This window comes from Spea bombifrons, chromosome 4 (assembly GCF_027358695.1).
Source record: "Spea bombifrons isolate aSpeBom1 chromosome 4, aSpeBom1.2.pri, whole genome shotgun sequence".
Lineage (NCBI taxonomy): Eukaryota > Metazoa > Chordata > Amphibia > Anura > Pelobatidae > Spea > Spea bombifrons.
The window spans coordinates 33,251,565-33,323,653 of record NC_071090.1 but is presented as its reverse complement, the minus strand read 5'-3'; the positions used below and the strand labels follow the sequence as shown (position 1 = coordinate 33,323,653).

Below are 72,089 nucleotides of genomic sequence, written 5' to 3'. Positions count from 1 at the left end.
GCTTGGCAGTGTGCATAGTCATCTTCATCTTGTGTGCAGCTGGTCAGCAATGGAAATCTATTTCATGAAGCTCCCGACGTGCAGTGCTTGTGATGAAATTGCTTCCTGAGGCAGTTTGGAATTCTGTAATGAGTGATGCTTCAGAGGAAATACTTTTTTTACGTGTTTCAGCACTTGGCGGCCCAGTTCTGTGAGTGTTTGTGGTCTACCTCTTCGTGGATGAGCTGTTGTTACTTTTAGACACTTCACAATAATAGAACTTGAAATGGACAGGGGCAGATATGGCAGGACAGAAATTTCACAAACTGACTTGTGGCAAAGGTGGGATCCTATGACCATAGGATGCCTCAGCAGAGACTGTTTCGACTAATGTGACCAAGTAGGTTGGCCAATACACACAAGGACATTAAATGCATGGCCATCCAGAGAGGCCTCCCACTAAGAACATTCATGCATGCTAGGGGGCTGCGTACATACAGATACTACCCGCAGTGCGTTGTGGCAGAGGACTTCACTACATTCTTCTGGCAGTTTCCATTTGCACAGGAAACAAACTCAAATAGTCTGTGGAGTGGAATTTCTTCTCCTACCATTCTGTTGTGTATGTTTTTTTCCAGGAACTTACACGGAGGGTGCCATTGAAGAAACTGGGTCCCTATTGCCTAATGTGTTGTAGTAAAGATACAGTTTGCAACTGTCCAAGCAAGACACGCTTATCCTCAACCTGCTTAAATACTACTTCATCATTGACAGTCTAGGGGAGGAGGACTAACCCCCCCTATTTCGCGATTACCTTAACCCTTGAACTTTTGCGATATCGCTTTTCTCCTACACCTCCGTTTCGGTAACTCTTCACCACATCCCTATGTGTTATTCCTGCAACAATTCCATTTTTGTGCAATTATAACTGTTTTCTGTTTTTGCTGTAGTCATGATTACCATTGCTTGTTTGTTTCACATCCACCTATGAATGATTGTTGGTGGTGTGTTGCGATGCAGTATAGTACTTGCAAATGTATTTTGTGTACTGTATGGAGCACCTGAGCAGGGACTCCCTACAGGGCAGACTATTAAGTTGTTGTGTGTTCTGGGTTGAGTTGGTCTTATACTTCTTTCAATGCAATACCATTTTTTATCTACATTGACCACCTTCTTTTCGATATCAATTTCCTATTGCATGAAATAATTACTAGTACTGTAACACGTACAAAGAACTTTGTTGGAAACGCTTCCCCTTGATCACATTGTTGCAATTTGACAAAATTAGTATCTGTATCTCATACCTTCACACTACCCATGAGCACTGGTAAACCAAGTGTTTTCAATGCCTATGCAGGTAGGGAATGTAAGTGTTATTTTTTCTCTTCTCTGGATGTTCCCTTGTGAGGAGTTTCTACAGTTTCTGGTAATACAACGTGGGGAAGAATTTTTCTGTGTAATTTGCCATATATTCACCTTCGTAAGCTATGCACGGGGTGGAATAACCGGTACTGTGTTGCTAATGGTATGGAAAGAGATAGAGGTCAGAAAGCAGGTGTGACTGAGAGGAGTCACTGACAGAAGAGAAAAGGGCAGCAGACATTAAATTTAACATGAGAACGAACTGCTGTATTGATGAGAATGTAGGACGGACACAGAGAAGGAAATATATAAATGAGGCCAGGCTTGCAGCCCAGTGTTTTAGATGCACATAATTCCTAAGTTCCCACATTAACAAGGTGTGCTGTATGATAATTTACTATATGGTAGGAGTGTTTAAATGTTTATTAGAGATACTTAACACATTTTAGTGTTGGTTGTCACCCATAATAATGCTCCTAATGGCATCACTCTATATATTTCACCTTGGAATGCTGGATTAGTTACAGAAAATGTTTTAAATAATCTTTAATGTTGAATCTATAAAAGAAAAGCATATTAAAAAAAAACCTCATCTCTCAATAGGATTAATCATTCTAAATTCAAATTGAACAGAGATGCAAAACTGCTCAGACGAAAACGGCAAAAAAAATTAAATTGGATGTTTAAAAAATATTTTCTTGAAGAAAGATTTCACATCATTTTATTTTGCAAAACCATAGGTCAAATCCTGCTGTAACAACATAGTGGAAATTATACACAGAGCAATGAGACCAAGCAATGTGACCGGAGAAGGGTTAGTCGTATAGCTACTGATTCACCAGAGAAAGGATATATCATTCCCAAGTTGGGAAAAACAGAGAGGTTTCCGGATGAGTCATTGCCTACAGAGGTTAATCTCTCTTCCTCCCCACCTTCTACACACAGAGCACACCTTCCTCTGGGCTAAGAAGGAGAAATTGGACGCCCCCTGGTGGAGAAGTATAGTAATGTTTTTCCTCTATGAGAGAACAATAACAAGAACAGCAGTATATGTTCAAATTGTTTGAAGTAAAGTACTGGGTAATGTTTGCTAGGTTTTACCCTAAAAAAGGAAAAAGCACATCCCATGTTTATAAAGTGTCTAAAAATACAAAAAATAAATATGTACATTTTAAAATGGTTTTACATTGGTAAATAGTATGCACAATTAAGGGTGCTGTTCCACCTAGAATAGAATATCACTAGAGACATGCTGTGTCATTCTGAGCAAAGAAAGTAAAAAGAAACATAATTTTTGTTTCTTGATGATTCCTGTACCAAACAGCATTAGAAGGCAAGTATTGCCCAGCTATCGAGTCCTGCCCTGTATGTTGTAGTGCCTGAACAAGCTTCGCTGAAATCTAAGCACGCTTTTGTGATGTCAGAACTGGATAGGCTAATCAGACGGGTTATTGCTGGTTGGTTTCATTGTTGATTTAACAGCAAATTACAGGAAAACAGCAGTATTTTTTTTTCGAAATAGAGATAAGCTAATACAAAAGTGGACTGTAATCATTTAAGTAGTTAGTAAGGTTTGGGGGAAACAAACGAGTAGACGGAGCACCAATGATGTCAGCACAACACGTTGTTCCTCTCCCGCCTCCCGACGCCCGCAAGAATATCCCTGGTGCAAGCTCTATCTCAATGTCTCCATAAATGCTCCGCCAAAAGCGTCCGTGTCTCATCTCCTTTTACACATCTCCACTTGCCTCTTCTTATTCTTTTGTCTTCTTTCTTTGTCGGCTTCTCCCAGTATCAGCTCTGTCAACCAGCTACCCTGGGGCTCTACGTCTGTCTCTGTGGAGCACATTCTGGCGCCACACTTTTGCGGAAATACTCCAGAGACCAGTGTATCTGCATCTTCTCCTCAAATCCATCTGCATTATTCTGGCTTCTTCATTCCTCCAATCAGAAGAGAGGGTGTGTGAGTGAAATCCCCGCCATTTTGAGGAAGTGCTTCAGGAGGCCATAAAGACACGGTTTGATGAGTTTCCTGAGGACAAACTGGAGTGGCCTGCACAGTGTCCTGACCTTAACCCCATTCAGCACATTTGTGATGAATTGGCATTCCAATTGTGAGCCAGGCATTCTGTCTAACATCAGTACCGAACTTAAGGAATGCTCTTGTAGCTGAATGGGTGCAAATTCTCAAAGACACACTCCCAAAATCTCGTGGAATACCTTTCCAGAAGGATCAGTCTGAACTTAGAACTGAGTATTCCACATGTTTTGGCTGGCAGAGATTACTTAAGTTTATTTTTATAGTATTTGTTTGTTGTATTATATTCTGTTTTGTACAATGCATAAAGGAGGTTGCACAACCGGACCTACCCATTACAAAAACTGTAAAAATTAATATGCTGTCTATTTCATGTACTCTTAAGGGCTCAGAGTATTTTAACTAATTTAAGAGAAACACGTAGTCTGGATTAATGGATGAATTTACCATCCTCTCTTTATGGCAAATAATGGAAACCAATACTTTTATAGCATTATGCCATTTTATGTTAGATTTCTAGTTATCTTTGCAGTCAAAACAGAGAATACTTACAAAAGCCATAAAGATTTCCCCTCCATTTTATCTTCCCTATTGTAAAGGGCCTACTATTAGTGTAAAAAAAAAATAATTAAACTATACATAGACAAAACCAATCAAAAGCATTTTAATGCTACTATTTCTCTATATCCTATGGGTGTATGAGCAAGTGGAAGAGACTTGCAATGGGGAGAGTAGAGGATATATGGAGCTAGAGGATGGAAGGGTAGGAAATGAGTAAGGGGCATCTCACTCTTAATATGGAAACTGCAGTCATTCGACCTGTGGCCTGTAATTAACTGCTCTAAAAATGTAATGTAATAATAATTGTGAAAGAGTCAGGAAGAAACACATTGGCAAAACATTGGTAGACATAGTCTGCTAGTATGTATCTGTCGGTGTGGAGGAAACAGCCTAAGGAGACCAGCAAATGTAATCTCATAGCTGGTTGCCTATATCTCCCTTCCATGCCATCCTTTTATAACAAGTCCCCCGAATATAATGTATTCCTATGAATACCAATATCTGCTGAAATAAATAATTTATTGGAATAAAGTTACTGGGTCATAATTAATCATTTTAAAAAAATGTTATTTGATCCAGTTGTGTTGTCGGTTTATTGTTGATGTTCTGATGGTTGGAAAGAATGAGCCATGTGGTTTGCGTGTTTCATTTTTGTCTTGGCCTCGATCGCCCTCTGCCCTTAACAGGATAAGAAAATCTATTTTGAGCCACAGAAGACATTGGTGACCTTGTCATCAAGGGCAAGGATTGTGAAAATTGCGTACATAGTTGAATACCCCGAGTCCTCCAAAGGACAATTCAATACTATATCAATGAACAGTATAATAATTTATTCTCCCTTGGCATAATTCTAATAATGCCCTAACATATTTGCAGTTTATTGCTTTTCCCCATCGTTTTACTACGTGGCCACATATGAAATCATTCAGCCCAGTGGGCATCCCTAAATATCAGTCTATTATTTTGGTTAATAGAGTCAAGGACACTGTATGTATAATAACTTCACTGATAATGTTGTGCAAATGAAAGGTTAATGCTTATTTTTAATGGGTACTTAATTAAATAAGAATGCATTTTCAGTAATGTTTAGACACCAGCAGTGGCAAGTGAAATTCGTTGTCAGACCACTGCCTTGTTTTGTTTAAGTAGTGAAATTGGATGACTCTAACAGGCTGCATCCATCATTTTAATGGCCTACTTCAGAAGCCTGCATGCTCTTCAATTTTATAATCCAGTAATGTGCTTTGACAAACACACCAATACTGTTTATGACACTAAATGTCGAAGGCACTAGCATGGCTGCCAAGCACACCATCAGTTGAAAGGGGTCATTCTGGGTCACATTCTGTGGAATACCATCTCAGATTCCTGGCAGGGTTGTGCACAATGTTGCTCCAAGGATAGTTTTAGGTGGCGATTCAAAGATCAGCCTGCACATGATACATGGCGTCCATGAAATGAAGAGCAGACTCTGGGTGTAAAAATTATGCTCCAAGAATGAATCTGTGAACTTGGCAGATCTTATTTGACACAGACAAGCTGGCAGTTCAGCTGCAATATATTTCCTGGAAGTCTATTGGCTTTCCGTTGACTGGGCTGTTATTATTATGATGGATCATTTATGTTCTTTCCTTGTATTCACAAATTACCTGAATGGAAGCGTGCTTATATTATATTAAAATAGTTGGAAATAATAGTTGGCTGTGGAACTCTGGCCCAGCTACCTCGGGAAGTGTTCCCAGGGAGGTTTCTGACGCTCAGGGTCCCAACATCGCGGCTAGGTCTCAGTCAGGTACCAAGCAAGGGAAAGTGAAATCCTTAATGCTTGAGAAAGTCTGTGAACATACTCCTTTGAGTGAGGGGTGAAACAGGGATGGAGGTGCAATACATGAAAACAGGATTGGGGCCAAAATAACATATGGGACTAGCAGATCGGCTGTTTATATATATATATACAGTGTAGCTGTTTTCATTTCTATATGTTTTGACATATTTGCAAAAGGACGTTCTAATGATCAATTAGTCATTTAAACATGCCATTGGAACCCAGGAGTGAAGGTTGCTGATAAATGGCCTCTGTACGCCTATAAAGAAATTCTATAAAAAATACGCTGTTACAATAGTAATTTACGGCATTAACAATGTCTATACTGTATTTCTGATACTTTTGACATTATATAAGTGACCCCAAACTTTTGAATTGTTGTGTGTGTATGTGTGTTATGTAAACACCGTGTGCATATATATATATATATATATATATATATATGTCAGTGTGTAAGCATATGTTGTTGGATAGTGCATGTGCAAGTGTATGGTGTTTAATTTGTGCATGTAAATTAGATTGTAGTGTTAGAATGTCTGATTGTATGGTGTTGTGTACACTACTGTATGTCGCTATTGTGGGTGTGTATGCAGTGGCGACTCAATATATAGAAACAATATATAGAGGGGCACACAAGATACCACAGTCAAACTGGGGGGCATTAATAATTTCGACCATTAAATCATACCACTGAAAAAACATATATATATATATATATATATATATAATGGTATATAGGCAAAAGTAATGTGCTATGGAATGATACTTTTGTTATTGGACTAACATAATACTTGATCATTCAACATGGGAAGCCTGAAGCCACAATTTAGTATGACTAATCTTTGAAATAAATATTATAGAGTATATAGCACAATACCTTAACTTTTTCACTAAATGATTTCAGGACCTTGAACGTTTTGTCCCCTGAAGTCATTACAACTTCAGGAGGGCATTTTATCTCTGGATAAGTATAAATCAAATAATTCCTGTTGTAAGTTAAGTTCCAGGAAATCAGATGACCAAACACACACACCAACACAGGCTCTGTCACACCGACACCCAGACACACACACCAGGACAGGCTCTGCCACACCCACATCCAAACACACACACCAGGACAGGCTCTGCCACACCAACACCCAAACTCACCTCAGGAAAGGCTCTGCTACACTGATAACCAAAAACACACAAACAGTAGGACACAATCTACATCACAGACACCTACATCAGGATGGATTTTTCACACTGCATTGTCGTTTGTACCCTCTTAGTGTTTTTGCCCATTGTATATTGATGCCCCAGCCAGCACCCTTTTAGTATAGATTAATGTGGTGCCCCCACACCCTTGTATGATCGCCTCCAGCCACCACTATTTGTATTAATGCCCCAGCAAGCCCCTCCCTTTATTATTGATTTATCTGATGGACCCATCGCATATATTTGTTAGACATGCATTTTCAACTACATAATGAGTAATCTCTTTGAAGTAAAGGCTATGATTGAAACATGATTTCAAACTTACAGCTGAACTGGCAGTTTCGTTAATATTAGACCCTGCTGCCGATATATATAAATATTAGATCCTGCTGCTGATATATATTCATCCACATATTAACTCATGCTCTCCCTCATTCAGACAATTCATTCACACATTAATTCATACTCTCAGTCATTCACACAATGCATCTACACATTAATTCATACTCACTCATTCACACTTTACTTATTTCACTCCTTCTTACCCCCCTCTCCCTCCCTTATCACTTTCTATCCCCTCTCCCTCCCTTATCACTTTTTAACCCCTCTCCCTCCTCTTTCCCTACTCACTATCTACCCTCTCCCCCTTTGTAGTTCACTCACCTTTAAATCCTGTGGCCGGAAAACAAGGCTTCCGTCTTCCTGCTCTGCCGCGGCGCGCGCTGCTTCACTGCTGAGCGCCAGATATGACGTCATATTCCGGCGCTCAGCATGAAACGCCGGCACCGTGACAGAGGTAGAGGCCTCGTGGAGGAGACTGAGGGGGGCCGAGCGGTTGCTAGTCGCCCCTCTCTCTCCTCCGCATCAAAAAAAAAAGTGTTTGAGGCTGCCCGGGACTTAAAGTCCCATTGCGGGACTGTCCTGGGCAATCTGTTGGGTGGTTCCAAATATGCCACTGTGTGTATGTCAGCATCTGGTGGTTTGTTAGCCTTGATGAATGTATGGTGTTAGTCTCTGTGTTACTGTAAGTAGTTAGTGTTTGGGAGCATATGGTGTTGGCATATGTGTATCTGTTACTGTATGGTGGTAGAGTGTATGTTAGTGTATGGTGTCAGTATGAGTGTGTTATCTTTTAGTATCTGGTGTTAGTGTGTGTGTGTGTCAGAAGTGTTAGTGTGTGTGTGTCAGAGTGAGTAAATGCATCTTAGAGATGGTTTTGCATGTTAGTATTTATGCATGTTATTTTTGGGGGACGGTAAAGAGTCAGTGTGTGTGTATCAATACCCATCCAGGCAGCAGTAGGCTCATCCTGAGTATTCTAACATGTGACTTCTACACATGTTTTCCACTCACCACAAGTTGATCCGATTTTTTTCCAGTGGTGTAGTGATGGCACATGCACATAAAACACTTCCAAATTAAAGAAGAGGGCTGACACTCCCTCCAAGTGGCTTAAGAGTCATTGGTATCATTTAGCCAGTATTACATTTCAGAGGCAAGCTTCGGATAGTTGCCATAGTTAAGTGAATGTGATGGAGCACAGCCCACGATACATTAATTAGGTGTCACCATGCAGACTTGCTTAAAAGTGTCTATTGGAACGATTAACATGACTGTATTAAATCAGAATACCACAAAATCCACCACTGTTGCTGTGATGATTGAGTAAATTGTCATAATACAGAAGGTTAGCAAGGTATTGGGACACCTGATCATTATGCCAACAGGGAATTTTATGACATGGCATTCTAATTACATCAACATTAATATGTAGTTGCCCCCCCCCTTTGCAGGTTTAACAAATGTAAAAGCTAAGGTCAGTAGCCTGTAGTTGTGGGAAGGGGCTGTGGTTATTTAACCAATGCCTGGTCCTCTCTTGTCTTCGTCCCTTTATTTTTCTTTAAACTTGGGGGCCCTCTTCTAGGACTACCTGCTACCTGATTTTGGCACACCTTAGACTGAATGACCCATCTTTTCCTCTGTATTCTCTGTTCCTATAAATCCTACCCAGTTGCCACTACCACAGCTTCCACTATTCTGGGAAGTCTTTCCACAAGATTTTGGAGTGTTTCTTTTGGAATTTTTAGCCCGTTCATCCAGTAGAGGATTTGTGAGGTCAGGAACTGATGTTGGGTGAGAAGGCCTGGCTCGCAATCTCCATTCCAGTTCATCCCAAAGGTGTTTGATGGGGTTGAGGTCAGGGCTCTGTACACGCCAGTCAAGTTCTTCCACACTCAACTCATCCAACCATGTCTGTGTGGAGTTTGCTTTGTGCACTGTGGCACAGTCATCCTGGAATAGAAAAGGGCTCCTTCAGCATACCAAGACATTTTGGACAAGTCACCTTTACAAATTAGTAGCAATACACAATTGGTAATAGGCAATTTGCTCTGAAGGGTTAGAGACATACTAGGTTCATACATTTCATTTTGTAAAATGTCATCAGCTGTATTGGTTGTAGGTTAATGGAGAGATATATGTATTTACATTTTTATCATTTCTGCTCCTCTTCTGATGGCCAGCAGGTGGAGACAAGCATACACCCATCATGTGGTGCAGAGAAAAGCTAAATTGTCCAATTTCGAAATTTTCCATAACTTTGTAAAAGAAAATCAGTACCATTTCACAAAAAGCAACATGCTTATAGTTACTTTATGTTATTAAGCTAAAATGTAAAAGTATTGCAACAATTTAACAATTTTAGAGCTCATGATACTTAAACATACCTCAATATTCATAGTACATGTTTATAGAGGAACCTTCCGAATGCCAGAGGTCTGGCCAAATATTTCCCACCTGGGAGGTCAACAACATTTGCATCATTTAATCACGATTCCTGATAAAAGTTTTTGGTTTACCCATGGAAAACCATATATATGGTATGTTGGGGGATTTTTCAGCAGAAGTCAAACTTTTAATTCTTAGCTAACATTAGGTGAGTTTTGAATCATGAGATATGAAGCCTTAAATAGAACATTCCAAAAAAACCTTTTTTTTTTTTTTGGAAGAATAACATCCATTGAGCATATTTTAATTGAATACATGCAGATTTAAGTATATCTTTGTAACATGGTAACACAAGATCGTCATTTATTAATTTCTATAAAAAGTACAAGTGATACATTCCATGGTCAAACTGGTATAAAGTGTCAAAATAAATAAACAGAAAAGCTCATATCAGGGGTAATTACACAAGACACAAATCCATCCGTGCTTGTGAAACCGAGAATGGACAGTATTTTTTCATTTTATTTATCACTTTTCTCTTACACAGCAAATACATAATTGGGGTATATGACTATGTATATCTCTAAAGTTGAAAGAAAACTATGTATAGTGTCAGTATTATGCCGTCCTTTCCCTGAACATTATTGCATCACCACCACATGTTGCTATACACATTCTCACAAGTACACATCCTTTGTCAGTAATTTTAAATACAGAAAACAAGTGTACGTACTTTTCCCTAGTGCAGTAAGTAATACGACTGACATTGTATACTTGTAACATTGTAATGAAGTCCAATGCTCATTTTTTGCATTTTAGGTAAGGGAAGAGAAAGTGGGAATTAAAATCTATTACTATTTTAGACTGTTTGACTCAAGAAGGTGGATTCGTGACCAGGGCCGTACTGGGGATGACTAAGCAACCATGGCCCTTGAAGGCTAAAGGGGAGAGTGTCGCAGATGAATGTATGGCTTGTATTAGTGGCAGGTAAGTTCTTGCTGCAACGATTGTACAATTCTCTGAAGAAGTGGCTTTTCATTTTTTTCTTGAATATTGGAATGGTAAAAGCTGGAGGTTAGGTCGTTAGGTGGAAGTGAGTTCCAGAGTTATGTGGCAGCACAATTTAAGTCTTGTAAGGATTGAGTAGGGGAGTATTTTGTCATGGGGGCAGACATTTATGGGCAAGAGTAATATGGAATGCTACTATGCTAGCTGAAGAAATGTAACTGTAATAATTAGGTAAATAGTAAATAGGTAACCAGGGGAGAGCTTTGCAGAGTTGGAAGGGAGAATAAGGAAGATAAGCCTTTTGGATAGATTACAGAGGAGATAGTTAAGACAGAGGATTGCCAACCAGAAGAGTGTGGCAAGAGGTGAGGCGGGAGATAATAACAAAATGAACCACGGTTTTTATAGATTCTTGGGTGACGAATGGGTGAATGCGAGATATTTTTTTCATAGGGTACGATCCACAGGATCTGGCGAGCAATAAAATGTGAGGAATGAATCAATGAGGGTTGAGTTAAAGATGACCCCAAGACATTGAGCCTGGTTAGTATGACAGTTGTGTGAATGAAGATTAAGAATCCAGGTATTGGGGTGCAGATGGAAGGAGGCATAATGTATTCGGTATAGATTAAGTTTCAGGTAGTGTGACATTGAGGAGGAAATAGCAGCTAAGCAGTTGATAATATGGGACACAAATAAAGGGGAGAAATCAAGAGACGATTGTACTATAGATGGGGCTTTCAGAGAAGAGAAGTATTGTCTGATGTGGTCTTAGAAATTGGTGTCAAGATCTTAGGCAGTGAGAGAGTTTTGTGGTGTGGGTGTCAAGGGAGTTGAAGGTGGAAAAAAGGCATTGTGGGTTAGAAGAAAGTGAGGACATGAAAGTGGAGAATTTGCTAGATTTGTATTCTCTGAAGTAGCTTTCAGCAGTGTGGCAGGACTTCTGAAGGAATAGTATGTCTTAGTATACCATGTTTGGCATCTAAATTGTCAGGGGTAGCATAGGGTAACAGGGACATTGCTGTTGAGTGGTGAGGGAAGTGCAATGTTATAAAAAGAGGACCATTAGGCATTTGCCCAGTGTGCCAAATGGTCAGTCTAGGCCTGTTTGTGAAATACTATGAGCTACACCACTGCTGGTCATAAATCTTATTACTTTCCAGTTGACATCTTAGACTACCTTAATCCTATCTGTAATTTGGGCATAACAATATATGTTTATTTTCCCAACTGCTGGCACCGATTGTCATTCTTTTCTTGCTTCACGTATTGAGATTTTGAAAGCTTACACAACTCTACACCAGTCTACTGCAGTGTCATCTCCTTAGTATATGTTTTTCAACAATTGTGTTGCTTTTCCAACCAAATGTCAACTTTTATTACTAGTTTGAATTGCATTGAATGTAAAACACATATTATGAGGACTGAGGATTCCTGACACTGTCCAAAGACAAACGCATCTCGGTAAATGGTGATTAATTCATTTATCAAGGTTATTATTTTATCTGAAAATGTTCACACCCATATGCATTTTATACAATCACCCACTTTTACCCATCACAATGATATGTGCATGTCAACCCTAGAATCTGCTTGTTTGAGAACTAGTGGTTCAGTATATGTATGTGTTGCAAGTTAATGTTCCTAATGTTTTATGGCATTATGTCTAATGGAAACTATATATAAGTAATGTTTGGATGAAGTATATAGCTAGAAATGGGTGTAGATTTAGCTCAAAGTCATGTACTATGACTTGCTTTGACCATGGTGAAGGGGAAACCTATAATGGTTACTCCTTTGGTTACTCCTTTAGTATTTGACCAGTTATCCAGCATCTTCCTTGTTCTTGTTGTACTCTTTTAAGTCAACTGACTGCTCCAGGGTAAGCAAGGACAGGTATATAGAAACTGACCTTATCATGTGTTTTAAAATAAATAACCAAAATATCTGCCAAAAGAAAGGTAAGCATTTTGCAGCCCTACCTCTAAACCACTAACTAGACTAACTAGTCCTTTTTTTCGGTGCAACTGATCCACACACTCAACTTGGTACTGGTGGAGCTACAATGGCTCATTACATTAACCCATTAAAATGTGACGTTAGGAGCTTAGGGATTCACACTGTCACAGTTTCTATTATATCCACTCTGGGATTCTAGGTAGGCGGATGCAAATAAGGCCAAAGAGGTGCAATAGTAGTTAAACATTATAAGCAATTCATGCCAAAAGTAAGGTTGCCTATAAAACCAACTCTCCTGTGCAATGAACTAAGTTACTTGGAACCACCTCATAACCTAGAAATTGAGAGACTGTAATACAATGTAGACATTCCCACTGAAGTGTAATCCATGTGTTTGCCATATGCTATATATGACCCAAACAATATAAATATACTTGACATGCAGAGTTGACTTGGGCAACAGTCCTCGAAATGCCTTATGGAAATAGGTTACCAAACTTATAAAGGGAATAGAGATACTTATTTTGAAGAAGTATGCCAAAAAACATTGTACTCAGGTGGGATATAATCATTTCTATACATGTCAATACACATGGAAAGTAGATGCCTTGGCAGAATAAAATATGTAGAGTAAGTTATGGAATTCACAAATCACAGAGGTAGAAATGTACTTGGTAGAGAGTGTTTTGCTACTGAATTTGGATTACCCCTATCTTTTTGTCAACCTGAGTTTTACTGTTTCTGATTAAAACAATGATATATAACATGTAGTCAGATCTCGAGTATCAGGAATTAATCATGACACGGAAGACATATTACACCATTGTTGTCTTTATTATACATCCTCAACGCACATGTGCTCTTAGTTCTGATCATTCTACGGAGGTCATGTTGTAACAACTCTATACACTTTCCTGTAAAATGTGACAATGGAATTGTAAACAAAGATCTGATATGGATTTGAAGGTACACTGTATGTCACCCCCCCCTTATCCCTCTCCATTTTTTTCTTTCTGTATCCTCAATGTGGAAAACCAACTGAAAAAACTGAAATAAAAAGAAGTGTTAAAAAAAATGCACTTTGTTAAAGCTTTAGATTTCAGATAATGTGAAGAGAGATGGTGTTGGTCAGTCTCAAATTGTGGCAATCTGTACTAAATGTTTTGCCATATGGAAACTTGAGCAAGAAGTACACAACTACATAATATATTTGTAATCAATGTATTTATTAAGATAAAATGATTTTAGTATCGTTCAACAAATATATGCTTAGTTTAGAACTTAAAAAAACACTTAGCACTTGCAGGATAATCTTCAGTGGACCCTTACTTACACAGGGTTGAATAGAAGCATGGCGTATTTAATTATATACAGTATTAAATTTAACACGCTGCCGTGGGCACTGTGAACGCCTCACACAGTGCACATCATGAGACCAAGCATACAGTAGATAACGTCAGCTGCAAAACCTAGACCCCAAGAACAGTATTTCCAGGAATCCCCACCACAGCACCCAAGGGATTCCTGGGAAAACTGGACCTTGAGGACTAGGTCAGATGAGTCTGCTTCACCACGTCAAACGGGTTAGCCACGCTGGCCTATCACAAGAGGTTATAATTCGCTGTTTTCTTGCAAACACTGATTATCTGTGCCAACTAGACCATGTCACTGTTCTATCTTTAGTCTGTGTTCTTGGAGAGTTCCTAGGTAGATAAGAACAGAACCATTAATCCACTTGCCTTTGATGACTAAGAAATACTAACAGAATGGAAAATGTGCTGCTGGGCTGTTGCCTTTCTGGTATGTCTAGTAATCCACAGCAATATTCCTTACAGCCTGGCCTGGACATATGTACTGGAAAGGGTTTCCCATGTTTACATAGGGTTTCTACTACATATGAAAGAAAGTTAGCTGTGATGAAATATTGTGTGACTGTTCCAAATCCATAAAGCATTGTTGTTGTTATTATTGATGGGCAATAATCCTTGGAGCAATTCAACTTTAGATTTATGTTCACTAATGTAAAGTGTTAAATCTGTAGAATTTGTGCATATATGTTGTAACTCACACTACAATCTAATCACTTCTCATACTCAAAATTTAGGATTAAGTTGTAAAAATGATTCAAGTTTAGTGTTATGTATATTGTGTGTGCTATATCTATAAGTAAATATGTGTTAAGAGATGTATGAACAGTCATGGCCTTTGTCTTTTTTGCAGATTTATACCTACATTACAATAAACCACGGTCTTACATTATTATATTTCCCAATCTTTTCCTCCAGATCAGTGGGTCTGTTGAGTGGTTTCCTTACGCTCTTCTGCGATGTAGCACAATTCTGCCTTCCCGAGCTACAGTGCTTCATCTCAGACTCACAGCTGACCAGAGATGCAGCACTGCACCTTGGGCTGGGAGATAATGGGTACCAAAAGTACATTCCACCTAGATGGTCATCAAAAAGGTTGTGAAAGAAAATCCACAATGGCAAGCCTGGCATAAATACTAATACAAAGACACAGCATATATAGATTTAAAAAGGGTACTTAAAATATTTCTTGCATTGTTAGATCTATTAATAAAGTGTAAAATGAAAATGTAAAACGTTCATTATTGTTAGTATTAACAAACTGTGTTAAAACATGCCAGTTCCTTTGGAAGTTATAGTATTAATGTGTAAAACCTCAGTAGCTGAAAGCAAAGTATAATTCTTGCATGGCTGCTATCCTGGCGAGAGTATTAGTGGTGATTTAAAGCGGCTGCTTTTTCAGACAGGCACTTTCGTATACAACTGTGCAAGCAATTTCCTTTATCCCGCCAGCTGTTAATATGAGGTTTGGACAAGACGCTAGGGAAACATTTAAAACCAAAAAAATATGAATTCCGAGCAGTGTCCTCCCCTCCCACCTGCCCATCTAAGAGTTACATGAATGTTACAACTGTTAGGGGCAAGTCCTCTTCTCCATTGCTTCTCCTTAGAAAATTAACACCACTTGCTATTTTCTGCAGCTGTAGGCACTGACATCCTTCTTGGAAATAATATCTGCAAGAAATGACATGAAGGAGATAATATTATTCTCAATACAGTCATGATTTTTATTTTTCATAATATATAACAAATGAAAAGTTGGAAAGAGTAATTCATTACTTGTAGTGAGTAAAAGGGAATTTGCAGTACAAAAATAAATGAAATGTATATATAATCACTTCCCATAATTATCATATTTTAGATTGATGTTTTGCATCTATAGGACACACAATAAATGCCCCTTCACCATCGTGACACCATACAGGATCGTGCAAGTGTTCTTGCATTACAGCAGGAATCAAACAATGCTGAATGTATTGTGTTTGCAAAGCTAACCTCATTTGCACTACTACAAATATATTTACATATGTGTATTCAAGAGGCACTTGCAGATTCTAAACATATGGTACAGATATTTGATGTTACTGTGTTAATAATACTGAGACTTTTATTGTAAAGAAAACGGCGATTTGGTATCTTAAACTACAATGTGTTTACTTTGCTTAGAAACATAGACAGTAGATAACAACTTGTCATTCTTCCCATTTAGTCTGGCTGTTTTTCCTAATATAAGGACTCTGACCTTCATAAGTCCTTATGTCCTACTTGAAATATAGCATCAGGTATCACATCTACCTTTCAAGCCCACATACATAGCAAGAATATGCTGAATACATATTATAATCCTATCAGGGACCATTGTAACCTATTAGAGTTTTCAATAAATCTTATGTTGGATCATTTCCAAGGAAGAAATAATTCACAAGTTTTGTTCAAGTTCCCACTTGTTCATTTTCCTTCTGAGACACTCTGTGATATGTTGTAGTTTCTCCTGAGTTGTCAGCTATTATTTCATCCACGTGTCAAAAATAATTTCCTTAGAGATAAATATGAGGTAAGGTCATCAGGTGAGGCTAAAGCAGCATTATAGAATTAATTATATTGGTCACTCTATTGGTTACCTTCATGGAGTACTATACTCAAAGTGAAATATTTAAACATTACCCCCAATTTAGTTTTGGAATCTTCAACATGTCTTCCCTATAAACATCCAAGAATTATACTAGACTGTATTGATACCAGAGCTGATTTTCTAAAACTATAGTTACCAGGACACCCAACTTTAGTCTTAAGGTCATTAGGCCTGTTGTATGCTAAGCAGTACAAATGACTCAGGGTTGCAGGAAAACGCAATCATGTACTTCAAGACCATTGTCAGGTTGCAGCTGAAAAAAGCCAAGTTTTGTAAGCTAGAAAATCCTCACCGATTGATATCACAAGTGTTATATACATGTATGCTGCTATTGACATAGATAGGTAAATAAAAGTTTACCTTACAAAAAAGACCAATTTTTCAGAAATAATTTCTAATATACATTTCTTAAGCAAAGAATGGTCAACACATGAAACCTTGTACTTGCATAGAGAGTGCGACTTTATGAGCAGATCTGAAAGGTACAGTCTAATGTCCCTGACTGCTTAAGCAACCAATCAGTGCCAGGAAAGTTCTTAAAATCAAGAAAAAACACTCAACACATGCACACTGCAGTCTAAATGGACACCTGCATGTAGTGTTGACCAGAACTAGTGCTGGAGGTGAATACATCATGTGCCAGAAGATGTTTTCCAAATGCATCTCCTGAAGGGCATTTAGCTGGGGAGTAAGGATCACATGAAAAGGGACCGTGACCCTATTCTATGCATTAAAGCACATACAATGGCTGGAGTGTCTCTTTAAAACTTCAAGTTCTGAACAAAATGGCTTTACAATATTTTAATACAAATGTTAACTGATAAGGGGGGGGTAGTTCATACACTTCAATCTGTGCTTCATATTAAAAACTAGTACATGTATGCTAATGGGGTAGTCGTAACAAAACATTGATTGCACTGTAGAATTTGGTTTTGTGTTAGGTATTATGGAACACTGGCATTTTGTAGAACTTGTCAGGTTTTTATTCATCATAAATATTTAACAAGCAGCCGTGTTACTAGAATGATCAACACCCCTTAAATTCTAAGATCAGAACCTCTGTGGTAATAAAAATAATTGTATTAGGCCAATTAGCTCTTTTTTTAGCGTAATTAGAATAGCTCTGTACGCATTACCAGGGGCAATTACAGTTTCATAGTATGACTGGAATTTATAGGCACAATCTCATCAGACATTTGTTGCTGTGGACTTGACTTCAAGTTTTGGACCTCTTCCAACTCTTGTCTCATGGGATGATGAGTGTTTTCCTGGAGGTTTGACCCTATGACCAGTGCTTTTATTTTGGATAAAAGGGGGAGTTCTAGAAAGGGATTGTTCTCATGTGCACTTTTTTTTAACCAATTTTAAAGTTTTAGAAGAAAAATAAGGGACTAGCAGATGGACAACAGCTGCTTCAAGACAACTACAGTTCTAGGGTCAAACATTCTCACCAGTTAGAACTCTCAGCATTTGTATATTGTATTTACTGTAAGCTTCTGTTTCTCATTATGTCACATGAACACCAATATGTTGCAAATGTTCCCAAGTTCCAAAATACTGTATCTTTATATAATACAATGTGTATCATTTCATGACAGGTTGGAGTGGTTGAAGTTACTATATGTTAAACAGTATCGGTGGCATCGCTGGACTTTCCTTTCCCACCCCAAAACTTACATATCCATTGTGGGGTGATAGAACAACATCATATTAAATCTTGGTTGCTAATGACAGCAATGGATCAAAGTCATAAAGGTGAGTGTCACGGTAGGTATGTAGACCAGTGACACAGTTATTATAAATTTCAGCACTCCAGCTGTCAAAAAAACCCTTCCCTTACGAAAAAATTACTGCAGTTTTTCTGAAGTAATACTGCGTTTTTTTGGACATGAAAAAACTGCAATACTGCACTTTTACTGCAGTATTACTGCACATTGACTGCAGTTTTACTGCATTTGTACTTCACTGTACTGCAGTTGTACTGCAGTTATTTTTGTACGGAAGTACAAATGCAATAAAGCTGCAGTACATTGAAGTACAACTGTAGGTTTGCAATATAAAAAAAGGGCACTAAATGTGCAGTAATACTGCAGTACAGTAAAGTACAAATGCAGTAAAACTGCAGTAAATGTGCAGTAATACTGCAGTAAAAGTACAGTATTGCAGTTTTTTCATGTCCAAAAAACTGCAGTATTACTTCAGAAAAACTGCAGTAATTTTTTGTAAGGGTGGTTTTAATATATTAACAAGTATTTTGATGCAGATCTTATCCTCACGTATATGTATTCCATATACCGACATGCTGTCATTGAGCTTTGTGCCTTTGCCTCACTGACACATAGTTACAGCTTACTGACAAATTATTGTATTTAACTTCAAGAAGAATTATACAAACTGTGGATGCGGACATCCCCTAAATAAAGATTGAAGCAAATCAGTGAGTACACAGATACAAAGCTATGAACAACACGTATGTGAGCAGAAATATCATCATGAATGGTCTGTGTACAGGGCTGTGGAATATGATGGTGCTATATAAAACAAGTAATAATCTGTACAATGTTTAATGTAAACGTGAAAACAAGTACAAGATCTCTAATATACTTTTATTGAGAATTCATAGATTATTTTCTATGGAGGATTAATAATTTATCTTATCTGATAACATAATATGGTTTTTATATTGTCTGTTATCCTATAAATCGAGGGACAAGAATAGTACCTCAATTAATCTGATAATGTGTATGTGTTAATGTGCAAGAACACAGTGTATAGATCAATATCACAATGTGCAGCTTTCCTTACAGGCAGCCAGACCTGCCACTAAAAATAGCTTTTTCTTTTTTCCATGATCTGGACTGACGAAAAATGTCTCTTCCTTTTATGGTCCGAGGCAGATTCCTGGTACTTCAAACAGCTCAGATCCCCCCCTCCGGCAGTTAGCCAACCTGCTGGGGGCATGTGCTGTTTTTTTTGTGGTTTATCCTGGGATACATTATTATTTAAACCCTAAGGCAGCTTTGGGCGTGCCAAGAAGACGTGGGTTGCATTGTTAGGGGAAGACCCCACATTTTGAATGTACTTTCCAAAAAGGTATTGCAATATTTAATTGTTGAAGTTTCCATTAGAAGGACTCTAAGCAACTCCATGTTTCTCCATGGATCAGCCTTTTTGTGTGTTTGGTGGTCCTAATAGAACCACCTAGGCTTACAGTTACTGTCAGGTTGTAGCATATACCTGTGTAAGTATGACATCAGAATGCAACACCAATGCTTTGCTAACCAATAAAAGATTCATGAAACAAATTGAGTTACATATAAAAAGTGGTTGCTGTCACACCAGAATCACTTTTTATACTTAACCCCCAATTGTAGTTAGAGGAAATGTTAACTCTAGCCTCAACTCACAAGCAACTCAGTATGTATACTAATTACTTAATATATCATCGCAATAAGGAGAATAAACCTACAACGTCACAGCAATATAAAAGTCCTCTGTTAAACTCTTTCCTATGCAACACAAGGCCACCGTTAAATATTGATTTGTTCAACTATTTTGCTACAAGGGAGACTACCCAATTGTTCATATGCTTGGGCTACCAGTAAAGGGTTAATCCCCGAAGGAAATGAAGAGCGTGTGACACAGACTGATCTGTTTACATGTAGCATTCTTGTTGGTTAAAATCAACAGAATAGAAATCAGTTGGGTCAGTGAACATTTAAGAATGGGACATATTATAGGCTATGGAATGGAGGGGTCATTAGTGAGTAATGGCGATGGCAGGAAATGATTGATATACAAAACCTCACATCCCAAAAAATTCATTTTGTGTTAACTCAGTATGCTACAATGCTCAAACTAAGGGAATGCAAGAAATTTTCCCCTCTGCTGCTAGAGTTTTATACTAAAAATGTTTTGTACTTAAAATGTTTGTTTGTTTGCAATTTAACTCAACTGCTGCATGTGATCACGCAAATTACCTCATCACTCCTCATATAAAAAATCAGTATTCTGCTTAATGTATTGTAGAGTAATCAGACTTCTTTAACTTGGGCGACTTACAAAAATGCATCCAGAATGATTTTTATACAGTCCAGCTGCATGGATTTGACATAAACTTCCATTTCAAACCAAGGTCTCATTACTGAAATATATTTACTATCTGCACTCCCAGCTATAAATGTCCACAAGAATAGCTTTTTATGAAAAAAAACAAAAAAAAACCGAATACTGAGTTGCAGGTGAGTTTAGCGGAGATGTAACGTTTCATCTTATTCAATGCTACATACAGGGAACAAAGTATATGTATAATGTATATTCAAAGTCTAATTTAACAATGCATTGTTAGAGCCATAATTTACAGTTGAGTTGGGGAGATGAACTGCTATAAAACACCTCAACTCTCTGTTTAACTGAATAAGCTCCAGACGCATTCTATGTATAATGTCGGCAATTGACTAGTTGCAGATCCCAGAAATGTTTCCCTATTATACCCTTGTAGATGAATAACAAGGCATCGCGCACACAGCACTTACACTTTAGCTATGTATGGTAATGTCATAAACAAGTATTCCAACTATCCATGGCCAACCATGACAATGTATACAGTGAATTCCATGGAAGAGTCACTGTTTTACACTTATCTGCCTTGTTGATATTACATTAATGAAACATTGACATCTGTAGAAATAACTGAGCGGCATTAACGTTTTCCTTACATTTCTAGTGGCGTACACACTTCAAGTGTGATGTCAGGGCGCTCTTAACACCGCAAAATAAATCAGTCCAATATGAATGTTATTATATGGGGCTTTATATCAAGGGGACATTTGGACACTGTACTTTAGGCAACATAAGTGTTTACTTTAATATGAATCGCTATAAGGGAAGGGATGAGGTGACAGCAGATGTGTAGTTAGTCTATATGAGAAAAGCAGGCAATTTTAGGTTGTACACAGCTTCCCATTTTACTATATCGTAAAGACAGCCCTGAAGGTACTGATAAATACCATTGCTTCATATTCATATAGCATTCATATTGCATACATCATTTTTCCTATGTCCAGATGAAGACCAGAGGTTTGATTTCCCCCATGGCCAGGAACATATATGGAGACAATATACATATTGCCTTGCAAGATGCATTTTTATACTCTTACTCCATTAATCCGGTGACATCTGGGAACCTAATTTTATTGGATTATGCCAAAACTGAACCATTCCTGACAAAATAAACTTCATAACTCCTGCCTCCTTTGAACTACTGTATTTTTTCTGACTTACAAAGGTAATTGAACAATTTTATAATTTTTTTCTCGTATCCTGCACAACATATGATTTTCCTCCCATATTTTAAACCTTACGAAATACAAAACATCAAACTGAAATTCATATGATGCCATATGGACATAAACAAAATCATATGTTGAAGTCACCTAAGGTAAAGCTTATTCACAGGAGGGTTGTGTCAAGTAAACTTGCCGTTAGTAAGCAGAGATGATAGCGGTTACAAACTCTGATAAATAATACAAATTTGTTTCCATATTTTGTTTATATATTTAGCATGGACCCATAGTCTACAGATAACAGTTCTTCTTTGCATAGATCAATTTGATTCATACATCATGGGATAGAAGCGGTATGAAATATATATGTATAGATTACAAAGGTAACTTTTACCTCTCACAGTAAATTGGGACTACAGATGATTTGACAAAGAAGGAGGTATGGATAAAAAGTGATTCTGGTGCAAATCTTGAAAAGTGTGTTTGTCATCCTAGCAACCAATGAAATGCTACAGTTACCTAGGACCAGCTCATTGGTTGCTATGGTGATAAGGACACATCTAAAATCTCCAATTCAAGGCTGAAATTAATTGTGTGTTAAAAGAAGACCCACAAACTATTGCCAGACTTGAGAAAAAAAAACCCTCCAACAGGGATTGAACTACAGTTCATTTGATGCCCGGGAGCAGTAGTTTGGAGTATATAACACAAGTTATTTGCTTTATTGTTTGTGTTACTCTACATGTGGCCGATGTGGGTTATCATTTAGATCTTGACTTTTTAGTGGCCTTGAGTGACCATTTTAAATCTCTTACTTAATTTGAAACCTCAGATTGTTATATTATTTAGATGGTTACAGTAATCCATGCAAAGCAGCATAATTAGGTTGTGTTATTGCTGATTTAGGCATAACCACAGCTTAAAGCTTTAATATTCATTATATAAGCTATATTCACTATGGCTCAGTAATGCAGTAAACCGCTACAGACTTGGATACTGGTGCTTTATGAATAAGACATAATAAGCCTTGCTACAAGGAGCTTTGGGACTAATGTGTGGTACAAGAGGAAGTTTCAGCTAGTCGTAGCATGACAGTGAGAGCCTCGGGGTTTTTCCAGCGGTTTAAGTGGTCACATCTGGAGCAGCTGCCTCAGTCCTTGGCTGCCAAGAGCCGTGTCCCATTCCTGACAGGAAGTAGTTGTGAGGTTTGGCAGGCTTAACAGGCCACACTCATTGGAAAGGAGAGCAATATTATTATAATTAATATTAATATTGCCAGGGCTTTCCTTGGTTTACTTTTTTAAATTCTAGATGACAATACCCTGTAGAACCGGTCACCCCAGCAGTAACCTTTCACCTCTAAAATGTTTAGCAATCCAAAGGAAAGTCAAAAGGGTTAATATATGTTTTACCTGTGGTGATTTAATAATCTGGCAAATCATGGACCTTCAGGCATTTACTTTGAAAGTCACTTGTATTCATTAAGACAATATTCTCCACTTTAGCCTCCTTATTTAAAAAAATAATAGGTTTTAATAAATTTGCTGATTATGAAGTAATACGGCTTGAGTGGTTTGCGATCTACTTAAATAATTCAACTCTTTGCATTATGGAGGGAAGCTCTCTGACTTTCTTCTGTAAAAATGGCTAAGCTGATCTGGTATAATGCATATTTACCTTGGTGAAGTAACTTGCAAGACCATACATTCTGCAGAACCAGCTCGGCTTTAGTTTAAAGTTTACTCTTCAAAATGCAAAGTTAAATACATAATTAAATATACTGCACCATTCCACAACTCATGTACAAACACATCGTTTAGTTAATAAAGTCATTGTCTCACCTACCTATGCTAAGACTGATTAGTTTGACTTACCGATACTAAACTAGGGTTTCCTTATTTCCTTTCAGCAAACAGACATACTACTGGTTTATTCTGGATTAAACACACAACTCTCCACACATTCACATCTATCCCCAAATAAACCTAGGTAGACCAGCGTAAACACCTTAGATCCCCTGTTTTTTATCATATCAAAGCATCAATAAACACTGATAAAAGCGAGTGCTATTGTCCGATACACCTCATTCTAATAGAGAGTACCCAAGCGCGGCTAGGACATACTGGAACACTTAACATAGTTGGGAAACATACAGAATAAACAAATCTTTTTGATGGCTTCCAGACAGTTAAAGGGGAAGGACTTCAGCGATGCTGGGGTTTGGAACAGAGAATGTCTAGACAATACATGGCAAGGATGAGAGAGGATGGTTCTTTATGTGGTCACAGAGAGGGAGCGGAGAACACACAGGACTTGCGAGCGGAATTGTTAGAGGTGCTGTAAGGTTTTCTAAGGTGTGTGAAGAGCAATGCCTTCAGAAGAGGATTATCATGCTGCTGTATAAGAAAATAAGAAAGTACGTGCTATGGAAAAACAATCAATAAAAAAGTAAACGTGATACTTTCATTAGCTGATTAATTACAAGCTCATGCAGGGTCACGTAATTCTCTGGGCTGTCTATTCTGTTAAATGGTAACATACAAAATTACTGTAAAATCTCAAACAAAAAAACCTCACATTTTTTAATTTTAGAATTCTTCAACAATGAAAATGCCTTTGTGCGTATTTGGACCTAAATTTCACATGTGTACCATACTTAGGTGCATATTTCACCCAGTATTTTTCTTTCATATCAGTTGTACATCAGTTTTATATTTTATTCTCTCTCTCTCTCTTGTGCACATACAGGCTCACGCATATATATTTTTTATCATTTGTAAACCTCTACGTCCTTTGAAATATCATGTCAAAATAACATTAAACCATTGCCACCACCATGTCAAACTATTGTCAGTTCACACATTCTAAAAGTTTAAAACAAAACAACGATCTGACGTACGACATCATCAAATGTTCAGTGAGATATTGTCACTGTGGTTGTCATTGTGTAATTGTGTCTATTAATGAGGTTGTGATAACAATAACAAAAGTGTTCATTTGATTGTTCCCTTTTTTTTTGTAGCTTTAACAATTCCTGTACATGAATATACATAGCAATCCATTGTATATGAAATTTAGCAAACAGCGGAATACACTGTGGGCTTACAAGTGAGTTACAATAAAAGTACTTATTTATTCATAAATGTGTAAATAGGCCCATTATATGGCTTCAGGTGCGGAGTTGTAGGTAGAACTCACAGGGTAATATCACTCACCTTCTCCTCCAGAGCCTTCTCGCATATAAGCATTTGTCTCCACTCTGCCCTTTAACCCCTCTGCTGCTGGGAAAGCAGTGGCTGAGGCTGTGTGAGTGTGTAAAGATCTCTTGTCTGCAGGTCCTATGATGCGGGGCTTCCCCTGCAACAAGACTCAAGCCATCTGGGGGAAAAGACCTTTTTTCTTTTACCTTATATGAGCTGGAGGGAAGCGAGGCTGGCCTGTTATAAGGCACATCTGTCAGGCCAGTATGGGATGCCATTGGCTGGGTGTACAGTCACGTGGTACCCCCTCCTTCTCTTGCCTTGACCTGTGACAGTTTAGGAGGCTTTCAGTTTTACCCACTAAGGACTGACTGTTTGACAATTTTCATATTTCTTCTAAATTTGGAGTTTTCAGACAATGCTAGGAGGCTTGGCTGAGATACCAAGAACCATGTGGGAATCATTAGTTTTCAGAGAGGGAGAAGGGGGGGACATAGCAGAGGGAGGGACTCAGAGAAACTGAGTGAGACCAATCTTTGTGCCAGTAAGTTGTCTGTGAACACTAAGGAACCAAATGTTTAGTGGCTTTGACTCTATTAACCCATTCATTCCCAGGCATCCCGCAAGGCAATGGAAAGGTTAACGCAACTTCCTGTTTGCTCCTTTGGAGTGTGGGAATTTTCCCTCAGTATGCATGAGAAAAGGGAATGAGGGTTACACAAAAACAACCCCCCCCCCTCCTCTGTCCTATAAAAATAGAGACAACTCCACCGGGAATATATTTTTCCACAAATATCTTAATATTGTAGCTAGGCCCAGGACCTCAAGGGCAATAAGGTACTCAATAAATGGGGGTTACTTGAGAAAAAGTGACAATATTCCAAACAGTCCTTAATTTTGTTTGCTTCGCATTTCTATAATATGTAATCCAACCTTTAAAAGTCAAAGCCATGAACCCCAGTGTTTACAAGATAAAAAAAAACGCATACAAGGGCTATTTTGTTAAAGCTAACACTGACTATTTTGCAGTTAGTCGAAATGGCCGTATGGACAATGATATTTGTTTATGTACTGTTAATGTTTATTTCCCAACGTTTTTACAGATTTTTTTCTCATGCTTGCCATGTTACATACAAAATATATACGAAACAGCGCAACTGTTCCAATAATGTTTCTCTGTTTTTATTTTTATAGCTACCAGTGGTATGAGGCCTCTGCATTTTCCATGTGATATTTGTCACGTTGCGTATTTAGTAGTATCTGGGTAAAAGCTAAGGTCCCTTAGCACCCACAGTGTTGCAATCTAGTTGGTGTTGTTCAGGGATAGGCAAAGTGTCCGTACAAGGATACCAGTGTCCATAGCAAGGTCTGCGAAGGTCAATAGAACATCATTAAATTGTCCACCACAGACCCCAGTAAATGTCCACCATGAGAAGTGTCCATTTAAAGTTTACCTATCATTCACAGGGGTCTGGGTAAGTAAAAAAAAAAACAGAATTGTTACACTCTACGTTACGCTGCCAGCTGTTACACTCTACAATGCACTCTGTGACAGTGCACGACTATTATTGTGGGCCCACTTGGGGACTATGCAGACATGCTGACATCATACAGAATAGATGCTAAAACCATCATGGGAAAACTTCTCTTTGATACATTTTGGTTTCAAATTGAGCAGCCCAGTATATACATTATATTTTACCCTATTCAGTACACATAATTAATTTGAACTTTACTTATAGAAATATACACAATAGACATGCCATGGTAGTGGAAATACATCTAGCAAGTATATAAATTCTTTGTCACTTGATCAGAAATGCAACCCTAGAGATTCCAATACCATAGTTTCCCCTTTTATCCAGGTTCACAAAGCAAACTTGTTTCTACAAATACACTCATCTCTTTCAATATTCCACCTACCACAAATATTTGCGTACCCAAAGAATTAATAACACTTTGAAGAATCCTTTGAAAAGGGTTCTAATGTATTAACTGCAGCACACAAAAGTTAAATAAATATTAAATAAAAAACATCTCTATTTAAATCCTATGAAATCTAGTCTGTACTTTCAGTGACAATAAGAAGGTATGGGACAGCTGTTGTATGAAGGTCAGGATAGGTGAATGTAGATGTTATATTTACTTTAAACAACCACCCAACGGTACAGACTGATTTGGCCAGAGCATTATTGTCTCTACTACTCTCAACGGTGAACTTGTGATCAACTCAACCAAACCACCAAGGGATAGTTTTATATTATGTGGGAATGTGGGCCTGGTACCAGACACTTTTCAAGCGATAGGATGAGTTTGGAATCATATGAAGAAAACTCAGTGTACTGATTATGTTTCTTGTATCCACACTGTGCCTATTTGTATGTGCCTCATTGTCAGTACTGAGAGTAAGTGAAGTATATATTTGTATGACTAGCTTGTATACATACAATGTGTAAACAACATGCAGATACATCACACAATTAGTTTTATATTACAGATATACATCACTGGGTGCCCTAAATTGTGAGGGTTTGTGATCCCTCCTCCCAGTATTGCTTCTATGAGAGCAAAATAAAGTGCCCATGCGTACATAATAAAAGTCTATATCAGAAACACACATACATACATTGATGTAATACGGATGCACAAAATCAGTAGTAACACAAATTTGCATATAATGCTGCAATCAAAGCAGGATCTCTTTTGCTATCAGCATATCAATTGTTTTTCGAATAATACATATTTAGACACATTTTACTATCTGTTACTTTTATATACATAATAATACCAAAACCTTAGATGTACACTTTAGGTATTATACCTAGATAGGTATAGACTAGCTCAACTAAGAACAGGCACCTGGGTAGCCTGACCTACAGTGCGTTCCACCTAGGACGGTCTCAAACTTTAGCTTACTTTTGATATTAGAGGGAAAACCTCCCTCATCATATCAGTATAATCCTGCTCGCAATGTCAGTCCAAAACCAAAATGCAAGTAAAATTTCCTCTGCGCAAGGGAACAAAAAACCGCAGTCTTTTTTTTTTTTTTTGGTACTCGTGCTTCCCATCTTCAAGAGGACTAGTGGTAGTGCCACAATGGAAACCAGGCCTCCAATTTCTTTTGGGGCTGCACTCCCTGCAAGGGAATATGCAGCCCCTTTCATCCCTCCCTGGCTGAAGCCAAAGGATGGCTGAGTCTTGTAGCCCCCACCCCCCTAAAAGCCAAGTCTTCAGGGTCCTTTGGTGTTTTTTCAGTGACAAAACAAAAATACCATGTCAAATCAAATCATACATGTACTAAAACAAAGGTGAAAATATCTGGGGGTGAAATATCTGGCTCCAGCTCATAGCTTACCTCTCCACCATCAACTATAGACCAGGGCATTTTAAGCATGGGGTTGGGGTAAAAAAAAAAAAGCGTGAGTGGTACTTTTTTCTGCTAAGACTGTAAAAGATTTGCCGCTGCACAACCACACAACTTGTGTAGAGTGCCCTGGTGGACCAAACAAGGGGGCTCCAAAGCTGGCTTCTTGAAACCTGCTCAGCATTAAGGCCGGTAGACCAAGCTTTCCCTCTCTCACAGGTACTCACTTCATCTTAGACGGATGGCCAAGAAGACCATACTTTTCATTCTCTGTGGACCTCACCAGTGGGGTGTGATTGATATCCCCCTGGGCACAAGTGAGCAAGGAGGTCCATGTCTGGACTCACTGGCAGAACAAAGAAACATCAACGTATGAGAGTAGCTGACACTTTAGGTAACACAAAAATATTTTGCACCAGCAAATGTGTTGGTATTTAACATTAATTTAAATGTGCACTCAAGAAGAGATATACAAACAGAATTCCCTCTGTTTCATTTACACAGGAAATTAAAACACTAGGACCTCAAAAACCCCTTTGAAATTTAATTTTAATCAAGAAAGAACAAACCATAACATCCTAAAAGCATAAACACTATTTTAACATACTTTGGATATGGGTTATGGTTTTCCTTGGCAGCAGCAAATAAAGCACAAAGCATTTTATTGCAATTATGCATATGGCCACAGCTGGACAATTCAAAGAAGAGTGGTAGCAATGGCTCCGAAAATGGTACGTCTATTTTTGTGCTGTTTTATATTGATCTCCTTCCTTCCTTGCACTTAAAAAATCAAAGCGCCAATGTTTTTCTGTCTGGCTCCAAAATTCTACTAAAATTACCTCATATCATTCCAGTTTTCTTGAACACATAATATACTGATGTAGATTTGAATATCAAAGATGCTGTTCCACTTCCACACAAAACATTAATTACGCTATTCAGTAAGATAAGCAAATGTAGTGTAGTGTAATGTAGTGTAATGTAGTTTAATCCACTTTTGTAAGAAGGGAGAGGCAAATAAATTTAAAAAAAAAAAAAAAAAGAAAAAAGAATTGTCAAAGTACTGAAAATAAAGAAGAGAGCAGGTCAAATCAGAACAAAACGAGGTAAGTGACACCACAGAATGTAGTGCAGAGTAGAGTGTGTAGATGTTCTCCATAAAACAGTGGTTTGTAGAGCAAATGGGATGTATAGGAATATATAGAGAAGCAGGGGGTGACAAAAAGGTATTTGTAGGTATTGTACTGCTTGATAGAATGCCAAGGAATAGATATAAGGGCGTGAGCAAAAGAACAGGGGGAATTATTCAAACCACAGACTATAGAGTACAATGGAAAAAGAACAGGAAGAACGGTTAAGAGACGTTTGCCATAACTCAGCTAGGATACAATGAGGCCATACACAAGGTTCTTAGTTTCTGGCTTCTTTCAGGATGAGTTGGATTTTGATTATATTGCTTAGAACGAAGCAACACGTTTTAACCAGTGTAAATGAGGCCAAAGATGCAGAGCTGAGAAGGAAAATTGTGCTTCTAAGCTCCATGTCGCCAAAAGTAGAGAATATTATTTTCTGTATATTTCATTTAGGCCATCAATGAAGTACATAGGAAGCTGTTATTTTTGTGATCACCCTTGTGATGTCAGACTAAAAATGGCTATGTGGCAGGCTCATAAACTGGTCCAGTCAGTGCCATAAGAACACAGTTCTACATGTTCACGATAAGAACACAAATGTTCAGTGGTTGTATAAATGCAAGTACAATGCGTAAGAAAGTACCCACACATTAGAACAATGTGTCAAACTATTATTGTATTCATAACTTTGCTTGTTTCAGGGAAACACTGTTATAGTTGCTTCTATCTGGATTTGGCCAGAATAGGAACAACAGCACAATGTACGTCCTCAACTTTCCATGTCCCAAACAGTGTCATGACTGACACTGTTTGGGAAGAAGAAGACAGCACGTATGCAATGTGACTCTACTCATGCCTCGAAGAGACAGAGACGGCGGCCATTATGGACAAGACAGGTGTGATGTCCAGATGAAGCTCGTCTACTTTTTAGGGGCAAGGAACGGGCAGCATCCATATTAAGTGTTCAGGTTAGCTGACAACTCTAATTGCAACAGAATAAACTGTGACAGCAAATGAGAACCAGCCCACATATTCCGTACAAAGTACAAAATATCTAAAAAAAAAAATAATAAAGCATATAAGTTTAACAAATGTTCATTTTAAAGCAGTTGCGGCATATTTTTTTTACACTTTTTTCAAAAGTTAAACTGCTAAGTTTTATGTGTTCCTTCTCTGGAATACACTCATCTCAACTAAAGCTGTGAAACAATAATAAGCCAGTTTTAAACTCAATCCTATAAATAGGCTGTTAGACTTTATGAGATGAAAATCCTTATGTCAGCCTTTGTTTGTTCTTGGGATGGTAAAATCATGTTTCATGACCCAGCGGGCGTGACCCCACCTTCCAGATCAGGCTTAATAAGGCAATGTTTAGATGGATCCCAGCATTACTGCTCCTGTCCTGTCACATAAACACTTGCCATGAACTTTTATTTTCAACAGCAATTTGAAACTATTTTAGAAGTATTGTTCGGGGTATAGCCTGTGGGGTGAGGGGAGAATTATATAACCCAGGTCTGTAAATGCTTCTTGTAAAAGCACCGCGATCTTTGCACGCACAGCTAACCTTTGTCCTGAAAAGCTTGCAATCCATTTGCAAAAAAAAAATTGTGTTCATCTCATTAATATACAATTTTAGCACCCAATAATTTGAAATAATTGAACACTAAGTTTGGGAATTTGTATCATGAAACCTAAAGGCTTGCTTAAAATCTTACAGTATGTGATCACAGATGACAGTCTGCACTAGAGAGCTGAGACCCACACACATTTTAATTCTACCTAATCACCCCACTGTAATACTAATTATATATATTTTAAATTTTATTTTTTAAAGAAAATCTCAAATCACAAAACACGTTAAAACAGTACAATTACCAAATATATCTACTTTACCTAACACTAAACCCCCACAAAAAGATTATGTTTTATCTGCGTTATCACATACTAGTGTTAATGTAAGTAAAAAGCTGTTCACCCAAAGGTACCACTTACTCCCTTCCTGGCCAAAAAGTGAAGGGAGTTAACTGGAAGTCTTCCATCTTTCATACTTAGGCAACCATTATTGGATTTCTTAGTGGGGGCTTACCCTAATTCTAGGTATCTACTGGCCTAACAACCAACAATTCTGTATGCTTATGGTGGGTCAACAGCAACAAAAGCCACCACTGTACAGAGCACAGCACTGTCTCACTGGATAAACCAGCTCACTAGATTTGAAGAGGTACAGGGAATATAAATAGATAATATGACCAAAGGTATTTGGGCACCTGACCATCACACCTATATGAGACATCCTATACGTAGTTGACCCCAGCACCACCACTACCCCTCTGCAGCTTTAACAGCCTCCACTCTTCTGGGAAGCCTTTCTACAAGATTTTGGAGTGTGTCGGTGGAATTTGACCCCATTCAACCAAAAGAGTATTTGCGCGATCAGGCACTGATGTTGAATGAAAAAGCCTGGCTTGCAATCGTCGCTCCAGTTCATCCCAAAAGGTATTCAGTGGGGTTAAGGCCAGGGCTCGGTGCAGGCCACTCAAGTTCCTCCACACCAAACTGTAATAAACAATAATAGCACCGACAGTGGACCTGGACAAATCTAGCAGGGCACAAATTTCATGAACTGACTTGGCAAAGGTAGGATCCTAGTGGTATGCAGACATTGTCCATATATATTGATCTATTTTCTTATTTTTTTTTTATTATCACACTTGCTTTAGCCACACATATCAAGCCAGCAGCCATAACCTGATATTGGTATAAAAATACTGAGATTCCAGGTCACTTCCAGAATGTATATTGGATAATGGATATTGAATAAGGGAAAACCCTGAAAAGTAATAGTGCTCATTAAGAGACAGAGATAGCAATTTTAACATTAAAAGGACTGCCTATATATTACAGAACTTATAAGCCAAGCATTACATTTTGGTTCTGTATTATTACCAGTATTTATTATTATTAATTGTTTGCTTCTTCCTCTATTTTCAAACACATAGCACATAGTTTGCTGATGCCCAAATGTAATTGTTTCACTACTTGATAAGAAATACAATAAAATAGAAGATGGTTTATATACAGTATATATAGTCAAATGCAAAGGCAAACTAGAATAAAAAAGAAAATATACAGTATAGATGTGTCTGTGTTATAAATTATTATTATTATTATTATTATTATTATTATTATTATTATTATTATTATTATTATCTATTGTTTATGATATTGAAGTGAATTGGCTTCAAAATTAGGTTGCCATCTGCTATGTTGTCAGCTAGATAAATACTGTATATTTCAATGAGGCATTGATGAGACATCACTATTCTGATCCAAAGCTGAAGCTATTTGCTTGTTTTATACCACAAGCCACAAATCAGTTACAAATCCTATTCCAGAGAGCGGGCTGCTATTTGCGGCTGCGTGAATCGTATCATGTTCAACAATCCTCACAGCAAGGATTTTACATCAGCCAGTGATTGGTTGGATGATAAATAATTACATCACATTTTATGCCTCGATCTTGGTCTCTTTTTTTGTCCTTTCTGCGGCATCCATCTAGTTTTTCATGCCTTCCATAGTCATATCAATGTTTCGTCTCTATAATCTGTGTAGATCTTTGTTGTTGATCACTATATCTCTGCCGAGGTCCAGACATGTATCATGGAGGTATGAATATCAATCAGCCTCTACACTTGGTCATAGTGTGGCGTTTATTGTGCCGCTAGAACAGGCATGGCCTGTTTTGATTTTTCATTTGAGCAGATTTACCAGGCATAATCTGTCTGTATGACAGTTTCATTTTTTTGTTAAAAAGGGAGTAAGTGAATGTAAGCAATTAGCCATTAGTTCCCTAATTTCATGTAATAAGTAACATTTATGTTTTTTTTTAAATGTCAAAAAAGCTTCTTAATAGTTTTCTTGTCTTTTGAAGTTTTCGATTCTGATGGTGGTCAAATCATATTCATATTTGTATAGACTTGAGTTAGGAGGAGGTCTGCATGTGGATGCCCTCAATGCTCGCATTAATATGATGATTAAGAGTGAGATATTACTGTTGCTTTAATTGCAGCTGCAGAAGTAAATGATCAAAGGCACATTTTAGTTCGACATTTCTGATGTGTTGTATGTATTCGTCATCACTTAGCCACTCGAAAACTGTAAAAGTTTCGTGGAATTAGGAAACTGGGATGTGAGCAACAAATCATTAAATGGAAACTTTACTCTATCACATCACATGGTTATTAATGATTTGCAATAATGAGCAATCTGCACGAATCTGGCAAATTTTTTTCTTGTTTTCTTTGGCAGAAATGACCCCAAGGGTTCACGTTTCCTCCTTCAAAACAGCCTGCTTCTTGAGTTCAAGAAACTTAAAATACACTTTCTGGCTGACCCCAACCCAAGATTCTGGGTTTGTGCAAATATGGCTTGGAGGAAAATGTAGATATGGGAAAAAAGAGATCCTCCCAGGAGAGTGAAGTCTGAGTAAGGAAGGAGTGGAGGGAAGAAGTGTGAGAAAAGCCCTGCCAGACCAATTTCTCAGATGTAATACGGATCTGTCTTATATAGTTTGTACACGGCAGCGATGATAACTACTGGATTGTCTTAAAATTAGCCCTTTGATGTCCATAGGTACATACTATTTCCACTCTGCACGGTGGGCTGTGAGGCTCAGTCGAAGAAAATAATAAATCTTACTTCAAAAAAGCATTTCATTTTTCTTTTCCTATAAAAATATGTTCACAAACAAAAATATTTAAATATGGTAGGCTAAGTAAACTCTGAAAAGAATATATTTCGGCTAGGAAATATCGAAAACATAGGAAAGAGCTGTAATCAGAAGCTTATAATTCTCAACAATCCCAGAACAAAGTTACACAACAACCATGTCAAACCACGGGTATAAACTGGTGATATACACAGCTGTTCATATGTTATAGACCATTCTGCATAACAGAATAAAATAAAAGTGGTCAACTGATCTCACATATGGTCTTTAAATATATCATTAACACGCCACCCAACTGTCCCAATTTGGGCAGGACAGTCCCGATTTTGGGTCTCTTCCCTGCTGTCCCGCCTATCCCTACCTTTGTCCCGCTTTGTAGGGGCAGAGGTAGGGTGATGCGAGAGCCGTTCTCACCTCAGGTGCAGCTGTGGGGGGGGGCACACAGCCGTCCGATCAGCAGCTGCAGCCTGCAGGACTAGTTGAGAGATCACAATCTCCCTCTAGTTTGCTCAACATTAGGGAGCGTGAGGTCTGTCACTTCAAAAGAAATTTCTGCTGTTGTTGACTCCTCTCTTCCAATGATACTCAGTCAGCATTATGGTGGACACCCGGCTGGCTGAGAATCATAGGAATTGTAGTTCACAGCTATCATCTGCAGCTTTACTGTTGACTGCACTAACCATGATGCTCAGCCAGCATCATGGAAGTAGTATGTCTGGCTGAGCCTCATGGGAATTTGATGTGTTCTTTTTTTTTAAAATGTATGACAAAAATGTAGCGTGTTTTAAGTAGCGAAGCAAGCGCGGCATTGTAAAGTGCAATTGTATTGATGAGTTCTGCGAGAGCGATAAAAACAAAAAAAAAGTGTCCCTCTTTCACATTTTGAATTGTTGGGAGGTATGCATTAATAGGAGATGTTGGCTATAAGCAGGGCCACCTTTGCATATAGGCTGCGCTGGCAGCCGCACAGCCTGCAGCTGCGAACCGCCGGCCACGGTCATTCATTAGAAGCGTGTCTGCGGCCGCCGGCCGTGGTCATTCAGTAAGCGCGGCCGCGGCTCGTGGTCACTACGGGGAGGAGTGGGAGTGAGTCAGCAAGTCAGCGCAGTGGGTGTGGTAAAGGGGAGGGACTTGTGGGGGTGGAGCCAGGGGGCAGCAAAATTATGTTTTGTCTAGGGTGGCAAAAATCCTTGCACCAGCCCTGGCTATAAGTAATAGATACTCTGGTGCTACTACTATTCCTACTACTATTTTGCGAAGGCAGTGATATACTCTTTGAGTGAGATTTAAATCGGTGGAATTTTCTTATCTGAATGATCATTTTGGAATATTCACAACCATTTACATGCTTTTAAAGTGTGCCATGACAGGCCTATGCTGCCCCTCATCCATCTACATAGTAACACTAAACTATCTGCATAGAGATAACTTAATTGTTAGATAAAGTATGTCCACATATAGAGGGAATTATTTCATTGTGTAGGGCCTTCTGTGCGCTTTTGACTACTGGTGATGAGATATCGGTGGTGGAATATAACCATTTATTGTTGTATATAGTGCCATCATATTCCACACTCTTGTACAAGGGTGAAAAGGACATAACAAGTAATGCATAACATAACAATTTTGCCAAAAAAAAGATAAGGAAGGCTCTCCTCACACCAGTTTACAATCTAGAAGATCAGTGAGAATTATAGTTACTCCTGACTATAATAGGATATTGACAGTAATTAAATCACCTCCATAGAGTTGGCACATTGCACTGCTGTCCAAAGCTGAACCACGGTGGTTGAGATCCAGCAGAGGATGCCAATCCAGCCACTAGATCACCAAAGCTTTTTATCGCTATTATCTATTCAAATGCAGCAATTTCTTACTGGCGTGTTCAATGTATCCATGACGCAGACCTGGAAATGTCCAAATAATTATCATTACCTGTGTATGAAAAAAACATTTCTATGTGTTGAAAAGACTTCTTGGTGAGGATAGACTAATAATGTCCTGCTCAGTGTATACAATATACACCATACACGTTTTTTAACATAAGAGCCAAGAAGCCTGGCCTCTGCTTGAGACATGTAAACATCTAAATCTATGCTTCCCAGCCCCCTACACTGTTGTGCTGCCCAATATTTGCCTTACAGACCTCCAGACGCTTAAATCAAGCACATGTGCCCAAATTTGGATCTTTTTCTCTAGTCTAGTCAATAAGACATCAAAATAAAGTTCCATATCCCCTCCCTACTGAGCTCAGCTAAGTGCCAGTGAGGAGTGCTTAATCCTACCATGATGTTAAACATTACATATTTATGGAACAGCTTTAACCCCTTCCCCGCTTTCCAGATGCATTTAAAAAGTGCAGCGCTCGTTGTATAGTGCTTTTCCGTTTATGGTTCTTATGACTTCAACCGAACTTGATGGCATTCTTACCAACTAAATCTTGTATCCAAGAATTTAAAGATACATTTATTCTGCAAGCCCAGGATTAATTGAATGCTTAATAGAATTAATTGATGTTAAGCATTAAAATGAAAACAATTTTTTTTAAAAAATCTCTGAAATTTTGAATAACTAGAGGTCTGTTAGCAATACACAGAATAGCTGGAAACGTTGTATGGCATTTAAGAAGATGAACAGAAGACGTTTTTCCGCTTTATACAGGACAGCATTTTTTTATGAAACACCTTTGTCATTTATAGTCCGCGTTTCATTCTTTGATGTACATGACAATTACTTGCCTTCCATTAAGCTGCAAACTATAATAGAAGTCTAATCAGAAGAAAGTCATGGAGAATGGCAGCTAGAAACCTTAAGATTATGACTTCATTTGCGAGAAGCAAAGTTACATACTGGCATACAGCAGAGTGGAGACAGGAATGCTTTGATGCTCCAAGTCAAGTTTCACAGCATAGACTGCCTATAGACATACCAGCTATGTAGTATCGCATCCAAATTCTAAAAATATTTATAATGAAATTACCACAGGGTCAAGCAAACAGCGTACAATCAATGGAATGTAAAAAAAACAATTGAAACAAATCAAAGAGCATGTCGTTTACACCAATGGTGCTCAATCAAACTAAAGTTCCCAGGACCCGCGATATAAGAGTTCATGTATTCATCATGCATAGAGACTCGGCGACCCAGCCCAAAGAGGCAGCAGTTTGTTCAAACTTAGACACATTTCAGAGCAAATGTCCCGACTTACTAGGAAATATAAAGATAGTGACTATAATGGAAGTTTGGGCTATGGGTGGCAGAGCCTGGTGGTGCTCTTTAGCAAGTTCAGCTCAACACTATACGGAACATCATTGTCCAGGCACTGAGCTTGGCAGGCAGATGGAAAAGCGTTAACTAGGATATAAGAGAATACAAGAGTGTTATGTTTAGTTAGAGTGTTTGTTAGAGGAGGTAATTTGGGCTAGGGGTGTGTTTATTGGGAGAATGAGTTATGTGTATCATAAAATATTATTATGACCCACAATCATCTCGATTTGTAAATTATACTATTTATGCACTTCCCTGATTCTTTTAAATTCTTAAACTTTGCATATAGGGTTGGGTCAGATACCTTAAAGGCCGCTTGTTAATATGTTTTTACGTAGAGAATGTTTTTAACATAGCAGGTTCTGTGAAGGGTCCAGTTAGAACAACTGGTGGTGTGCAAGTGAAACTTTGGTATTATTACAACGGGGTACTCTAAATGTTGTAAATTTGCAGTACAGGCAGAATGCTAGAAGAACATTTAGAGTTTATATTGCATTTTTAACAAAAAACGTAATACTTACTAAAATAGTAGAAATCGCTGCTAGAAAAGGTGTGGAAAGCCTACAATTTAATATAAAACATATTTTTTCAACTAACTTTTTAGGTAGGCTACCGTGTGTAGTTAGTGATTTAGTTTCCCTATAGCGAGGTAGACACTTTATAGAACACAGAAACTAGCTTCTCCCTTTATCATTCAATGAGAGCTTTATCTGTTAGTTTTGATTTCATCCCCTTTATTTTAAGTCAGTATATAATAAGTGTTTTTTTATATACTGATTGTAGGTTTCTACTACTTCTCCCCCAGCCATAGGATCAAACTTAAAATTTAGGTCAGCTTTAGTCGTTGTTCCACTAAAAAGTAATTGTATCTGTAGTGAAAGCAGCCCTTGGCCTTAGAGATATATATCATGCAAACACCCTACAGGCATTGGGCCCACAATGAAAACAAATGCTATATTTAATATTCTCTGTTAAATTATTTCACATCCTGCTAAATTTAGAAGTTGAACCTACTTGGCGGGATATTTAACTGTTTCCTACCCCTAGACATCTGCAAACATGCTTATTGTCTGTTGACCTATGAAGAATATGCGGTTTTAGCTTGTGAAGCTAAAATGAATAAATTATTTCAACCTCTAATGGTAGCTATTAATGTACCACCCGCAAAATATTTCCCTCCCGTATGTGGCAATTTTTTAAGCATGGGACACAATGTACGCTTTTAAGAAGAAATCCTCCCGGCCCCTTCTCATTTTATACTTTCTTATATACTTCCTTAAGCTGGAAACAAAGTTTATATGAACCTTTCCACCCTCCACCGCCCAATAATGCATTCCGATCTGATCCCCCTCCCTTGCTTGCTCTTTCCTTGGGGCTTATCGAATTTGGCAGTATTTTCGAGGCTGAATTTCCATCTCACCAAAAAAGATCAAAACCTTGTAATTGGTTGTGGCCACAGACTATCTTTCCTTCCCCTCATGTCTAAACATTGCTTCCAAATGTTGATATAATGAGGGCAGCTGGCCAGTAGAACCATCCAAGACTGGCTGGCTGGATTGGGAGGCCACAAACAGTGGGAATATACAGTGTACTCTCAGTGTTTAAAAATGACACATACCTGCTCCTAATAAACAACTCGCGCTGATTTATTACACAGTCTTAGGTTACTTTAACATTTAACATATATATACAGTACCAAAACAATCTCAATGCCTTTCTAAAATGTATAAATTCACAACTGCAGAATACAATATACACATGATTCTAAAGTACACATACATAATTTAACAACATAGCAAAGGTTGTGTAAAACATTAAGTAGCAAAAAGTAGCATTGGGAATCTAAAAGTACACAACACTGAGCAATGCCCCAAAGCAGGTAATTAGGTATACTGATATTTTGGTGTCATACTTTTTCAGACATTATTTTACTGGACTGTTTAGAAGTTCTGCCTCTCCAGGTTGATGGTCTTCCCTTTTTCTGTTTTATTCTTTGTTTAAAATGTTTAAACAAAAATTGTTTCTTGCTGCTATAGTCACAATGTTTTTCAGACACTCAGTGCATGTGACTTTTGATTGTGTAATTAGGACAATTGTCCTACTGGAAGATGAACCTCTGCTACTGCCCCAAGTCCCTTGGAAATTGGAAGACGTTTTGCTCCATTCATTATACTCTTAATCCTATTAGTTTCCTAGTTGCTACCGATGAAAGATGATGGGACTACTACTATATTTCAAGATGAGGATGAGCAGTGATTTGGCACCCTACAAAATGTTATGGCCAAAGCCAAGAAGCCCAGTTTCTGGTTTCATGATAGTATATCTTTTCCCATGTTTCTTAAACCTTTTTCCAAAGTCTTGCTTTGCAGACTATCTGGGTGATGTCTCCTGGAGAGATGTCCCATCTTAGATATGGACCGCTCCACTTCTGTCCTCCTAGTTGCTTTTCTGATTCAGATCCTCTTTACCAGGTCAAACAGTAATATCCAATATATGGCCTTTTCCAGACATAGGTCATTGCTTATTCTTTTCATTTTTTTTTCATAATTGGTCAATGGAATGTTTACTGACACGTGTTGCAGACTAGTCATGATGCTGTTTGTTTATGAACAAACACAAGTGCCTTCCAGCAACAGGTGTATTTGATCTGGGGTCATATGCTCATTTTAATTTCAGGTGGATTATATTCAGATGTTTTCCACAAGATTATGCAGGGTTGTGACAAAAAGAGGATGAATAATAATGAAATAAACATATTGCTCAAGCGTATAGATGATAGATGATGCTTCTTTAGCATGGGAAAGTGATGTTTTCATAACTTCTAAAATTGACGAGTTAAGAAGTTTTTAGGTTTTGATATGCCACACCTGGCAAACTGAAGAACGTAAACTGGCATAGAAGAATGTAATGGCCAAGTTTTTGAGGTGTAAGTATCTATATAACTGAGGTAAAGGATAAGTGATGGTACATTTAAAAAGTGATACATCGTAACATTTTCTTTTGGTCTAATATAACAACAATGTGCATTTTCATAGGCAAGATGAGAGCACACGAGAAGCATTCCACAGTATATTGCTCCCTGCTGGCAGCTGAAAATAACCTTAGAAAAAAAGATATATTTCAGAATTTAATTGAGACAAAATGATACTAGTATGTAAGTGAGCTGCTCGGTTCTGCTGGATTTGAAATGCAATTTTAACCAATTTAACCCCAATGCAAACTACTGACGACAAAGACTCATTTATTTACCATGTCACCAGAATGAGGAATCTGCACACACACCAAAGGTGCTTAACTGTGCCAGGAAGGACCAGCTCCCCAGTAGATAAAAATAAATAAAGGCCCCAACAACGTTTCGACCTCACAATGAGGTTTTTATCAAACTTGATAAAGACCTCATTGTGAGGTCGAAACGTTGTTGGTGTTGTCCTTCAATAAATCTGCCTGAGCTGGAACCCTTGAGTGCCTGGAGCCTTTATTTATTTTATTCATTTACCATGTCACCTTTTCTGGACCTACCAAAAGCAAGAAGAGAAATACAGACATTGTAAGTCTATAATAGTGTTTTTTCATTTGCAATTTGTTGTTGACATTGAAGCAGAAGTCAATAATAATAGGCGCTATCAAGCACTCAACAATGAAATACAAGGGTCTGGACTTGTTATCAGGAGGCAGTCAGGGAGCCAGAGAAAATTGTCCTCTCCCTCTTTAATGTCTTGCGTGTATTTGCAGTAGCTCCGAAACCCAGACCTTGAGGCACACTCAGGTTCAGGTTTTTTGGATCTCCCTCTTGCAATAGAATGTGGTAATTACTAAATGATGTGCTGTTTGTGTGCCTTGAGGACAGGGGTGGCAACCACTGGGCTATAGTTAGGCAGCTGTACATACTGTACCTATATGAGTATCTACTGTATACTGCAAAGAGATAAACAGAAACCGTGTTTTTTTCAAACATTACCTTACCCAGAAACACACACACTAACATATACGGACATACACAACCACACACAACTCACTTACCATTGGGAAGCCTGCTGTGCTACCCACGCAAAGTTAAAACATGCGGAATGACCCTGCTCAATCCGCCTCCTCCGAGGAATTAGGAGAATAACAATACACAATGGCCCCAATGCCTCTGAGATCCGCCCATGAGCCCACAATAAATAATACATTTGCCCCATTTCACACTTGCACCAACTATACTACTCTAAACATATCTATCCAGTTGAGGTGATTCAGTTGAGCTGATCGCTTCCATATTGAATATGGCGAATGTTACCGCTCCTGAGAGCGACCACTTTTTTTTGGTGTTACTAAATGCCTCGATATCGGGGCCTTGCAGTAGCAACATTTGTGGGAAGTGGGATTTGGTAATAAAATAGCCTATGTAACTCATAATGCACTGTAAAATTTACAGTAGGAGTAGCATTGTAGTTTATTTTTTTATGCTGCATTGTTGGTGTTCAAAGGCCAAGCCATCACTGGTACACTGTTGCTCTACTCTGTGCTCCCCACAGAATTGCTTAGTAGTGACATATTGTTGTATAATCAGACCACCAGTTGCGCCACTACTCAATGGGCTGATTACAAGGAAGATCTCTGATCTCCCCAAGTGGCCCATTTACACTACCGAAGGCTCTGTTGACCTGGCATAGCCTCCATAGGATGCAGTAGAAGGTGATGAAGATGGTGGCTGTGGATGTGGCAGGAGGTGGGTCAGGCCTAGGGCAACATCTAAGGTAAATATACCACTGTTGCTTAATAGAAGTTTTTGTCATTCTATTTCATTGTAACTTTTTGTGTTGTATTTTGTTAGAGTTATAGTATAGATCATTCAATCAAGTCTTAATATGTCTCATAATATATATTTTGTGCTTATCCTTTGTTATATATTGATTTGAAAAGTATACCAATATTTCTCTGTAATTTAAAAAAAAGTAATTAATTGAAAAAGGTAACAATGAAAAGCAATAAAGTGTATGCATACAGTATATGCTCTATGTTGAGTAAATTGAGTTTCTGTGCTCAACTAATAACCTAAAGAAGGAGTTTGTCTATGACTGAGTATCAGGGGATTTATAGTTCCATGACATTACCTGTTATTCCGTCTTCATAAATAGCTAATATTGAATACTTTGAATATGGTGGCTTTCTTATATAACTTGGGAGTGTGTTTTTATACAATATTTGTTGCCTTTGTTGCAATTAGGAAAACAAATGACCCCTGGAGTATTGTGTGGGTTCAGGTACTGACCAGTAAGCATGGGTGATGCTTGTTAGCACCATTTAAGATGTGGCCTCTATGTAAAAAACAGGGCTAGGTTTTTCTGACCAGGCAGTTAATCACTGGGGCTGAGAAGTCTGACATTTAAGGAAGGCAATGGAGTGCAGGATCATGAAGATAGGACACATAAATTGCAGTCACTCTTTACCCATTCTCAAAAAAGGCCTGCAAAGAGAGAAAGAGAGGGGGGGGGAGAGAGAGAGAGAGAGAGAGAGAGAGAGAGAGAGAGCAAGACACAGAGAGAGAGAAAACACAAGGACTCTGAATTACAGGTTTAAATTACATCTACGGTTCTATTGGGGAATCAGATGTATGTTAGTAAATGCTATAATATATAGTCTTTCAAGTATGGTAGTTCTGTTGATTCGATAATGTGTTACTAAAGGTAAACACATTAAAGCAATAGAGGAAACATGTTCCTGTAGCTTTTTAACATTCACCGGAGGTAGATTTTCATCAGCTCCAACCAGTCATGTCTATAAGGTTATGTTTGGATTATTACCACCTGTTTGAGGCAGTGTTCACCTGCCTCCGTTTGCTGTATAAACAGAGATGAGATGTTCTATATCACTCACAATGTATCTGTCTGTCAACAGGCCTTAGCTGTTCTGGATACAGCAGATGTACTACTTCTAACGAGACACATGTTTGAGAAACCATTTGTATGGAATAATAGATGGACCAGATGTAGACCCAAACGCTTATATTGATTTCCTCTTCTAACATGATCCAAAGAAGATATGTAATCAGGTCAAACGGTAACATATTTCAAGGACTCCAATGCACTCCCATAATCTGTAAGTAAAACAATTATACTTACATATTATATTACATTCACATATTATAAAGAGCTGAACTTCCTTGTTCCTTTGATTACCATACAGTAAAGAAGGCTGTCTGTGGAGTCCTAAAGGTAAGTCATAAATAAACAAGCATTCCATGTAGATAGCGTCCTGTGTCATTACAGCTTCCCACTCAGCACATTTTCTGTCTTCACTTCAAGTTTTCTTGTGTGAAACCCTCAGGAGAGCTAGAGTATTGACTACATATATTTACATATAATACTGTCACCATGGGAGTTGTCAGTCACACTTGGTGCTTAATGTAAGGCCTAATGAGAATACACATGCTCAGCTCTTGGTATCCCACAAAGACGAATGACCTTTGTTGTCCTAACTGTCCCTCTGCTGCCTAGGGCTCCCACCTGCCTCTCCTTGCCCCCTACACCTTTCCTCTAATCCTCCCAAACCTCTCCTGGCTCCTTTGCTCTGACCCACTCCCACTAGTGCCCCACTGCTCTGCCCCTCTACACTAATCTCTCCCCATCAGCTCCCCTCTTGTGGGCTGGGCAGTGGGACAGTTGCCCCCCAGACGGCTCCAAAATTCTCAAATAAGGACCTAAGCAGGAACGCAATGTTAAGTTACCCTGCAGTGAAAGCACTGCTGCTCTCATACACTGTGTGAGAAAGAAGCCTCTGGGAAATTAAGAAGGAGGAGAGAGAGAGAGAGCGAGAGCGAGAGAGAGAGAGAGAGAGAGAGAGAGAGAGAGAGAGGGTGAGGGTATTAGTGAGTGAGAGAAAGGGTAAGAGTGAATGAGTGAGAAAGGCAGGAAGGGAGAGAGAAAAATGATAAGGGAGTTAGGGAGGAAGTTAGTATTAAAGGTGTTGTCTGTGTTACTGGCCCTCCAGGATGCCTTGCCTACTAGGTAGGACTATGAGCGGGACTTTATCAAGACTTTTTCTTTGTGACCTTTAGATAGTTATTTATGTAATCAAGTATGATATTTAGAAGAATAATGTCTTATTTATAACATTTTATATATAAACAGATTTTCTGCTGTTTCTATACAAATAACCACTGTAACCACTGGTATATACCCACGCTCACTAAACATTTCAAGATAACAGAAAAGAGGAACATTAGGGAATGAAAGAGGGATGGGAAGATTTGGGGCCAAAAGAGGGACTATGACTCTTGGGAGTGATGACATTCACTAAAATTACTGTTAGATGGTAGTGTTCAAGCTATGCTGTCACAGAACACAAATACACTGGCTATATGTAACATTACTGAATGCACTAAGTTGTTTCACTGAGGCTTGTGGCCTACGTAGACAAAGTTTCTGTATTGGGTGAAGCTGCCATGGAATAATAATAGACATATTAGTCGCTATCATATTAACTGTGATGTATGGGGCTGTAGTTACAATATTTTGCTTTTGTACGTGTGCAGAATCAAATCATTATTTTTTAACAAGGCAGCGCATTAATGCAGAGCTTAGTATAAGTCCCTGTGTATAAGCCCAGCTGAAATCCAGCACTAATGCCTCTGTCATCCACATGCATGGTGAGGCCGCTAGTAATTCACACATAGCATTAACTTGCTGACAATCATCTTCATGCTTATTCCTAAATTAGCCGCAGCAGAACAGATTGTGTAAAGGGATACCCTGCCCTTTCCCTGCAGCTGGTAATACTACATTTTACCAATTCTCCATCTAACTCTGTTAATTGGGGGATTCCATCTCCAAGTCAGTTTAAGAAACACAAGCAAACAAACAGCGCATATCAGCCAGGTCTGTGTGTGCTGAGTGTGAGAACAGAGCCGCTGTGCACTGCATTCCCTGTGTGCAAACACTGTCCCTGCATGTACAGTCTGGGATAAAACAAGAGACACGCAACAGAAAGAGAAAGGGACAAGCCGGGCCTTTGTTAACATTGTGCTCCGCACCTGTACAAAAGGATTGTACGGTGGATAAGGTCCCTGTTATAGGAACTGGAAGTGGGTGCAGCTCAAGTCCCATTGGCACTGAGATCGTTCCCTCTGAGAAGCCTCCAGTTGCAATTACCAGTCCCTGTCTCTAGGAACAATGCATGGCTGTCATAGACTGGTAAGTTTCCATAAATTGGTCTATAGAGACTTTGCTTACCTATTATACTCTCCTTATGTTACCAGCTAGTAGTTAGTATATATATATATATATATATATATATATATATATATATATATATATAGATATATATATATATATATATACTTTCCCATCAACCACCGACTAGATTGTAAGCTTAGAAGATCAGGGCTCTCTTGTCCGTTTGTACCAGTTTGTTATTGTGTGTGATATTAAATTATTTTACTGACTCTGTTGTAACAGTGCTATGGAATCTGCTGGTAGTATATAAAATACTGTAATGTAATGTGATGTTATGCTTACTGTGGGTATACTTATATATGTTAGCAATGGCTATATCCATATGCTATTTGTTCACCGTGTAGTGGTTATCTCAGTCTACTATTAGCAGGATATACCTATATATTGAGGTATGGATGTGTATTGTTGCACTGGTATTTGTATATAAAATTGGTATATTAAAATATATGAGCTAATTTAATGTGTTGTGTAGTAGACTACATATTAACAAGGGTCTTCAATACTTTTACCATCATACGTAAATACTCCTCTATTAGGGTTACTAAAGCCAAGAATAACAATGAGTTGATTATTGCTATTTATCGATTTATATAGCACCATCATATTCTGCAATACTGTTTAATGGGTTATCCTATGATCTTTAGCCATCCTGGGACTGAATCGTTTCCCGGCTCCATGCCACAAAAAATTAAGTAAACTCAATAAGCTTACTATGAAAATACCCTTGGAAATAGATATTTGCGGTAGAGTTGTATTTGGCCTGAGTTTGTTTCCAGGCATTAGTGGGGTTGAGGTCAAAGTTAGCAATTCTACAATAACAGCTGTATTTATATTTATATCAAACAACAAAATTACTTGATAATTTAAATCAAGTGCCATAATTTCAATTGAAATGAAGTGTCTATATACTCATAGTAAATGTCAGCTTCTAACGGAACAAACAGTAAGTATTGCCGTGTGTCTGGGTTTAGCAGGTGAATTGCCACCTGGCTGCTCTCGGCATATTCTGCCCAAAAGGAAAACACTTAAATTGGTCAAATAAAGAGCTGCAGACACTGAACCGAGTCCTCCATTGACTTCAGTGGGGGTTGAACTGTATAGCTGAACTTGGTATGAACTCCCGAGTCCAGCTGCACTCAGCATCCATCAATGGACTTTCCAAGGAACTTGGCAGCATCCCAGGAGCCAAGAGATCCTGCCGAATTCAGTTGGTGTGACTGGATTCCCTTTAGCGACTAAGAGGGATTATGATTGGAATTTCATGGGATTATTACTACCTCAAGAGCAAGGCTTGACAAAGCCCCGGAGATAAGTAGCCATGCCGATTAGACTTTTTTGCCATTGTATATTAATCTCTATGAGTTTACTTCTTTCTTTGTCATGGTGAGGTATTTCTAGGAACAAGGACAAATTTTGGTCTTCATCATTTGAATTAAGCTTGTTTTACCACAGCTCCAGGACCCCTTGATGTAGAGATTCCTAACCTGGCACGCTTTAGACAAAACTGGCCCACTTGAGGTGGCAAGCAGCAGTTCATGATGGACTGACCAACTTGCATGAAAAATAATAACTATTAGTCATTTTACTGACATGTAGGCACTGGTTGGTAAATGTAGGAGGACAATGAGACCTTTTACACTGAGGGCTACACCTCTGCTTGGAATGTGTTATAATGATTGCCCAAAACAAGACAGTAGCGCGAAGCCTAAGGTACTATGATCATTGAAAGGGGTCTTCCAAGACAGTGTAGAGTCAGCATTATCCCATCTTATTCCAATACCTTGCGTAACTGTCAGCTTCTTCCTGTGCCTGTTTGATTTTTTTTTTTTATGGAAGTGCTTAGAGTGTAATTTCAGAAAGGAGGACAGAAGGTAATGGGGTGTATGGGTTTTTTTTGTAAATGTCCTTGTAAAGGATGTTTACATTAACCAGTTCACACATGGGAAATGTCACCATATGGTTTATTCAGGACTAGATGTAAATCTGTTAAACTGCTTGTCTGCAGTTTTTCCCGGCCCGACAACTTCCATTTACACCTGAGAGCAGGAAAGAATATAACAAAAACATTCCCTGAATCATAAACAAAGGTTTGTACTTTTAACCTCCTCCAGAATGCTTTGAGGTAGTATAACTAGTTTTTTTTTATCCCAAATCATTTTTTCCAACCAATTTAAAATTTCCCTTGTTAGTAAATTTTGCAAAAATGAACCAAGCTTTTTTGTGTGTGTTTTGATTTAATTACATTTTCATAGGAAACAGGTTTTTTTTCTTTGCTTAACATACCAGGAAGTGCAATTAGTATTTTGAGGAACAGCATTATTGATATTGTTGCATGGATCTACACCATATGTATATATCCTCTGTAGAAACTATGTAACTATAGGTGTTTTACAGGCTTTTTTATATATAAATCTTTAAATTTGGTAACCCTGACCATATATAAAGTTCTGTTCATACTTACTGAGAACTAGCACTGTATTTACATTTATCACAATTTTGGTTCACACATCATAGTTTTGACATAGTGCCATTCGCTGATCTGGATTTATTTTTATCCTCAGTTGATGATGTTCGCCATCTCACTGTTCCTGACTGTAGCCTTCAGCTCAGACTCTTCCAAGGCTTTAAAAGGACGAAAGAAAGGTCAAAAAGGAAAAGCTTCTCCAGATCCTGTGCTTGGAGGAAACTCCTTTGCTCCATCTCAGTTTTATAGCCTGGTGGAGGATTATGAGAAGAGTCTGATTGAGATGGTCAACCAGCTGAGAAACACCTCTGACCTGTCAGGAAACCGCTGTGAGGTGAACCTGAGACTATGGCTCTCAAACAGAAGAAGTCTATCTCCGTGGACCTATATGTGAGTATGTCCTCTTCTTTAAAGATAGAATGTACATTTTTTTACTGTCTACATTGTTCTTAACTAATACCTTAACCATTCATTCATTTTATGTCACAAAAACACCCAGACACATTTGAGATTTGCTTATATGAGTACAGAACAGAAAAGGAAATCTAAGTACATGAGGCATACCAAAAAGAATGTCATAGATAACACTTTAGGAACATCCTTGAGATGTCCAATTGGTAAACAGTGGTTTGTTCTCTTGAAGAGTTTATGAATTATATGTCTGTTTCTCTTAAATAAAAATATATTTTTTTAGTAGAATTGAACATAGCTGTAGTTCATTGTCATATTGGGTATCCCTGACATAATATATTTGAAACAGTCTGATTAAACAATAAAATGTAAGTTTGATATATATATGCAAATGTGTGAGTGACAGATACAATTGAATATTGTTGACATTACAACAATATGAGAGGATATTCCTTAATATGTAAATGTTCAATTCAAATGGTTTTGTATGTGAAAGTAACCAATGCATGCAAATCCTTATATGTGACATTCCATCATGGCTGCAAATGAACATATTATTGTATGAAGAAACACTTTTGTGAGATATTTACTTCTGGTTTACCAGTTATTTAAAATTTATGAAGGAGTTCAGAAAGCAAAGGTATTTTTGCATGCAAAAAAACATTTTTTTGTCACTTTAAAAAAAAAAAAGCCACCACCTTAATAGGGAGAAGTCTATGCATAAATATGACACTGTACTGTCTACTTTTCCCTAGCATAAATCATGATGAAAACCGAATTCCAATGGATATACCAGAAGCACGTTGCTTGTGCAACGGGTGCGTTAACCCTTTCACCATGCAGGAGGATCACAGCATGTCCAGTATTCCAATCTACAGCAAGATCCCTGTAAGGAGAAGGATGTGTGAGCCAACCTCTCAAGGACTCAGAGCACGCAGAAGGAAGAAGTGCCACAAGGAGTATGTAGCAGTCATGGAGAATATAGCAGTCGGTTGCACCTGTATTTTCTGAAAGCATCACTTACCTCTCCATTCATCACACAAATCCATTTGGGGGGTGCTCACTAACAGAACACCAAGAAGTTAATTCTCCTTTTTCACTTTAGACTGCCTTCTATATTGACCACATTCTGAACAAATATCATTATGCTAACATGCATCTGACAAAATTACCGTAACCTTCGGAAGTCTTAAGGGGGAGATTACCTGTAAATTATCCATATCTACTGTGGAGGCCTGCTATACAATGGTGTCTCTAGGACTCCACTTTAAAACAGGGGTATGTCTTGCCTGTCTTTTTCCATTGTACAACGTGATGGTGCTTTTCAAATAAAACATATTAATTATATATTAGTATACAGGTTAGTGTTTGGTTTCTTAAATAGTGTATATGCTTAAACTTCAGAATCATCTAGTTATTTAATAGTCCTTATACAAATTGCAGTAGGGGTCGATTGATAAACCACCACTTTGGAAGTTAAAATTGTTGGATAACAAGATGTCACTCTTTACTATCATAAATATGAACCTGGTGCCATTGTCTTGGCTCGACCTGATTGGATCTTCCAACCAAAAATTTAGCTGTACTTAAGCTGCCCTAAATTCTAACTTAGCTTTCTGAGAATACATGACAGAAAACCCTTGCTTAGGCTTAGCTAGACCAAGGTTGGCGTTATTTCGAATCGACAGTTCTTTCCATATATATAAGGTTTTTCCTCTTCAATATATTGGTTTCTCTGACACTCAAATTTATATGAATAACTTTGAATGGTGTCTCCTCAGAAAATAAGTTACCATAACCCCCGTAGTCACCACTTTTCTTTTTTGTAAACAAACGCAACCCCTTCCCTTGTCTTTTTATGCTATTTGTTTCCCTGTTGTTGCTTGTTTCTGTGCAATTTCAATTATATACTATATTTTTATTTGAGTGTAAGCTCTATAATTTCAGGATACTGGGTACCGGTTTCCAGCCGGATCCTGGTATCAGTTATGGTTGAGCTGATAAACATATCTATGGCGACGTGTAGCAATCAAAGATAAGTCACTTTCCCTAATAGTCTTGTGTGCTTTGAGTCTGAGTATTGTTTTGTATCATGATGCAAACTGAGCCTGGCATACGCGTAATGTGTATACCACTGTACACCGTACGCAACCGAGCATGGTGGAAACATGTATTTATTTAATCGCATTTTGTTACAGTTACCATATAACAAAGTGAATTTAGAAATTGTTAGTGTCTGAATGAACATCCCCTGCTCATATATTGGGGTATCTGCACTTTTGGAATTAAACAAACGTGCATTACCATCTCTCTATTTACTCTCTCAATGGAATCTATCCACTTTAGAGGGTATTGACACGAGAGTTTGCAGGTAGGTTGTGTTTTCAGCTCCTTCACTACACTATACATTGTGAAGGGTCAACCCCAGTGAGCTTCTGCCACAAGAAGAGCTTGTCTGGCCCTGTATAATGTATGGTTAGATTAGTGATACTTTATAGACAGGTAGATCAGCCCTATATGTGTATTTTTTTGCTTGTCTCTATCTGTCTACCTATAACCCAAAATGCCCATGCCCCCCACATACTACCATGTCAAGAGTCATTCACCCTTCTCAACTATCCAGCAGCCCCACCATAGCATGGTCTAGCATCTCTTCACCACCAAATGACATCTCTCACACAACACTATCCAGTCCCCCACCCCCGGCAAACAATGCTATCCACTATCCAACCTTCTTTCTCGTACTGTTTACTGCCTCTCCTCTGCATTGTCCATGTAATACATCACTGCCCCCGTCTCTTCCCCCTTTATCATGATTTATATCCACCACTGCCTCCTTTCCAAATCTCCAATTTAATTATTACCCAAGTCCCACAGTATCATAATCTACATCCCTAGCCTCCCTTACTCATCTCCACCTGCATGCATACACTCACCTACGCTGGCAAATCACTGTGACATTTACCATTTACCCCTGGTTGAGTAGATTGCAATGTCCATTTGCACTCAACCACCTGTATCCTGACTGGACTTCACTCACTTTGTAAGTACTTTAATATGCATTTTTACATGGAAAAAACTACTTACCTTACTTAAATGCTGCAGCTCAGTTCCTCATTTGCACTCAGCCAACACACCACACAGCTGGTGGGCGAGGAAACACACTAAACCTTCATAGGAGTCTGATGATTTCTATAGATTTGGATGCAAAAAGGGTAAAATATAAGATGACACACATTAAAGTGCATATGATGCCTAGCGTGTACATTTTGCAGGTGGAACTCACCTTTAAATATAAACTAGGAAGAGTAGCTCTTCCTACATATTCAGTCTAAAAGTAATGGTGCAGAGGCCAGTTGGACAAGCCACTAATATGGGATTTTCCTTGGTGTGTGGGACTCCAGGAAGATATGTTTATTATGTGATTTAGTGAAATATTGGTTCCCATTCTCAGGATTCTGTTATCATGTCCTGGTTAACCTATGCTTTCCCTGAAACATCTGGTGCCTCAACATTCCCTAAAGACCTTTTGGCTGTAAAGAGGTCACAGTTTTACTAGGCAACCTGAGAATGTTCTCACAGTCCAAAGGATATTATTGTTATATAATCACAAAAAGACCAACAAGTTACGTCTCTTTCCCAGCCACCTTATTGCTGACCCTGAACATAGCAAGGTTAAGTTTCATTAATTTAGTCTCAACAGGGAAAGTATCGGTCTAGCCACTATGGAGAATTGAAATGGTCAGTACTGGACAAGGGAAGCTTATTGTGGTGCAATTTCATTTATTTCATTGGCAGAATTAGTCCTGTCCAAATATTTATTTAAATCAGAAGAGCATAGAAATATAGTGTCTGGCATTGGCTAAGAACTCGATCTTGCCTCTGAATTATACTTCCCTCTACCACATCCCATCTTGTATTCTTTCTTCCAAGCTACAAGCTCAAGGGCCACTCTGCCCCCCCCCCGATTTTGTTTTTTGAGAATTTATTTGATTAGAATAATTTTTATAGCACTGTATCTTAATTCTTACAGTCACTCAAGATAAGCAGGAGAGGGCTGGTGAAACCATATCATCCAGGGTCACAATTTTTTTTTTTAAGGGATAGGGTGTGCAGCTGACCCTAAAGAGTTCATAGGAGCAGATGTGCAAAATACTTAGAGCAGAAATACTCCATTACTCTAGTTGTCATACTGCATGAGCCATTTTGGTGCAAAATCAATTTGTCAGCGAGAGTGAAAGGGATAGCTGTGTATTTGTTCCGGTGTGTAAATAATTGTATGAAACAGGAAAAAGAAGCCCATTGACGTATCGCAGACACAGTCTAGAATTGGAACAAATCATCTGCAGAGGATATGTTGGCTTCAATCAACAAGTGAAGTCATACACGTATTTGTTGTAAAACAGGAACCTGTGACCAGGATGGAAAAAACTGGGGACAGGTCAGTATTACAGTGAACTTTGTTGTGATTTTTAAGCTTTTAAGCAGGGCCCTCTTTACCTAATGTTTTGTCTTAATTTGTCAGTTCTAGTTTCGTAATACCCTTTGAATGTATGTACCGCAAGAATCTCTACCTAAATTGTTGGCATTATAAAAATATAAACATGATAATTACCCATACAGATTGACTCTGCAGCTGCTAGTTATAAAGCCTGGACACGTGAGGAGTTCCAAGAAATATATAATCAAATATAAAGATGACAAAAAATAAAGATCCAAAATTCTAATGCATACAATCTCATGCATATGCTGGCTAACAATAAGGTAGAAAAAGAGTTTTTCTAAGTTTTCCGTGGTGCTATAGCGTAAACAAAAATAAGTGCGTAACAGGTGGGGTTTTTAACAAACACTTCCGGTTTGTTAGAGTGTGTTAATTGGGGGGTGCACTCAGCTTTACTTGCCCCCCAGCCCAGATGTGCCAGACCCTTCTCTGGTGGGCATTTTTCCTGGCGTACTATGAAGTTCACACTGCTCGTGCATTTATGGGAACAACGCAGGCAGTTTTACCGGCTCGTCACAGTAAAAGTGAATTGCTAACATGCAGACATGAACAAGCGACACCCAAGCAGTTTAAGAATTCATATGCTACAGGAAATCTTTTTTATGAAGACGCTTGCTGAATTTTATTTTATTGCAAAGAATACATTTTTTCTGTTCATTGTGTATATACATTGTATTCTTTGTCATGTTTCTTAGGCTGGACAGCCTAAGGTGGTTTTGATCTTCATTTTCCTGCCACCAGCTAGTGCCAATACCACATACCTGGCCTTTAAACATTTTGTGGAATTTCAGTTCACATAGGACATAAATAATATTGCCCTCCTGATTCTTTATTTTTTTCCAATTCAATCAGGTTTGGTTTTAAAAAATGTACAAATTTGCATCCATAATGAAGTCAATTACAGCAAAAAAATATGGTTTTGAGTTAACAAAATGTGTATGGTTGACCAATGGTAATATTTAAGAAACACTTCCATTGTCTCAGTGCGAATTGAGTCCAGGCAATGATATGCTTTTATACAGAGACTGAGATGGGGAGCCACTGTGCTTCATGCTTTGTCAGTTTCACCTACAGAATCCCATTGGGAACTTTGTGATGTGAAATCCAAATCTTATAACTCAGTCTTCAGTTTGTGCAGTAAATCTGGCTGGTCTATTTTCTCTGTCAGTTCAAACCAGCGATTGAAGGCTAACAAGGCCACGTTTTTAGCTGCCACTGCACTCATTTCCACCGAGGCAGCAGCCAACTCCACGCCACTCAGGTAATAAAGGCCATCGTGCAGCACAATTGGGGGCAACGATCGGGAAGAGCCTGTGGCTCCATAGCTGGGGAACGCCTGCCATTCTATTACTTGTACAGAGTAGTAGGACTTAAATATGGTTTTCAGCTCGCGTCGGTCTAAAGGACGAGAGGATAACACCCTCCAAACCGCTGCTTCGTGCGGTGGCTTTCTTCTGAAGCCAACTGATATGTTGACCGGGCAGAGATTTTCTAGACCGTGGAAGAACGAGTCTGGACTGTCTGTGGATAGGATACTAGAGAATGGGAAGAGTTTGGGATCTGTGAAGCCAAAATAGGAAGAATTTAGATAACCGTGCACAATGGAGGACACTACTCGATGATAAGGGGCCGTAGGCTCCTGGATAGGAGGCTGAAAGTTTAAAAATGAGATGGGGTAACCACCCTTATGGAGCGGTGTGGCCACAATTACTAGATCATAATATTCTGAGCCAAGTGTCCCATCCTGGTCGTACCGTACTTCATACAGGGGCCTCTTTCCTGTATCAGAAAAAGATGAAAAACATGATAACTAAATAATAACGCTGTGAAAAAATAAAGCAATATCAGAATCAAGATCAGTTGTATATCAGTGAAAATGTCATTCTTATGCAAGCTATTTAGCAACAGCCCTGAAGAGTTACTGCATAGTTGTCCAAATGAGTACCCACTGGTTACAAGGTGCAGGAATAACACAATACAAATTACCATCCTTGACTGGCAGAAAAGAGAACAGAAGTCTAACTTAATACAAGTTGGTGAGGAGAACTTAGAGTCGGTTTGGGTTACAGTACATTTTGGCAAAAGTAAAGTAACTCGCATAGGTGTGATTTATAGACCCCCAGGACAAGTAGAAGAACTAGATAATCTACTAGTGGAGGAAATAGCTAGAATGACAGTGAAGGGGGATGTTATAATCATGGGTGACTTTAATCTCCCTGATGTGAACTGGAAAACGAAAGTAGCTGGTTGTACCCGGAGTGCGGATATTCTAAACTCCTTACTGGGATTATCTTTAAAACAGGTAGTTGAGGAACCAACTCGTAAGGAGGCCATATTGCATTTAGTGTTCACAAATGGAGATTTGTTAACAGATATTTCTGTAGGTGAAAGTTTGGGATCTAGTGATCATCAGTCTGTGTGGTTTAATATACGAACAGTGACTGAGTCACACCACACAAAAACAAAAGTTTTAGATTTTAGAAAAGCTGACTTTTCTAAAATGAGAAAATGTATAGAGGAGTCATTATCAGACTGGCACAATTTAAATGGCGTTCAGGAGAAATGGGATTTTGTAAAAGCTGTTTTATTGAAGATAACAGAAAATTGTATTAGGCTGGTCAGTAAGAGTAAAAAATTAAGGAAACCGCTGTGGTACTCTGCAGAAGTGGCCAAAATCGTGAAAGACAAGAAGTTAGCCTTTAGTAGATACAAAAATACCCAAAGTGAGGAAGATAGACAGATCTATAAAATTAGGCAGAAAGAGGCAAAGAAAGTTATAAGAACTGCCAAATCACATGCAGAAGAGCGAATTGCCCTCTCAGTAAAAAATGGAGATAAAACATTTTTTATATATATAAATGAGAAAAGGAAAGTTAAACAAGGATTAGTTATGTTGTATATACTTCTCCTCTCTCAAACCAATACCACCAATTGATATGCGTCAAGTTAGACTAAAAACAAAGGGAATGTAGGCTTAGCTGACTGCCTCAATGAATATTTCTGTTCAGTTTTTACAGATGAAAATGAAGGAATGGGACCTCAGCTGGGAAAAAAGACTGAATCATTTGAAATACGTGAGTTTATCGAGGCGGAGGTTCTACTTCAGTTGTCTAAGGTAAAGACAAATAAGTCGATGGGGCCTGATGGGATACACCCCAAGTTATTAAAAGAGCTCGGGGGTGTACTAGCAAAACCGTTAACTGATATATTTAACGAATCATTGGTAACGGGAGTTGTCCCTGGGGATTGGAAAGTAGCGAATGTTGTGCCCATTCACAAAAAAGGCAGTAGGGAGGAGACGGGCAACTACAGGCCAGTTAGTCTTACATCTGTAGTGGGGAAATTAATGGAAACAATGTTAAAGGAAAGGATTGTTGAACATCTGAAGTCACATGGGTTTCAAGATCAAAAACAACATGGGTTTTCCTCAGGAAGATCTTGCCAAACAAATCTTATCGATTTTTTTGATTGGGTGACTAAAGTAATTGATCAAGGTGGTGCAGTAGACATTGCGTATCTGGATTTCAGTAAGGCCTTTGAGACTGTCCCACATATGTTGTTGAATGGATTTTGGCATTTAATGTAGATAAATGCAAAGTAATGCACCTGGGGCATAAAAACCCAAGGGCAGACTATAGAATATTTGGTATTGTCCTAACCTCAACGTGTGAGGAAAGGGATTTAGGGGTAATTATTTCTGAGGATTTAAAGGTAGGCAGGCAATGCAGTAGAGCAGCAGGTAATGCTAGCAGAATGCTTGGTCGTATAGCGAGAGGTATTAGCAGTAGAAAGAGGGAAGTGCTCATGCCATTGTACAGATCTCTGATGAGACCTGACTTGGAGTATTGTGTACAGTACTGAAGACCGTATCTCCAGAAGGATATAGAAATGTTGGAGAAGGGCTACTAAAATGGTTTATGGATTACAAGATAAACCTTACCAGGACAGGTTAAAGGATCTTAACCTATATAGCCTGGAAAAAAGACTGGACAGGTGGATATGATAGAAACATTTAAATACTTAAAGGGAATCAACAAGGTAAAGGAAGAGAGTTTATTTAAAAGGAGAAATACTACCACAACAAGAGGACACAAGCATAAACTAGAGGGGCCAAGGTTTAATGGTAACATCAGAAAATATTACTTTACGGAAAGGGTAGTGGACGCATGGAATAGCCTCCCAGCAGAAGTGGTAGATGTTAAGCAAGCATGGGATAGGCATAAGGCCAAGCTAGATATAGGATAAGGGCAAGTACTAAAGGAAAGTCCTCAGAGGTTGGGCAGACTGGATGGGCCTACTGGTTCTTATCTGCCATCACTTTCTATGTTTCTATGTTTCTAAGTCATAGAGAACAAGTTCACCTGTGGCTTCTATGAGTTAAAATGTAAATATGTATCTTGTTCCCATTGTAGGGAGCTATAGAATGTGTTATATATCTATTATAAATATATCTCTATTATAAATATATATATATATATTCCCTTGGCATATTATACACAGGTGAGTTGTTTGCACCTGTTATACAGGGAGTCTAGGGGGACAGAGCTATAATCTTACTAGATTTAGAAATTATGACAATTTAACTAATCCGAAGAACACTGTTTATCTTGTGCATACTTGGTGGCGGGGCAGCACTTATATATATAGATAGATATATAGGATTTCTACAAAGTAATGACAGTTCATGCTAAAGTGGCTTTGTGCATTTTTTGTTGCCTTTAACATGTTATATTAGCTCAAGCTTACAGCGCTCTCTGCTGTGTGATTTTAAAATTGCACTCTTTACATTATTTTTTTATATAAACCAACAGATCCTCAAAACTACACCATAAATGCATAAATGGCACATGAAGAAGGGGGAAGAAATGGTCAGTGCTTGTTTACTTTTTAACATTTTCTAAGAGCAGCGTAATACGGTGAAGGTGAGGTGACACTTTGAGTAAGTATCCTCTACATAATGAGCCTTATGATGCTGAAATAATAGGTAATCACCTCAAATCCGCCACGCAAAACCCCCTTAATTTGTTCAGTTAAAGTTATATCATTATTATTGTAATCAAATCCTTGTCATTATGTTGCAGCTTGTGAAACTGAGAATGTTAACTACAGTAGATTTAATTTATAAATATGGGCCTAGGTAACAGACATGAATTAGCATTTCCCCAAAACAGTGAAGTGAAAATGTTTCAGAAATAAGTAAACAGTAATGCAGCCATTAGTAAAAGTGGTTGGTTTGAGACAGTGTCAATTCAATATTCTCCGTTCTGGTGTGCATGGAGCACTGTATTTAAGCAATGCGTCAGAGGATTAAGCAACCAAGCTGGCATGGCTGTCAAGGTGAACATTACTCTAGCTACAGAAGTGATTGCGACAGTCACCATGAGAATGAACCATGATGGTTTTTTGTTACCACCTTGTTGTCACAATGAAGTACCCTTATTGCAATGATTAATGTTCTCTGTGACTTACTAGTGCTTGCCTTTTTTACCGACATCAAAATGTTTATGTGCTACATTCTTCCAGATCAACATATGGTGCCAGGAAGTCTACTTTAGCAGACTGTAGTGTTAACCAAATCATCCCCTGTGGTTTCAAAGGATATACTCAAGAGATGTGCTGTGTTTATTTAACACCTATGAAGAAAGACAATCTATGTTATGTGTGTTCCTTCCCAACACTGAGGTTATTCCACAATATGCATTGTAACTGGGGTATGATATCCTACATAGAGGGTGAAGTTGTAGGAGCAGAGTAGGGTCTCTACAGAGAAGGGCCTGTTTGTCAGTCTGGATCCTGACTGGTAAGGAATATGCGTTTGTTATGGTAGCACGTGGGGAAGCTGGGACTTTGATTTCACTTTTCCAGTTGTGGATTGTGAAGCCAAACCTTGTCAGCCCACAGAAAATACCCTGATCTTCTGAGTCCATCCAAGCTTTGGTGGCTGCGGCTAAGGAAAGTACACTGTGGGTTATCTAATGGATGAGTACCATCCACTCAAGCTTCAGCAACAGTGACCTAAGAACAAGAAAATCATGAGGATGATCTATTGTAAAGAATATGCAATGCTCCTGCCAGAACTGTAAGGTGCAAAGAAGAATCTGGCAGCACCCAGTAAATGTGCTACTGCTGGTGCTCTCACTGTGGCCTTATTGTGTTCCAATGCGGCCTTATTGTGTGCTGTGGAACTACTGCTAACTTGTGCTTCAGCACTAGGATATCAAGATGGGCCTAGTAAAGTGTATGTTTTATCCCTGCTTATTTGTCTGTATTTGTTGTTCTATGTTTATGTTTTCAGCTGGCTAGTGGTCACTGACCAGTGTAAGTGCATCAAGTACACTGCCATGGTCAAGTCGTACTTTAGAAAGTAATGTGACTTTAACATACCTCGTCGCCTGTTTTTACATAAAAATAGACACAGATAATTAAACGTAAATATGCAACTATGAGGATACTTTGTATATACACTGTACCTGACTTGTGCAGAGACACGGCCGTCACCCTGGCATGAATAACATTGGCTTTCGTGAGTTTCAGCAGGCCCGAGCACACCAGTTTGTTACCTCCTTCCACAGCCCACATATTCCCCTGTGCTCCTGCCAAAGACATGGCCCCTGTTGGGGGAATTAGGTTATTATCAACGGACACTGTTCTCCAATCATACATATTAACGATGTGAAAGAAGAACACATTTTTTGACATAGAGGTCTGGAATCTATATCACGGATCACCCAGTGAGATTGTGAGAGGTTAGGAAAAAATTTTTTTTTATTAATGGTCTTATCACTATAGCAACCAATGCAATGGGTCCAAGTAGCACAAACATTCTACGGCAATAAGACCACTTTTCAAACTTTGCACCATAGTAATTTTTTTTATCCTTTTCATCTCGGACTAGAACGAGTAGCACAAGTAGGATTTGATCAATTATTCCAATTACAGCACAGATCACATATGGATTACCGACAATCTGGAGGATAAGGGAATAAAAGATCTGGGGCAAATCGAGCTGGTTTTAGTGATTTCCTATCACAGTTGTAAAAGGTAACAGCAATAGTAGAAAATCACTGCACGTTCAAGTAAGAACATCTTAGCAGTGAAAAGAAAATTCTTGGTTCATGTGTTATGTGTGGAGTGTATTCACTAAAATGAGAGGGAGCTCCCTCATTATCAAGACATGAGAAGGAATGTTTAAATTCCAGTAACAATTACACACCCACTAAGGCTGGGATGGCCACTGTTTGCCCATAGCTGGCTCTCATTACTGCGCCGATGACATCATCAATGAATCGCTGTGACACACCAATACCCAGTAGAGATTCTGCAACAGATTTTTGTGTCATGTTCACAAAATGCTCTCCTCCAAGTGAACGCAGAAGCTCCTCAATGCTGGAGAATGCATATTCATGTGCCTGATACTTATATACCCTGCAAACATGACAACAAACAGGTTTAACTAAAGAGCTCTACTTCAGTTGGAGAAAACCTATATAAACCCCAAGATGGCTTGAGGTCATTTTTGTTTTTCCTCATACCGCATGAACTTTTCCATGACTTCCTCCACCCACATCTGTAGCCTGAGGAAACTGATTCCATAGTGCCACCATAGTCGGAAAAGGTTCAAGAGGTACCAGTCCGTCTCCTCCAAAACTAGCTGGTCTCCACTGTATATGGCACTCTTCCCAGCAACTTCTCTGCGGTGCCTGAGTCCTGATCAGAAAAGACACAATAATTCCATGGGAATTCCAAGTAAGTCATAATGGCAGCAATCACCTTCTTTAATCAGGCAGAAACCATCTTTGAAAGTTCTAGCTTGTGGCTTCCACAATCAGTACCAAAAGATGAAATTATATATATATATATATATATATATATATATATATATATATATATATATATATATATATATATATATATATATACAGGGCTTGACAAATTTGTTATAAATCTAGGCGCCAGCTAAAAAAGGTTAGGAGCCAGGATTTTTTTTTAAACTAACAGTTGGTTAGGAGTGATCTGAGAGCCCACTTACTAAACTCACAGTATTTGACCTGGAAGCACCCTGGACTTTCAGGTCAGTGCTGTTTTTATATATATATATATATATATATATATATATATATATATATATATATATATATATATATATATATATATATAATTTATTTATTTTTTTAAAGCTTTCAATGCTGATGTTCCATTGGAGCACAGCATTGACTGATAACATATGGGACAAATGTTAACCCCTGCAATGCCACGAATGTGTTATACACAACTGTGGCATTGAAGGGGTTAACGCTGCACTGTTGCTCTCATGGAGTGATCAGGCAGCAGGGGGGTGTTGGGGCTGGCCTCCACACTCATGTGGAGACCGAAGAACCCTCTCCCCCTGTCCCTGAAGCTGCCTCTGGCAGCTGGGACGCAATTGCTGGTCTATAGACCAGCCATTGCAGGGGGAGTCTCTGGGCTTCCAGGCAGACCACCAGCAGCAGAGCCCCTTACAAAATGGGAATTAACCCCTAAATGCATTGAAGGGGTTAACGCTGCACTGTCCCTCTCATGGAGCGATCAGGCAGCAGGGGGATGTTGTGTCAGGTCCCCACACACCTTTCCTGAAGCTGCCTGTGGTTTCAGCCTACAGAATCACTCCGTGGGAGGGATCTCAGGCTCGGGCTCGCGATCAAAGGCTGAACAACACCTAGGCGCCAGGACAAAATTCTGAGTCGCCATGGCGACCTGGCGCCTGGGATTTGTCAAGCCCTGATATACGGTATTGGCTCGGATATAGGCCGCCCCGTATATAGGCCGCACCCTAAAAGTTTGGTGCTTTTTTAAAGAAAAATGTTCGGGCGCTAGACCCCGAATATAGGCCGCACCCCCACTTTAAAGACTTAAAGTGGGGGAAAAAAGTGCGACCTATATTCTAGCCAATACGGTATATATATATATTGCTTTGCTGTATAACCCAGGGATACACAGTCCTAGGCATGTCAAGTATGATTCTTTATAATCCTAAGAAATAACTGTAAAGAAGAACAGTTGGCAAGGGTGGTTGTAAAGAAATATATCCAAGGTCAAGTCAAAACTTGCTCATAATCAACGTTGCACAAAAGTCACAAGAACTTTCCATGAAACTGGAGTTAAAGAATAGGAGTTATAAATCTTAATATGAACACAGACTGAGGTCCAGAATTATCTTTTTTGTCATATACAACAAAACCAGATGCACCCAGGAAATCACTAAATGAGACCCAAACATGAAGCGCATTGCCTGACACTCACCCAGAAGTTTAACAAAGTCCTGCATGTGAAGGTTCAGCGAATGGATTGACAGGCTTCCGGATTCATACTGCTGGTTATTGACTGTTAGCGTGGCCAATCGGCCCCCAACACGATCAGCTTCAAATACATCGATCTGCACCTGGGGGCCAAACTGCTGCTGTAGAAAGTAGGTGACAGCTGATCCTCCAACTCCAGCACCAACAACAGCTGGAGAGGGAGAGAGAAAACAGGATGGAAATTGTTGCCCATAAATGGCATATGAGAAAAGGAGGACTATCAGAATTCTGGCATATCAGAGGGACCATGATTTTATGCAGCAAGTTGATATAAAGGGATATGGGGCAATGCTGATGTGAATGGAGCTCCCTTTACATACCCTATATCCATACATTCCTTAAGTGGGAGATCTGGATATCTTAAAGCAGATAACCTTTTAAGCACTACGGTGAGGAGGGGGACAAAAGCCACTGTGCACCTTTCAGTGTAAAAAAAAGCAACAATCTGTATATCCCACAAACATGTAACACGCATGAATGAGAGTATGAATGAATGACAGTTACGGATATAAACACACGAGCCAGTGATTACAGCATGGTACACATAGGGTTAACATGGACAGCATCTCTCCAATAAAGGAGATCATGCATTGAAAATACATCTCCCCCTGCTCCATTTTTTCATTACCGATCCTCCCCGGGAGGTCTGGGGCCCCTTGGTGCCCTGAGCAGAGCCAGATAAAATGAGCTGTCAATAACAGGAGAAGAGCCATGCTGAATATGCAGACTACAATACGGACCACGCTCCTGACATCACCACGGTCCAATCAGCTATACGAAACAAGGCGCGGCCATACGGACGAAACTGAGGGCTGGAACGCAAGCGCTCTGTAAACTATTACTAGGGGGAACTGAGCGCAAAGTAAGACGCATGCGCAACGAGGTAACCTTAGTTATTGTTTAATTTTAAATCTATAAGACCTGTTTGGACAAAGATAAATTGATTGCTGAAATACGCTGGAAAAATCATTAGCTGTTTATGACCTGTAGTGTAACTGTTGGAATGTACTGATTACATGAGCACTGATTACATACTGATTGAAGCCCTGTGTAATATAAAGAGTATGTTTTCCTCCTCAATACATAACTGAAATGCATAGTAATCTTGATGTCCAGAAGAGGGTTGCCACTTTCTGGCTATGTGGGTGCAAGTAAAGCCCCATTGCATCCCCCATACGGACTTGCACACGTATGTACACACACAAATTTACACATGCATACTAACACACATACACATGCTTACATATGTTTACACTAATATACACTTACTCATACTAACACACACTTAAACACTAATGCTAACACACATACTTACGCATACATTTTTCATGCTTGCACATATACACATTCATGCTAACACACACTTCCTCGCACGCATACTTACACATTCATGCTAACACACATATATCTATGCTATCACACAAACACTTACAAATACACATCCATGGACCCAGAGGCGTATCTAGGGTATGGCAGCTATGGCTCGTGCCATAGGCGCCATTTGAAAGGGGGCGCCAGTGAGCGGCTTTTAAACGCCGTCTTTTTTTTTTTTGATGCGGAGGAGAGTGAGGGACGCCTAGTAAAGGCTTGGCGCCCCTCATTCTCCTCCACGAGCCCTCTACCTCCGTCTCGGTGCCGGCATTTCATGCTGAGCGCCGTCATATGACGTTATATTTCGGCGCTCAGCAGTGAAGCAGCGGGCACCAGCGAGCGGCTTTTAAACACTGTCTTTTTTCTTTTTTTTGATGCGGAGGAGAGAGAGGGACACCTAGCAACGGCTCGGCGCCCCTCGTTCTCCCCGCATAAAAAAAAAAAAAGACAGCGTTTAAAAGCCGCTCGCTGGTGCCCGCTGCTTCAGTGCTGAGCGCCGAAATATGACGTCATATTACGGCGCTTATCAGTGAAGCAGCGGGCACCGCAGCAGTGCAGGAAGACAAGACTCTCGTCGCTGGACCTCAAGGTGAGAGAACTACAAAGGGGGAGAGGAAGAGGGTAGTAGGGAAAGGGGTTAGAAAGTGACAAGGGAGGGAGAGGGGGTAGTAAAGAGTGTGAATTAATGTGTGGAAGTTTGGACAGGGGCGCAATTTCATTGCTTGCCATAGGCGCTATTTTCACTAGATACGCCTCTGCATGGACCGGCCAGCCTTCCCTTGTTCATGCATATCAACAATGCAGAATTATATAGATTATAGGCTTCTGAATTTACAATAATATGTATAGAAACAGCAGAAGTTGTGTAACAAAAATACATTAAAAAAATTGCAAACAATTTAACTATCTCCAGGTTTGCAAGTACTTTCATATGCGTGTGAGCTGCAGTGACTCTGAAAACCCATGAAGAATGATACCACAGACCACCTACAGGCGTCTTATTGGGGAGGTGATTGCAGCATGGCAATGGTCCTTCAGTTATGGACCCCTCTTCATGTGATGGTGAGTGGCACATGGAAGCGGGCATTTCTGCTGTTTCTTGGGAGAGAACTGAATCAGTATTTTGTGCACCTATAACAATAAATTAACCAAAAACACAAAACTACAGAAATGAACATATCGTTTGGATATAACTTCACTCTGGACCACAGGGGCACAGTGTTCAGGGGCATTGATATTGACAGATCCAAGGAGATGAAGCATAATGTGTGCCAAGTGGAAGACTGGTAAGAGAGGGAGCAATTGCCCCCTGGGTGGCTCTAATTTACTTGTTTTGGGCCACTGCCTGGGGTTTTTCACTTGTTTTACCCACAATTCCATATATGACCACCAGAGTAAATGCAATAACATTTCCCCCCTGACTGGATCCACATTCCTTTTATAGGTATTCGACCTTGTTAGTCCTCACATATATGAAGCAATAGTTAATTTGCTTATGATGAGATTTGATATTTTATTTTTTAGAGTGTAACACTTTTTCTTATGTCAATCGTTTAGAGTGTAAATCGTTTTCTTATGTCAGTTTGCTGCAGCAGGGTTAAGCAGATGTACACATCGGCCAGTTTAATCCATTACTGCACATGCACTATTCGTTTGCAGCTGTTGTACAATTGGATTGCACTAAATGATTACCATTACAGGGGTTTTAAACTATTTCCATCCTCTGGTAACCAAATGACAATACGCAGTGAGCAAGCGCTCGTTGTCTCATCCTTCCAACGGAAAGCATAGCGTTCCATAATTCCAAATGGAATTTGAAAAAGCGAAGAAAAAAAATGCGACGGAACGTCTGCGGCAGGTGAACTGCACATGCGCATTACGGTAGCGGCGGTTGTGCGCGGGTGCATGCGCAGTGCGTTTGCGAGATGACCCGGGCCGGTAGCTTCCAGACGTGATTTTTGTGTCACGGGAATGAGCTTGTTAGGCTCACCGAAGGTGCTTGTGTTGGACTTTTCCCGTTTTTTGTAATGGTGGTAGTGGCACCGAGATATATGAATCTCTGCTTTCCCCAAATGAGCGGCACAGCAAGCATCCCATTCAGCTTTGCCTTCTAGTTACACGCTTAGGTAACAACAACTAGTTATTATCGCACCTCCATTATAAACTCCGTCACTTAGTTATACATCACACATACGGCGGGGCAGCACTTTACATGTCAAATGTGTGTCCTAAACATGAATAATGCATCTTCGGTAAACGGACACCGACAATTTGGTAAATATCTCTATTAACCCCTTAAGGGCCCGACTGTTTTTTACTTTTTTACCCTTATATAACGCAAGTTATATAGTCTTTTTTTCAGGACAAGAAGGACCTTCTTCAGATACCATTTTGTTGATCATGTTATCTAATTTCCTATTAAAAAAATAAAATATGCTGAAAAATTTAAAAAAAAAAACATTTTCTGGCTTTTACCTAAAAAATTTTTTTACTCATCCAAAAAAGCTAATGAAAAAACCCGCTTAATAGATTAAACTATTTGTCCTGAGTTTAGAAACACCTGTTGTTGTTTTTTTTGCTTTTTTCTGCTAGTTATTGGGCAATAAGTACAAGAAGCGTTTTGCTATTTTAAAATAATTTTTTCCCCCAAAGCTGGTCATTCTGCCCCGTGTGCAATTTCAGGTATCTTTGAGGCTGGCCAATGCAATTTACCCCATCAAACCATATATTTTTGAAAACTAGACACCCCAGGGTATTTCAAATGCTGGTATTTAACCCTTTCCATTCACTAATTCTACCACCAGCCTTTGCCAAAGTTTGTGGTAGTATTTTTTTTTTTTTTTTTTTTCACACAAGTTGTACTTGAGGAATACATTTATAGCTCCATGTATACATCACTATCAAACACCCCAATATGTGTTCAGCAACCTTTCCCGAGTACAGTGATACCCCACATGCATGGTTCTGTTTGGTGCTTGGGAGCTAAAAGGCCACATTTGGGAAGACCCCATTTTGGTCAGTCTGTGCTTATGCCCTATCTTTGAGCCCGGCCACTCCAATTTACCGCACCAAACCAACCATTCATTTTTTTATTTTTTTTTTTAAATTAGACACCCCTTCGGTATTTGAAATGCTTTTATTTTCACTCTTTCCATGTCAAGATTTTTGGGAAGATACAGCGTTAGTTTTAGCACTGGAGACCCTCTGGCGAACGTTTCTAACTTAATTTTTTTGAAAGGACGTGCCGCCGTCTCGCGAGTTTGCCACTCGCGGTTGTGTCCGTTCTCCGGAGCGGTCACAGCATGTCCTGGGGTGAGTGTTCAGTTTTGCTGAATGCCTTGCAATTGAGGCATTTCAGCAACACCATTGACGTTTGAAACCGGCGTCCACCAGAGATGGCCCCTGATGCCGATCACGATGTTGCTGAATGCCTCAACATCCAGGCATTACAGCAACACCGTTTAACCCCTTAAATCCCAGGGGTTTTTGGTACCTCAAGTCCTGGAGCAATTTTGCCATTTTTGCGATATGTCGGTTCAGCGATTATTCTCTTTTCCTGTGAATAGTGTACCCATGTAAACTATATATTGTTTTTTCAAGGAGAGGTAGAGCTTTCTTTTGATACCATAGTTAGAAGATTAGCTGAAAATTTTGAATCAGAAATTTAGTAAAAACTAGCGAAAATTAGAAAAAAAAACCAGAAAAACCTAATCTTTTTACATTTTTCCCTCTGAATCCTCACAAAATTAGGTAAAGTGATGGAAAATCCCCTCCAAGTTTATCAATTCACATGTCCTGATTTCAGAAATACCTGATTTATGTAGATTTTCCATACTTTCCCAGCACTTATAGGGAATCTACTATAAGGTTAACGGGTTTGGGGGTTGTGAACGGGGGCAGGGGGGTTATACTGGGTAGATGTTGTGCTAGGGCAATGGGCAGGGGCGTAACTAGAAGCCTCAGGGCCCCGGTGCCCCCAACCCAATCTACCCCCTTTTCACACTATCTACCCTCTCCCTACCCCCCCATTCTCACTATCTACCCTCTCCCTACCCCCCTTCTTACTATCTACCCCACCCCCCCTTCTCACTGTCTACCCTCTCCCTACCCCCCCTTCTTACTATCTACCCTCTCCCTACCCCCCTTTGTAGGTCACTTACCGTACAGTCCTGTGGTGGGGGCGCGAGGCCTCTGTCTCTCTCCTCTGCCGCGGTGCGCACGGCTTCACTGCTGAGCGCCGGCATATGATGTCATATGCAGGCGCTCAGTGTGAAGTGCCGGCACCCGAGACAGACGCCTCGCGCTCCCACCACTGCAGTCAGGGCAGGGAGCAGAGGAGACAGAAGGGCGCCGAGCGGTTGCTGAAAACGACTGCTCGGCTCCCCTTGGGCCCCCCTGACTGGCAGAACTCCAGGGCCCGGCAGTCGCGACCCCGGTAGTTCCGCCACTGGCAATGGGATGTAAGTTTTTTTTTATTTTTTTTTTATTATCTTTTTATATATATTTTTTAATTTTTTACTTTTTGTATTTTTTACATATATATATTTTTTTTAATGGTTAGAGGTCCTCTTAGGGATCTCTTGAACATGTTATTAATGCCAGCGATGTCACAATGACATCACTTAGCTTACTTTATTGGGTTTTTTTTAATTGTTATTTATTGTATTATTTTAATGATTTTTTTGTATTCATTTTTTAAAATGACTAACCATTTTTTTTCTCCGTTTCTTTTTTCAGCATGGGAGGAGGGTGAGAGATATGGTTTCTCACTCTCCTCCCCGCGATCCCCCTGCACCGATCACACTGTAATCTCTATGTGAGTCTCCACAGACTTGCATAGAGACCGCAGCGCCTGTGCCTCATCAGAGGTCAGGATATCCCCTGCAGGGATGCGATCGGCATTTAAAAATGTAACAGCTTTCTGGCTTCCGTCGATGCTGGCTTCTGCTGTCAGGGGGAGTCCAGGCTGTCAAGGCTGACAGCCTGATCTCCCGCTGCAAGTAGGGCAGGACGTAACGGTATGTCCATAGGGGATTCTTGGGATGCGTTTTTTGGGGACTGAAGGGGTTAAGCGAAGAAAGTTTTCACTTTCTAAGCTTGTTTAATGAAATGACACGTCATTGGTCGTCACATTTTTGCGTGACGTTCCTGACCTGTCAATAGACGTTAAGGGGTTAAAAAAGTAGGGAAGGGAATGGATGTACATGTGAGCATGTTTTAATATATTTCTCACGTGCTGTCCTCTCACACGTCTTGCTTCAGTGATCGACAATATGTTGCAGCGCTTTAAAACATGTTCAATGTGTCTATGATGGCTCTGTACTTATACACTACTGTTTAAACGTTTGAGGTCACTCAGACTCTCTGTCCTTGTTTTTTAAATAAAATCTTTTGTCCATAACATCGAATGCTTAAAATAGCATTGAATGAATAATAAATACAGTGCAGACAATGTTAATGCTGTAAATGACTGTTGTAGCTGGAAACAGCTGATTTGTAATGGAATATCTTCATAGCCGTACAGAGACCCTTTATCAGCAGCCATCACTCCTGTGTTCCAATGGCACGTTGTGTTCACTAATCTGTTTAACTTTAAAAGGCTAATTGATCATCAGAAATCCCTTTTGTGATTGTTACAGCTAGAACTGTCCTTGTTTTCCATGAAAACAGGTAAGTGACCCCAAACTTTTGAATCATGTGTGTTTATATATATATATATATATATCCCCTAAAATGGCAGTATGCCAAGTCTGTACTGCACTTCTCATACAATCCCCATTTCTGGGTTCCACCTCACTCCAGTATAAGGTAGCTCACCTGCGTGCCATTGAGCAGGTTTTTAATCACCAAAGCTGAGCTGGTTCGGGGTCTTTATTTTGACCCAGAAGTGAATGAATTGAAAAGGTTAAAGTTTGTGCCCCAATTACACAGGAACTCAAATACACAGGCACACGGCCTATTGCACAAAATGTTGGTGTTATGCACATTATATTACCCACAAATCTCTGTGTTACTGTAAATAGATCAATAAGCTTACTAAATATTTGGCTGCACAAATATATCATACCATATCCAAACGTGCAGATAGAGGATAAAAAAATGAATGTTTTGCTAGTTTCTATGCCTTATATAAGTGGTGGAGCTAAATTCTGCTTGCATACTTAGTGTCTGGTATAACTAGAGGATGTTAATATGAAATTTAACTAATTAAAGTTATTAAATCAAAATAAATCATAACAGGTACAGAATGCATTTTGTAAGGAGCTGATCGTGTGTTTCTAATAGCCAAAAAGTACTTTGAAGAATGCCGTGTATTTTCAGATTTATTCTTTGGGAGATGCAGTCAATCAAATAACACATTTTTCTGGTCATGTAGCACGCAGAGTATGGTAAAAACCCAGAAAACAAGAATGTCTACATTCAACTCCAACAAGACCGCACACTGGGAATGGAGAAGACAGTAAATCCCTGTGTGAAGCGGCTGAGCACTGAAAAAGCAAAGGAAACCCAACTCAGGTATTTGTTCATTCATACACATTTGCCGAATGTGATATTCCATCTGCTGATGGCCTGGTAGGAACAGGAAAGTTGTAGTATCCCACTAGCCATGGACTGCTAATCTTTTATCACATGCTAATTGAGCATATTGAGTAATTCAAGCAGGTAAAGCGGTAGGTAATGGTAGCATCTCTGCTTTGCATCAGGCAAACACCATCACCATTTTCAGCCAGCTGTCACGGATAGATTGCAGCTCCAGGCCCCTACCTTAAAATAGGCCCAGTCAGGACCGACCGTCCTAAACGCAGGGCACAAGGGGCACCTGCCCCCTAAGCCCGCAGCAACTTTGACCGGGCCCGCCACTTTAGCCCGGGAGTTAAATTAAAACATCAGATTTTTTAAAAAAAACTTTATTTAACATCCTCCATGTTAAATAACGTAAAAAAAACAAAACGATATATTAATTTAAGGGGCGTTGAGCGGTTGCTTGTGAAGTTTTCAGCAACCACTCTGCGCCCCTCACTCTCTGTGACTCCTTCGCGGTGCCGGTGTTTCATACTGAGCGCCGTAATTCAGTTGGGGTGGTCTGAGTTTCTTCCCTGCTGTGCTGTGCTGTGCTGTGAGTCTGTGACTGACAGACTCACTTGTCGTGAGGGTGACCTGACCAGCCAAGGCCCAAGGAGTGCCACACTGCCACTAGTATGGTCAAAGATTAGTTACTGTTTTGAATCTTTCATTAAAGATATAGTGCTTTATAAATTGCATGACGTTATGATTCATTTATTATATATTTATGTAATGCTAATTGATTACAGTGACAAAAGCATGCTGAACTATAACTAATAGACAACAAGAAATTGTATGTTAAATTTGTCAGAATTTGGTTTAACAAAAAATAAATAAATAAAAATGGACTGCTCAGTCTTAAATGCCTGGGCCTATTTTTTGCCCCAGTCCGGGCCTGGCTGTTAGTAATCATATATATTTAAGCCCTTAATGACAAAGCCCATACATGTACAGGCTCAAAATGCATTGTTTTCAATGGGTTTAGGGACCGCCCATTGTCCTTAAGGGGTTAATATAGCTATGACACTCCTATCATGCACAAGCAGCCAATACATGCACATAACCTACAGCCTCCCTGTGCCCTGCCCCCTACTTACACATCCATGCTATCACATGCATATTCATTCATCACAAATATTAATTCCCTCATTCACGCATACTCATTCATACACCCTCCCCCACCCTTACCTGAACTGCAGATCTTCCGGTGTCCCTCGCAGACTTACGCAGGGGGCGCTGTCTCTTGACCTGCCCAGGGGAACAGTAACGGAGCAGAGTCACTGGAGGTGACGCGCATTCATGTGACTTCGCTGGGTTCCTGCGTCCCCTCGACGGAGCAAGAGACGCTGCTGAGCAACACAGAGGGAAGCGACAGGGCCCCTGCGGATGATTACTTTCGGTGGGTTTTTTCTTGTTTCGGCATTTTGCCAATAAAGCTATTTTCGGCCAATACGTTTCGGCCACCAATATATCGGTGCAAGTCAAATGTATTTTAAATGTTTAAAAATAGTTACAATTCACAATAACCTCGACCACAATGATACAGATGGGAGTTTTAGCAACAAAGTGTCCCAAAAGCTTGGCATGATTG

At 39.1% G+C, this 72,089-nt stretch overlaps 2 protein-coding genes across 2 annotated transcripts; one reads left to right on the top strand and one right to left on the bottom strand.

Moving 5' to 3' along the window:
- The first annotated feature begins 45,359 nt into the window (after positions 1-45,359).
- On the top strand, positions 45,360-50,074 carry IL17B (interleukin 17B). Its single transcript, XM_053463576.1, has 3 exons — positions 45,360-45,810; positions 48,414-48,706; positions 49,483-50,074. The coding sequence occupies exons 1-3, from the start codon at positions 45,790-45,792 to the stop codon at positions 49,736-49,738; spliced, it is 570 nt and encodes a 189-aa protein (XP_053319551.1). The 5' UTR covers positions 45,360-45,789; the 3' UTR covers positions 49,739-50,074.
- A 3,967-nt stretch (positions 50,075-54,041) lies between these two features.
- On the bottom strand, positions 54,042-63,290 carry PCYOX1L (prenylcysteine oxidase 1 like). Its single transcript, XM_053464717.1, has 6 exons — positions 63,192-63,290; positions 62,508-62,714; positions 60,761-60,935; positions 60,442-60,653; positions 59,699-59,839; positions 54,042-55,007 (listed from the first exon to the last, which is right to left on the bottom strand). Exons 1-6 carry the CDS (start codon positions 63,274-63,276, stop codon positions 54,340-54,342), a joined length of 1,488 nt encoding a protein of 495 aa, XP_053320692.1. The 5' UTR covers positions 63,277-63,290; the 3' UTR covers positions 54,042-54,339.
- Between the last annotated feature and the right edge of the window lie 8,799 nt (positions 63,291-72,089).

Coding starts and splice junctions, on each gene's coding strand:
- IL17B (XM_053463576.1), top strand. CDS start 45,790: ATGCATGGCTGTCATAGACTG. Junction 45,811..48,413: donor TGCATGGCTGTCATAGACTG/GTAAGTTTCCAT, acceptor TTTTATCCTCAG/TTGATGATGTTCGCCATCTC. Junction 48,707..49,482: donor CTATCTCCGTGGACCTATAT/GTGAGTATGTCC, acceptor ACTTTTCCCTAG/CATAAATCATGATGAAAACC.
- PCYOX1L (XM_053464717.1), bottom strand. CDS start 63,276: ATGGCTCTTCTCCTGTTATTGACAGCTCATTTTATCTGGCTCTGCTCA. Junction 60,654..60,760: donor GTCATGGAAAAGTTCATGCG/GTATGAGGAAAA, acceptor TCATGTTTGCAG/GGTATATAAGTATCAGGCAC. Junction 59,840..60,441: donor GGCCATCCCAGCCTTAGTGG/GTGTGTAATTGT, acceptor TTCCCCCAACAG/GGGCCATGTCTTTGGCAGGA.